At 41.3% G+C, this 70,702-nt stretch overlaps 4 protein-coding genes across 11 annotated transcripts in view; 2 read left to right on the top strand and 2 right to left on the bottom strand.

Moving 5' to 3' along the window:
* Positions 1–3,686: 3,686 nt before the first annotated feature.
* On the top strand, positions 3,687–21,077 carry PGRMC2 (progesterone receptor membrane component 2). The gene is made up of 3 exons (XM_083861210.1): positions 3,687–4,024; positions 13,627–13,782; positions 14,794–21,077. The coding sequence occupies exons 1-3, from the start codon at positions 3,697–3,699 to the stop codon at positions 14,889–14,891; spliced, it is 582 nt and encodes a 193-aa protein (XP_083717336.1). The 5' UTR covers positions 3,687–3,696; the 3' UTR covers positions 14,892–21,077.
* Positions 19,865–47,099, bottom strand: LARP1B (La ribonucleoprotein 1B). Of its 4 annotated transcripts, none has more exons than XM_083861183.1 (19): positions 46,549–47,099; positions 39,266–39,327; positions 38,471–38,530; positions 36,486–36,654; positions 34,996–35,136; positions 32,341–32,484; positions 32,047–32,215; positions 28,114–28,258; positions 27,758–27,932; positions 26,794–26,966; positions 26,254–26,625; positions 25,274–25,394; positions 24,564–24,766; positions 24,070–24,176; positions 23,443–23,600; positions 22,979–23,123; positions 22,377–22,486; positions 22,042–22,169; positions 19,865–21,860 (listed from the first exon to the last, which is right to left on the bottom strand). In XM_083861183.1, the coding sequence occupies exons 1-19, from the start codon at positions 46,772–46,774 to the stop codon at positions 21,654–21,656; spliced, it is 3,015 nt and encodes a 1,004-aa protein (XP_083717309.1). In that variant the 5' UTR covers positions 46,775–47,099; the 3' UTR covers positions 19,865–21,653. The 4 variants fall into 4 exon arrangements, with proteins under 4 accessions (XP_083717309.1, XP_083717310.1, XP_083717311.1 ...); XM_083861184.1 differs by having other exon boundaries at positions 23,443–23,597; positions 24,564–24,769; XM_083861185.1 differs by having other exon boundaries at positions 24,564–24,769.
* A 3,097-nt stretch (positions 47,100–50,196) lies between these two features.
* ABHD18 (abhydrolase domain containing 18) lies at positions 50,197–69,957 on the bottom strand. Of its 5 annotated transcripts, none has more exons than XM_083861208.1 (15): positions 69,853–69,940; positions 69,292–69,395; positions 67,684–67,910; positions 66,800–66,908; positions 64,140–64,224; positions 63,531–63,631; positions 61,678–61,756; positions 61,503–61,589; positions 60,962–60,987; positions 58,983–59,121; positions 57,138–57,227; positions 56,747–56,848; positions 55,466–55,844; positions 53,311–53,473; positions 50,197–52,646 (listed from the first exon to the last, which is right to left on the bottom strand). In XM_083861208.1, the coding sequence occupies exons 4-15, from the start codon at positions 66,889–66,891 to the stop codon at positions 52,595–52,597; spliced, it is 1,395 nt and encodes a 464-aa protein (XP_083717334.1). In that variant the 5' UTR covers positions 66,892–66,908; positions 67,684–67,910; positions 69,292–69,395; positions 69,853–69,940; the 3' UTR covers positions 50,197–52,594. The 5 variants fall into 5 exon arrangements, with proteins under 5 accessions (XP_083717334.1, XP_083717332.1, XP_083717333.1 ...); XM_083861206.1 differs by having other exon boundaries at positions 69,292–69,411; XM_083861207.1 differs by having other exon boundaries at positions 69,292–69,414.
* A 239-nt stretch (positions 69,958–70,196) lies between these two features.
* The window catches only part of MFSD8 (major facilitator superfamily domain containing 8), a 9,984-nt gene continuing 9,478 nt past the window's right edge, over positions 70,197–70,702 (top strand). The window contains exon 1 of the mRNA XM_083861377.1: positions 70,197–70,304. Coding sequence (XP_083717503.1) covers positions 70,210–70,304 — 95 coding nt within the window. The 5' untranslated portion in view covers positions 70,197–70,209. The remainder of the gene's footprint in view (positions 70,305–70,702) is intronic.

Below are 70,702 nucleotides of genomic sequence, written 5' to 3' on the forward strand. Positions count from 1 at the left end.
AGTATGCACATGTAAACACCACGGCATTTTACAAGGATAATTCCAAGAGAGAGTTAAAATGAAAAATAGTTTATAAAGACCAAGAAATAACAGTTGATTTTTTTACCAATGAAAAACTGAGCCCCACACCAATAAGTCTGAAGAATATTAACTCTCTCCTAGCCCAAACCAGCACACTAAGCTAATACAAATTTTATTAAGTGATTGTTCATACTGCATTTTCAGATTTTTAAATGAAATTCCTGAATAATTCAGCAGTCCTTCATTATAAGACATATTAAACATTTTTTCATAGGTTTACATGTAGAACTTAAAATAAATGTGAAATGAACATGTGCAAAGGAATTCAGGCAGGTACTATTTTGAAATAAGACATCCAGCATTGCACTGACTTCATCAGTGTTTCCAAGCTGTATCAGCTTAAAACAAAATTGTCAGTGCATCCCATACACTGAGCTGGATTTAAAAATATCCCAGATCAACGGAGCTGATTGATTGTTCTGTGACTCCAAATTTACCCAGAGATCCCTACATTCCTCCACACACAGTCCACCTGCTAATCCATCCTCAACATAGCCTGTCCTTGCACAGTAAGAGATGTCTCTCCAGCTTTGAAATCAATGGAAAATAGGCCTCAGCCATGAGTGGTTGGTGTCAGAGTTCAATGTCTGTTGGTAAAGCTGTGCTTTCTTTGTGCTTTTCCCTGAGTTGTGTTTTTTCCAGAGGCTGTAAGAAGCAGTGTTTGAAAAGAAGTGACCAGCATCACTCTGAGTCGAGGCATTCCTTGACTCCTAGCAGGTAAGTTATCCAGATGAGGAAGCAGAACAAGGTAAGAGTGCCTGTGAATACAGTGATGAGTTATTCATTTTCTAGGTGTTCTCTGAATTTTTCTCAGGGGAAAACAAACCCTACAAAATTAAATAATTACTCAAGAACAACCGAAGCTGTAACATCTGTAATTAGAAATTTCTTTCACACATTTTTTTTTTCTGGGCTTACCAAGCACTTTATCAGAAACTGACATAAGTAAATGTTATCACTATTTTGTTTGCTCTTCAGATCAAACCCATGTGAATGAACGAGCTGTGCATGGATGTCAGAATTTGAAACATTCTGAGGGTTTTTTTCCCCCACAGTGCCCAACTTTCCTTTCACTCCTCTAATCACATTGCTCCAAATACTCCCCTGACACTGCAATTATATACATCAGCTATACCTGGACTTCCCAAGCACGGGTCAGGATCTGGGACAGCTGGCTGTCACCTAGATCAAAGTAAGATTTGTTCACACCTAAATAATCACTGAGAAGCACAGGTAAAGAACAGCAGAAGCAGCACAGTAATGCTGAGAGACTTTTGGAGACCATTTATCAGTTGTGTAATTCCTACACTGTACAGGGACAGACTTTTTGTCTCGGCAAACCAGTCAGGCAAGGAAGAAAGGCTGGAAAAAGCCACAGTGGAGAAACTGTGTTTTCTGGTATTTCTTTGGCAGGTCAAGCTATCAGCACTGTAACTAAACTTGACAGGTTTGGAAGCAGTCTAATCCAGATTTATTATTTGTCTCTTTTCTAGTGTTTAAATTCTTTCAAGTCCAACCCTTCTAAATGTGGTCTTTTAAATGATTTCATGTCCTTAGGGCAGGTTCCTGAAACTCATCTTGGTTTCCAGCTCTTATCTGGGGATCAAAAAGAGCCACCATGGCTCACACAACTAAGCCAAGGTGTCCCAACCAAGCCCAGGCAGCAATATAATCTCTTAAGAAGATATCCAGAAGATGAAAAGGAAAGGTTGGAGTTGCTACACCGATTTCTTAAAGTATTCCTGCCAGGATTTACCACTCCACCACATTCAAGCAGTGGGAAACCACAGGTTTTCAAAGAAACACGCAGAGTGATTTAGCCACTCTGGATGGATTTAGAGGCAAGATCTTTCCAGATGGGTAAAAGTACCTCACACATCTCTTTCCACTTGTCTTTCTTTTCTGAATGCAAATACAAAAGAAGTTAAGGAAACCCTTAAGGATGATGTGGAAAAATCTGTATTAAACTTAAGAGGGAAGGAAATCCAGAGATAAGACTGAGACTGTCATTTTCTGATCTGCACCATAGCTGTGCCCAGACAATTTAAGCACAATATAATTCTGTAATAAAAACTGTTGTTAACCACAATCAAGCTGTGACTTGTCCAGATAAAAGCACTTTCTTAATAGTGTTTACTTACACATATATTAAATAGAGCCTGCTGGGTTAAGGAGAATAGTGATAAGTATTCTAATTGCAGGTCTTTAACTAGCAAGAACTTTATCCTGTTTCCTCACAGAGGTAGTCATTACTGAACCGGCTCACAGGGCAGAAGATTAAACACCTAATCATTACATAGGTTCTTGAAAACTCGGGGCTTCATGAAAATGCCAAGTATCCCGAATGTTATTTCCCACTGGGCTTAGTCCCTCGCGCTGTCTTCCCATCAGAGTTTTCCAAGCGAGTTAAGCGATTGTGATTTACTCCTAAAGCCGGTATTAAACAAGGATGCTTCGGCACCACGGAGTTACGTGGAGTAACAGCGTTTCTCAAGTCCCCAGTACTCCCTGTACCACATTCCAGCCGCAGGGAGAGTTGCTGAGCCAGGCTGGCATTCCCTGAGCCCTGTTACACATCCATGGAGTGGCTCTTTTCTCTATTACCCGAGGAGATAGATGGTCAGCGCTGCTTGGGAACACGTTCTCCAAGCTTAATTCTGCTCCCAGGTCTTTGCCTTCTCTGCCGATGTCCTCCTGCTGAGATGGTCTACACGCACCATCTCTCCCCTTAGAAATAATAAACCCTTTAAGAAGTTTTTCTCCTCACGAAAGTGAGCAAACTCACTCCCGAGGGGCACGGGTAGTACGTAACGAGGTATCCGAGAGCCATCTGCGTGCTGTGATAAATTTCAGTGACACGTTTCAGAGCACCGGAGGTGACCCTAGCGCATCAGCCCTCTGTTAGCGAGCACCCCGTTTTCTGACAGACCAAGATAGAAGAGCACGTTCACGCTAAGCAGCGAAGTGCACCGAGCAGCCCCGGAGCCGCCCCCGCCCCGCCGGCCGGCGCTGTGTGACCCTGAGCGGGCAGCGCCGCCGCCCCAGCGCCCTGCGCGGGCAGACGTGTCGCTCCCCCAGCAGCTGCCGGGCGGGCGCTGCGCGACGTGGCCGCACCGCGGTGGCCGAACACCGGTGGCCGGCCTTCGACCCCCCTCGGCGGTGGCGGGGACAGGCGCCTCCTGCAATCGCTCAACCCCGATCTCTGGCCCCGCGGGTCCAACGCGCCGCCCTCAGATCCCCCCGGCCCTTCCCTTCCCTTCCCGCCCTCGGCCGTGAGGCGGGGGCGCGCGCGACCCCCGCGTGCCGGCCCCGCCAACGCCACCTGGGCGCGCGGGCGGGGATGGGAGGGGGGAGCCGCCGCCGGGGGGGGCGGGAGGGAGGGCGGTGCGCGCGCACGCGCGCTGAGGGCCGCGGCGCCTCTCGCGCGAGCGGCGCGCGCGCGCCGTTGGGCCGGGCGCGGGGCGTGCCCGCGTCCCGATTCGCCGGCTGGGCGCGAGCCGGGCGGGGGCGGGGCCGGGCTCGGGCCGGCGGCCAATGGGAAGCGGGAGGGGCGGCGGGCGGGGGCGTGGCCGCGGCCGGGCGTGTCCCGGGCGGGCGCGCGCTGTCCGGGCAGCGATGGCGGACGATGGGCAGGGGCGGCTCAGGACTGAGGGCGGCCGGGCGGGCGGCGCGGCCCTGGCGAGCGGCGAGATGCTGCTGGGCGTGGGGCTGCTGGCCCTGGCGTTGCTGGCGGCCTACCGCCTCTACCTGCGCTGGGGAACGCGGAACGGGCCGGGGGGCGCGGCCCGGCAGGGCGAGGCCGCCGCGCTGCCGCGCATGAAGCGCCGGGATTTCTCGCTGGAGCAGCTGCGCGAGTTCGACGGTGCTCGCAACCCTCGCATCCTCCTGGCTGTCAACGGCAAAGTCTTCGACGTGACCAAAGGCAGCAAGTTCTACGGGCCCGGTGAGCCGACGGGGCGATGGGGGCGGTCCCGGCGGCGGTGTTGCCCTGGATGTTACACTGGGTGTTACACCGGTGATGCTCAGCGCCTCGGGGCGCTCCTCAGGCGGCCGTCCTCTTCCCACATGCCTTAATTTGGATCTGCCGTGGTTAATTCTCTTTTTATTTTTTTCCCCCCTTTCTGTCTCTTCTAGTAGGTTTCCCAAGTGCAGCCGAGCAGTGCTGTCTTCGTTGTAGCGCTTACGGCTCAGGAGAGGAAACCATCCAGCTGGTTGTTTGTTTATTTAGGTGTGAATGCCGTATTGAGTGTGGCTTTTAGTCAGGATAGACATAGGCAAGGAGAGCTCAGGGACTAGTGTGTTGCTGCTGTTGGGAAGGGTGCAGAAATCAAGCCAGTCTCGTAAACAGACAGACAGACAGCACTCCTCTTCGGAGAGGAAATGTGTATTTCAGAGGTGCAGGAAATCGAGCTTCAAAGAAACTGGTTCTGGTTTTGTATTCACCTCGTACAATGTGAGACCGCAGCCCTATTTTCTCATGATAAACAACATTTGTAGTAACGAGGTGGGTAAACTTACTGGTGAGCACCGTGTCCACGAGTGATGCCAAAGGAAATGAGCTTTATGACTGCTGATAATTTTCTTCTTTAAACAATGGTGGTTTGGAAAACTTGCTCTAATCAAACTGTGCAGGAGTTTTCATAGTAGGCATGGCAGTCTTCCTTGTGAGAGGGGTGGAGGGGAGAGAGGATACTTCCCACTCCCCCAGGAGATAGTTCAAGTTAAGTAATCATTTATTATTATCTAATAATTGAGGTTACACAAAGGAAAACACAAAGCTGGCATGTAACAAGCCTTTGGCTCTTGGCGGGGAAGGGACAAGCAGTTCTTTGGTTGAACTGGGCTAGAATATTGTAACTACTTTATTCTCAAAGTTTATGATACCAGTTGCAGAAAGTGGAACTGCTGTAATTGAACCGAAATGCGTTTTTGGCTGGGTACTGTAAAAGTTCCCTGTGGAATCCGAAGTACCTTGCTTTATGTTGTTTATTAACCAGTAAAGCTGAGAAAACACAGCCTGGTGAGCTGCAGCTTTCATGACACTCAATCAGGCCAGTTCTTTTGTCTCTCTTGTTTAGGGTTTTTTTAAACTGAGACCTGTGTGCTGGCATGAAATGCAGGTAACAAGCATGCTGCATGAAACTTAAAACACCAGCAAGCTGACAGAGTGCTCTGTGAAATGATGTTGGACCATGATGTAAACACTGACTTTCTCCCTTTTGTGTATCAAACTTGAGTGAAATGTCAGGTTCTGCTCTCCAGATACCATCAGTGGTTCACACTGTCAACCTTTGGAGGCCTCTTATTGTGAGGAAGCTAAAACTTAATGTTCTAGGACATCAATCTGCTTTTTGATAACTGGTAGCAGCTGCTTTCCTTAAAAGCAGTGCTTCTGGCATTTCATGGAGAGGGACAAAGGCTTTTTTATTTTTTTTTTTTTTTTTGTCCATGTAGTGAAAGATTGGGTTTTTCTAACAGAAGTGCCATCGTTTTCGTCTATCAGATCTGTAACTTGGGATGTTGCATGTAAAGCTCAAGCAGTGCATCATCAGTTCTGTGTTCTCTGCCAAAGATGATGATTTTTGTGTCCTGCTGACGTGGTTTCCCTTTTTGGATACATATCAGGGAGTTTTTCCTTGCAACTTCTTTGTGGCTGAAAAGAAGAATACTAATAAGTAATTTGCAGGCCTTAAAAATCTGAGAAGAGTTCAGGTGGAAAAGTCTCCTACAGCTGGTTGAGATCTCTTCAGGAAGGCTTCAGCCAGATGTCCCCAGCAGTTCTCATGGAAATTTTATGTCTCATAGCTGGAGTGTGGCAAGGGAAGTGCAAAGCATACCAACAAAGCGTGGCCAAATCTTAACAGAGCTGAGGACATTGGCTTTGCTGATATTTCAGGCTCTGACTATGAGCCTTTAGTAGCTTGTTGAGGTACTGATGTGAAGGCAGTGGAAAGCAGTGGCTGAGGGCTCACTGTCAGTGCTCAGCAGGACTGGGTTAATGCTGAATAACGTGGCTGCCTCAGGTGCCTTCTCACATCTTCATAGTGAGGTCTGGTTTTTCTCCTTCAGTGGAGTTTGGATGCCAAGCCGTTCCTTTTTTTTTTTTTTTTCTACTTACAGCAGAAAGTTTAAAATGCACAAAATCGTCATCTAGTCCAGATGTTTGTCCAACAGTTGAGGTTACATTAAAGTTTTCACCAAACTTCTCATTTTATTCAAAGTTCTCCTGGTTTTAAGTTTCCATCCAGCAACTCCTGTTACACAGTGGTCCATTTCATTGAGGAGCCCTTTACATACATACAGTTAAAGTATTTTTAAATAATGCTGGAGTGTTGAAGCCATCCTTTCAAACTGCCATTTTCTCAAACATTTAATCTGAATGTTTCCCAATTTTTTTTCTTTGTTTTTCTCATGTTGTCTTTTTTAAGCCTTCCACAGTTTATCTCACTGGTATACTGTTAGTCATTGGTGTCTCTTAATGTATTTTAGCTAAAAGTAGAAGGCTAAACTGCACATATAACAGTCTGTGCCCCCCAAAACCACTTTGCTTTCATTGAACTCTTAATTTAAAACTTTACTTGACAAATTCTTTCCCAAAATGCTGCTCTGTCCCGCAAATACGCCACTTGTTCAAGACTTCACTTGGGTGTATTAAATTCCACTTTTGCTCGTGCCCCGCTGAGTCAGTGACCTAGAATGCTTTGACTGATTATTAAATCTAATTAATTGCCTTTCCCTTTATCATCCACAAACTCCAAAAGAAATAAACAGTTAGGGGTTGACTATTGAAAATACCACATAACCAGACTGTCAGAGAACCTCTACTGGGACAATTTCCCATCTGTAATCACATCTCATGGCTTAGGGTCTAGTCATTGATACCTTCTGTGTGTGCTGTGTTGGTTTTATATCTTAGAATGAGAGACAGTTTTTTACTTTTCATTGATTGTAACATTTAACTTTGTGTGTTTGTTTGCATCAAGATTTCTGGTTGTATATTTGTCAGTAGAAGAGCCTTGTAAGAGTTAGTATACCTTTATGTCAGCAAATCTTAATATTTAGCAGTTGAATTTGCATGCCAGAGTAATGCTGTAAACAGGTTTTGATTAATGGAGTAAATACTTTGTGCATTTATGAAAAGTACCCATCTTTGAGCATGACAAAGCAACCCTGAGTGTACAACTGTTCACGTCACTTCTTGGTTCTTAATGTTTCATGATCTTAAAAAAATCAATTTCCTGACTTTCCCTTCACTGCAGCATGTTGTCACTGTCAACTCATTTCTCATTCCACTTGTCTTTCACGATGTCATGAAGATCTCTGGTTTTCCAAGTTTGCAAAGAAGAATAGATTAGATAGTAGTAGTTCCTTCCACAAAGAGTATTCCATCATAGTTTATTTTCCATGAAGGGAAAACTGACTTAATTTCATTTGAATAAACAGCCGTCATTTTTTGCCATAATTTGTGTAAAAATAATCTGATGCTGGTAGACTTTCTTTGAAGTTGAGTGCCATAAATTTCACTGTTGACCACATGGCAGTGGTGCTTTTCCATCCATCCTTTCTAAGGGTATGGTTCGAGTGAAGTGTTGCAGGAGGGACTCTACATGTGTTGTGTTTGGAGAATACTGTTAAGGGTGGCCTTATCTGAAGAACACAACAGGCTGAGGGGTTGCAGATAAGTACAGAGGATAAGACTGGGGGAAAGAAATGTTTTCTGTAGAGTGTGGAAAGGTCTTCTCAGTTGTTCTGGTGTTGGTCAGCTCTTTGGTTGTCTGTATAGTGGAAGTGTATCTCGCCCTGGCATTCAGCTTTTCAGACAAATAGCATTTCTGGATAAAGAAGTGAGGTCCAGCCAGAAGCAGTAAAACTAAAAGTGTATACATGCATATTGGTGAGAGATTGTTTCCATACTTCTGGTTAAAGGGAGTAATAGTGCCTTTGCTGCCAGGGTAGAGGTTGTTCTGAGCCTCTAGGCCATGCTCATGGAGAGCAGTCAAGTGCTTTTGTGCAGGAAGATCAGCACTCTGTCTCCTCCTCTGCTTGCCCTCTGTGTGCCTGTTAGCTCTCTTTCTTGTTCTTTAGATTTCTTTTTCCCTGTTTCACAACCTCAGTATATTCCTTAAAACTTGAACAACTGTGTGTTTCATAAGAGGTCTGTGTAAATTCCTAGTTCCTCTTTAAACCAATCATGTTCCAGTCAGAAAATTGATTAGGCTGGAAAAAACCTCAGATCATTGAGTCACCTGACATTTGAAGGGCCTGATCAAGCAGGTGTGCTCAAAGCAAGAGAAAGGAAATGTGATAGTGACATCATTGTTAGTGACATGTAGGTGTTAAGTCCAATACACAGCAGCATTGCTCTCATTGAACTAAAAAGCCTGGCCAGCATTGCTTGTCTGTTTAGGAAATAAACTGGTGGTCAGAGCATTTCTCACTAAGCCAAGATGTGGACTCTGGGTCCTTCTCTAGAATGCAGCTGTCTTCCAGAAAGCTCCTTACTGCTGGCCTGCAGGCTCTCTTACCAGTGCTGGTTGTCTGCCCCTTTAGTTGAAATTGGGTCATTGATTCCTGCACTTATTTTTATTCTTAACCTCAGAGTTAAGGAGCAAGTAAGCAAAAGAGAGAGTGAGACTCTCTGGCTTTGTCTGAGGAATCAGGTTTAGACCTCTGTTTCTGGGCAGTTCCCATCTTAGCATGTAGGCTTCACATCTGTAGAGTCCCCATTTAGCTGGTGGATTGGTCTCCTAAGAACACATACTTCCTATGCAAGCTGTAACTTAAAATTGACCCACATCTTCCCTTTCATGTGAATCTGGAACAGTAACGTTAAAATTATGTCACCTCGAATTCCTGGTGATAAATGTTATTAGAAACCTTCTGCTTTCAAGCTACGTCTCCAAATGGCTTAGTGTAACTTTCAGCTTTTTCATTCTCTCATGAAAGATTCAACACTGAACAAACGTGTCAGGATTCAGATAGAAAATTTGAAACAGCTAGTGAAGGTCTCACTTCAATTTGAAGTGCAAAAAGTAGGCAAAGTGGTAGAATAATGCAGTAGTTCATAATTTTGGAGCCTGTCCCCCTTTTGCCATAACTCACATGAAGGAGGAGATTAGTTCTTATTCTTGTCTGCAGATTAACAAGTTGTCCATGAGTATCTAAACTTCAGACAAAACTGGGGTTTATTTCCAGTAGCTTATGGAGCCCAGAGATGCATATTTGGGGATTCCTTTGAAGTGATTTTTGAGTATTTGAAGAAACCAAAGCTGCTGGTTTAAAACTGAACCTTGTTGTTAACCTGTGTGGTTTCTTTAGAGGAATCACATGGGCCTTGTGATAACAAATACAATTCTCAGCTCACCTATCACTTCATTAGCTATAAAGTCCACAAGTGGCTGTCTGTGGTGTATTCCCCGTGCTGCCCTGTTGGAGCCATCCAAAGTTCAGTGTACAACATTCACCTTTGTTACTGGTGTTGGAGTAATAGTCTGGGATGTTCCACAAAGCTGCCACCAGACTGAAATGGTCAGGGAGCCTCTTTGGCAATCAGGAATGTACTCTGAAGTTGGATGCCAGCACAGGTTTTGCTGGGGGAACTGTTGGCCAAACTGGCCGAAAATTGGAACATCTGCTGTTCCAAGATCCAGTTTACCTTGTTTTGGAGGAAGTGACTAGAAGCACTGCTTCCAAATAAAAACTTCATTTGGAATTTTTAATATGTTGCTTTAGGTTTAATAGATTTTTTTTCCTTGTCTGCAAAGAGAAATTAAATCTTCATTAGAGAACCAAAACAGTGCTAGGAGATGTTAGAAATCTTGAATGCATTTTTATGGTCTGAAGAGACTTTGACTTTATCGATTCTCAAGGTACCCAGTTTATTGTGAATAAAGACAAATGTCAGGCTGAACAGGATGTCAAATTCATCAAGGCTGCTAAATTCTTAACTGGCTTCTGAGGGCAGGTGAAGCTCTGCAGGTGGTGGGTAGCAACGTTTTGCATGTGTTGTAGCTTAGAGAAGGGTGTACTTTATACAAAGTGAGTTGTGAGGTAGATGAGGACTTTACACAGGGGAAATGCAGTGTATGAACGTGGAGGTATACATGTGGAGATAAGGAGGCAAATATGTGGGCTTGATAACTGGTCTCAGGGCTAAAATAAACAAAGGCTCTGAAACAGAGTTCTTTAAATGTGAAAGCCATGATGGGAAGAAAAGCATTCTTCAAGGAACATTGTTTCCTTTATGGAAGACTCGTACCTCCATATAACCAAGTAACGTGTAGCAGACATGTTTTAATTGATTTTGACGCTTCCCTGACTCTTGTTGTTGTTATACTATGCCAAATAGGAGTGGGAGGAGAAATTTTTAAAGACGTATTTGACTGTGAAATGGCTAATTTGGGGATACAGAAAAAAAAAAAAAAAAAAAACCCACTGAAATGTTGTGATCTAGTCTCAGAAACTTGCTTTGGTTTACATACCTGTGCTGCAAGCTGCTCTTCTTGCCCTCTCCTCAGCGTGTCTGACATGTCATGCTGCAATCAATTATTTACAGCAGGAGCCAGGTTAAATAGGTGGGCAGACAAAAGGAAAGGCAAGAAGGACTGTGGGTAGGGTTTGCAGAGTAAATTGCATCAGGCCATGAAAGAACTCCGTGGGAGTGTGTCTAGGATTGCACTGATGTCTCTGCCTCAATCAGGTTCCTGAAAGATATTTTCTGCCCGGGATTTTGTGTGCTGGCACCTTCCTGGACACTTCTCCAAGTGCAGTGAAATCTGATATGCAAAATAGCTTTTTCAGACTGTTGCACTAGTTTTTTATATATAAGTGAGTTATAGACTAGGGCTTAGAGCAGAAACCCAAACCTGTATGTTTGGTATTAATGTAAAACACTGTAGTTAAACTCTGTAGAAGCACCTGAATGGAAGCTTTACATCTTGAAGTAGATTGCTCATACTGAGATCTCTGAACTTCTGCTGTAGGAACCAAGGTGAAGCCAAGCTTGCACCATTTACTAATAATCACAATTCAATATTTACCTTTTCGCATAGGATTAAAGAGCAGAACACATTTCTGAGTTACTTTTGCAGAGCTGGAATTCAAAATGTTGTCTACTGAGTCCAAAGGTTGGTTTTTACAAGTTAGCATTCCACTGAGTGCTTGGACCTGGCTTGATGATTCCTCTGTGGCTTCTGAATACTTATGTAATAAACATTCTGGAATGTTAGTTCAAATTCAGTCTTAGGAAAGAAAAAATATACTGGTGTAACAGTGTCTGAGATTATTACAAGGTTCTTGCAGAAATTTTGCATCCATTAATCTTAATGCAAACTGATGTATTGTAAGTGTTCATGGTTTCAGTTAAGTGTTATTGAGACTTAAGAATGTTCAGTGCTTGATACAGATAAATATAATATTCTCTTTTTAACATAAGAAATTGGAATCAAGCTGGTGGGCCAAGAGGTGGCATCTCAACAGGTGCTGTGAAACTTCACAAACCACAAAGTGCAGGGTAGAAGGGAAGGGGAGCAGGGGGCTACTCTCTGCTTAGCCAGAGTTTGGAAAACACCTTGTGCAAATAGTAGGATTTATAGACACATTTGCTTGAAACACTTCAGAGAAAGGAAAAACTTGGGATAGAATACTGTTGGTGAGGTCACTAAGTAACAATTTCTAGTTGCTTTTAAGGAATTACTAATTGTGGTGTTTGTAAGAGCTGTTTATAGCTCCCATGTTCTTCATTCAGAACATCAAAATGACATCACTTGAATGATGGCTGTTTTGGTTGAAGCAGGACTTTCTGTTTGAAGAAACCGTTGTGTTGCTGCTGGTGGTCATTGCTGCCTCTTAGCCTGTCCTGTGGAAGTGACTGAGCATGCAGAGTGCATTGGTACAGGATTGATTTCAGTGTCTAAATCCTGCTTTTCAAATGAATACATAATTCAGGATGCAGATAGGAAAGGCAGCCCTCCTGAAGTACTGTACCTGTAGCCCCTGATCCCTGAGGTAGTTCCCATGAATGCTGTTCTTGGAGTAAATACCTGAAAGGATGAGCACAGAGATGCTGTTCGTCATTATGGTCGGACTGGTACAGTGCAAACTTCCAGCTGATAGTTCATTCTCTAATATCCGCTCCTTGTGAAATGGTGTTTTGGGATCAGTTGGTTTGTTTCCAGAGGGATGAGGGAATTGCCTTTGGCACACGGGACAACCTTCTGTTCTCAGGTGTGACTGTGAGCAGCTCACAGTGCCAAGCGCTCTGGGGTGGAGAGACAACACCAGTTGTGGTGAGGACACAGTTTCTTCTAGTCCACATGGTGCTCGGGTTCCCCACTTGAGGAATTGTGCACCCAGCCCATGTGTCAGCCCGGAGTCAGCCCGGGCAGGAGCAGATAGGGGTGGTGGTGGCCGGAGCCAGCGCCAGGAGGAGCCAGCCTTTCGGAGTCATTCCCCACGGCTTGTCCTGCTGCAGAAAAGGTCTGAGCTGCTCCAGCAGGCAGTAGAGGGGCTCAAGGACAGTGTGTTGCCACTTGCTTGTGTTCATTCTTGCCCTTGGGTGCTGCCTTTTCTTCAGGCTGACAGCCACTGTAGAGAGGTAAGCCAGAGGAGAGTTCTGGCCTCTTCACCACCAAGTAGCAAGTCTTGGGTCTCTCCATGGTGCTAGGCTGCTGCAGGAAATTTTAAAATGCAGGGGTTTTTTATTGGTTTAGGTTTTTTAATTGATCTGAATTTAAGGTATTTGGCTATAGGTCAAGAAAATCTAAGAAATTATATGCTTAAAGTTCTTTCGGTTAATTAAAATTTGGGAAACCCAATTACCCTGCAAATTGTTGGTTTACAAATTGTCCATTTCTCTTGGTAATAATATTTATTTCACAGTCATTGCTCAAAATTTTATTCAGGTATTTCGGCTGCTTTGCATTGGTCAGAAAGCACAGAGGAAGCAGTTGCTTTATATTCCTAATGTGACAATTTGTGCTGTTTTCAAGAGCATTACAGGCTAAGGGTAGAGGGGATCTGCTGCCCAGAATAAGTGAGATGATTTCCTTAGAAGTATGAAATGTCACAAAAGATGTAGAAAGTTCTTGTGATTCTGTAAGTGAAGTGAAATCATTAATTAGCCCTCTTGAATTCTATTTATTTATAATAATGGATTTCTAATTAAGATGTCTGTGCAGTTTACAGTTTTGCTTCTGTTCATACTCGACTTGTAAATATTCAATATGTTGCTTAATAGAAGTGTATTTCTTTTGAATTCCAGCCTCTGGTCCCTTTGGAATTTGCATCAACTGACAGGGATTTTTCTAGATATCCCTTCAAAGCTGTTTTCCTGGTTCTGCTTCTCTCAGCAGACTTTATCTCCTAGTGATATTAAAGATTGAATTGCAGTGCTGTTGAATGTCAAACAGCCATGGCATTGAAACTGCTGCTGTTCCCATCACTGCAGAAATTTAATGCATGGCTTTGGCAGACTATGTAAAGAACTGAGGTTTGGTCACCATAAACAAAGACGTGAAGGTATCAATTTTGTCTTTTTGTTTTCAGAGGGGCCATATGGAATATTTGCTGGCAGAGATGCCTCCAGGGGACTAGCAACTTTCTGTCTAGATAAAGATGCACTCAGAGATGAATATGATGACCTATCGGACTTAAATGCTGTACAGATGGAAAGCGTAAGAGAGTGGGAAATGCAATTTAAAGGTAAATTCTCCAATTATCAGCTTAAGCAAATGCTTTTAATAAAAATGACTGATTTGGGCTTGGGGAACCTTTTAAAGAGGTGTTGACAGTAATGTTATCACAGAATATGCTGAGTTGGAAGGGACCCTGAAGGATTATCGATTTCAACTCCTAGCCCTGCACAGGATCGTCCCCAGAAATCCCACCCTGTGCCTGAGAGCATTGTCCAAATGCTACTTGAACCTCTCTCAGGCTGGTGCTGTACCCTGGGGAGCCTGTGCCAGTGCCCAAACCACCCTCTGGGTGAAGAAGCTTTCTCTTAACACCCAACCCTCCCCTGACACAGCCCTTGAAGTGTCTGCCCCTCATAAGGGGGAGGTGTAGACTGCAGCAAGGTCCCCCCTAATGTGTGTGCAATGTAACTTTGTTAAGATCAGACCAAGGATTTTGTGCCTTTCTACCACAGAGGCTTTCACTATATGTCACTATAGCTTTTTTAACCTTTTAATTTTTCTACAAGAAAACTGTTCTCTTAGCTCTTTGGCACAGAATTTCACTCCCAAATCTCATCAGTTGAGCTGGTAGAACTCCCACTCGAGGTTGGTGGCTTTGGATGCCATGAAATTATCATTAGGACTAAGAGTTGCTTTAACATAAAGGGTTTGAATGAGTTTGTCTTAAAATAATTTCTGAAAAATGTGGAAGTATGCCTCTGGAGGGAGGGGGAATAATTTTTCATGCTAATTGAGATCAAAACAGGCTGAAGGATTGAAGAGCAGTGGTTTTTAGCCCTTGGGTGATAAATCTTGCCTGATTAGCTGGAGGAGAATGGAAACAAAGTACTCACAGTTAGAGAAAGTAATGGTAGAAAGATTGCTTTAGGAGGCTGAGCTTGCTGCTAAATTACTGTCAATTTCAGTGATTGAGATTTAGAAATGTAGTGTGTAGGAGAAAAAGTGAATTTGCAGTAGTATGGGCTAGCAAGCAAATACAGCTGTATTTAATTGTAATGGAATCATAAATCTCTTTCAGAAAAGTATGACTACGTAGGTAGACTCCTAAAACCAGGGGAAGAACCATCAGAATACACAGATGAGGAAGATACCAAGGATCACACTAAACAGGAATGAACTTTGTAAACAACCAAAGTCAGGGGCCTTCGGAACTGCAACCTCTTATTCCCCATCACAGAATGTCCTGCATCTTTGGGTACAGTTCATCTGCTGCGAAAAAACATTCAACAGGTTTTGTACGAGGAAAATAATATACTCACAAATGAAGATTTGAATACTAGACATTCTTTGTGCTGCCAAATTTTTTGTTGCAGTTTATTTGTAATGTCTGGTTAGGCTTCGTTAGTGAAGAGGGGCCAGGGATTTAAAGGCAAAAATGCTATTCCTTTTTATCAGTAAGCTGAAGCCTTCAACTAGTGTACCTTACAAGCTCTCTAAAAGACGTGAGTCTTCAAGCTCAGAGGAAGGTTTGAATCTTGTTCTGTGTGTGTCTTCTCCTTCAGCATTAAAAGAAAGATGTACTCATCCACATCAGCATCAGTAGGTTAGACTACTGAAGCCGGTGTTAAAAATGTGAATTTCCAATTTTGTTTTCTATGTGGGCGTTAGTAGCCCGGCAGAATATTTCAGTTCTCTAAGAGAAGTCCATGTAGATTAGGATGGGGATAAAAGTCATCCTTTTCTCAAAAGGATTGGGTAAAAAAAGTTTCTTCTACAACAACTGTTATCTGAAGCCTGCCTCTCCCCCTTTTTCCCATCCTCTAAATCAAATCAAATATTAATTGTGCCTTATTTCGCTTACATAGACTTGAATTGTTTTAAGGGACAGCCCCCAAATTGAGGTTTCATAGTCACTACAAGCAGCAGTGAGACTGAATTGGAATGTTCTGTCGACTGGAAAACCTTGATGTCATTCTGTGTATAGAATGTAAAAGAGGAGTACTCAGTGTTACTGCCATATGTTAATACTACATATACTTAAATTAGCATTGTGATGGCCAAATGCATACTCCCATGCTTCTTTTTAATGAATTACAAACACACAAAAGAAGTCTCCCTTCCTCCTCTTCCAGAAGCTGCCTAACTTTTGGGAGCAGAGCCTTCACCCCCCCGTAGAGTGAAGGGGCGTCGCGCGCGTGTGTCTGTGTGTGTGTCTGTCTGAATGCAAGACTTGGGAGGGATTGTTTCTGCAGATATTGTAAATATGAGTACCATTTTAATAAAGCATGTACAATACCACACCTGCTGTCAGACTTTGTCTAGAAGCCGGTGAGCAGAGCTGGAATGTGATGCAATAAAAAGGGGTATAAGTCTCGGATAGATGGAGCAGCCACTGCTGTTAATGCTGCTCTTTGTCCTGGTGGAGTTGTTTTCCCTATCAAGTCCCTGCTGTTGAGGAATCTTGAAGACTTACTCAGGTAAGAGTATTTAAGACACTAAACCTGTGCCAGTGAATTTATGGTGGGAGAGAAAAAGTGATATAAATTAAGCATTTTAGTAACTGAGTGCTACATAGAGCATAAGGAATACGTCACCTGGCATTAACAGGACAAGAACAGCAGCCTCCTGGCTTGTGTTTGTACCTCTGGTTGCAGATTTCACCTGTGTTAAGTCTACAGTAACAATTTATATATATACATTCTGTTGAACTGTAAACTCTGAAATTCCAGGGATGACTACTTTTTTTATTCCTATTTGACTGAAAGAGATTCATATTGATGTAAATGAAACAAATAAACAAAAACTCCTCTGTGAAGTCGTGTGTAACTCACCTGTCCTAGAAGGCAAGATGAATTCTCTTTCTTTCATCTCCAGTCTTGAAATAGAATTGTTTTGGCATGGAAGAAGTAACAGAAATGGAGCTGTTTCTCCACAGAAGTTGCGTTTGCAGGCTGGACACTCCTGGGAGGTGTGAATTCAGTAAGCACTGGCTTCTGCTTGAGTCACGTCCTTATAAGCTGAGCAACAGTGCCGTGTCCAGGCTTGGATTGAGTGTCTGCTAATCATCTAACTCTGCTGAAATGCTGGGCATGCTGCTGTAACTAACCACAGAAATATGTGGTGCAGATGGAGCAGTGGGAACCAACAGGATAAATAAAAGCTTCCTTGCATAGGACGGGGCCTGGGAGTAACTAAACACCAGTTCTGTAGCTGGATGCTTCACCAGGGATTTTTTTTCTTTTAGGTAAGTGTCACTGTAAAGGGTTTTACACTACATTTACAGTATGCCTTTCACTTTCAGCTATTGCACAGCTGTTGCACCTCATCATGGCACCCAGCTTGCGTAGTTGTGGAACAGAAAAAGGCAGCTTGCCCAACTATCCCTTAGGACAATCGGATAAGTTTTTTATCCCCAGGCTTCCATATGAAAATAAATGTGTGTGTTAAAGCTTCTGCTATCCAGAGTGTTAAAGCTTCTGCTATCCAGAGTCATAGCTGGAAGTTCTTGACACTTGCTGAGTTTCTCTGCTCTTCACTCAGTGCAGCTGTTGGTATTGCTAAGTCTGGCACAGCTGTTCCTCATGCTTTTATCTGCTTGATGGACTAACTTCCTACAGGTGAAAGAAAGATAACTTCTGAAGGAAGAGTAGCTTTGCATCTGCTGTGACTTACTAGCCCAAGTGCAGTCTTTTCCTTCCCCTTGCTATCAGGAAGGCAGTGAAGCTTAATCACATGGAAGTTGGGTGTAGTTCTGTTGCTGGGGTTTTAAAATTGCTTCAGAAGGACAATGCTTAAATTTTAACTTTCAGGATTAGCCGAACAACAAGAGGGGTAAAGGGTGAGTTTTGCCTTGAAGCACCTTAATGGTAACTATGAAGAATACAAAACTTGTCCCATGGCAGCAGAACATTGCACAGACTTAATCTCTATGTCTAGTGGATTTAAATTAATCTCATCCATCCTACATACAAAGTCACTAGTGATCTAAAGCTCATAACCTAAAAAAAGTGCTTTAAAGCACACTGTAGCTTTCATGTTTATAAAAAGTTGACACACAGCATAATTTAGCATAACAGATCCATTCAAGCTTCAGTGCAATTAGAAAAATTTGATGGAGGTGTTCAGCCGTGGAACATTTGTGTCAATCACTTGGTCAAAATTCAGTGTTAGGTAAAATGACAGGCACGTTGAACTGTGGTAAATTTTGTTTAAGCAACATGAGGGTCTTGATGGAAGTGTCTCATCTTCAGAAACAAAATACATTTCCAGTTTAATATATAATTTGTTTTCCTAGGCTAGACTTGGTGTTAAATTAGTTTTAGTCATCATTGTTTTGACATTTCTGTCTCAATTTGCACACCACTTCCCAAAAATGCTTCATTTTGGCAGGAGATGTTTTTTCAAACCTCCTTGGTTAAAAAAAAAAAAAAAGTACCATGTTGTTACTTGCTCTAAACATTCTGAATTTCCAGTAAGGACTACAGAATTATCTCACATGCTTGTACTTGTTTGTATCTTTTTATTGAGCTAGATCTACTTTTCCTTGACTAAGACTTAAATTTTCTATCATTCAGAGTTGGACACAGCATATAAAATCAGTTTGGCACTCTGCTATGGATGTTGCTTCAGTATCTCAGTTCTGAGCTTTTGTCTACCTCAAAATCAGTTTGATTTTACTGTCTTTGCTGTAAAGGGCAGGGAGGAGTTAAACCTTTCATAGGCTTTGTTTGAGTCTCTTTGCCAATATTCTGTTTGACAATACAGTAAGAGTTTGTGGGGTTTTGTGTCCTCTAGGAAGAGTTCTATTCCTCTGTATGGAACAGTACAAAAGATTTGGTTATTCCTTTTCTCCTTAACATGTGTAATAATGTAACTCTGGCCTTGCACACTTGCTTACAGATGGAAAGCAAATCCTTCTCCTGGCTTGTAATTTATGGTTAAAGGTGAATGTTTCTTAACAGGTGCTCACAGATTGGGTTTAAGCTTGCTGTGACAGAACCTGTGTGCCAGGGTTGGCTGAAATGCAGGTGAAGGGTTGTTTACCTGAAATCCCAAAAGCACAGAGGCTGAAGACAGCAGAGAAGAAAGCTCTTGAGGTGACAGATGGAGCCTGATGAAGCTGTGGGATTTGTCAGGAAGAGATCCTCAGCCACTCTTAAGTGTCCTCTCAGCCTGGAGCCAAGGGAGTGTCATTTGTCACCTCAGCAGTGCCCGAAGCAAAGGCTGCAGCATGGAGGCTGCTATGAATACAAACCATCCATTTCTAATGCTTTATCTCCCACAGAAATCCAGATCCCTGTTAAAACACAGACAGGCTACTGCTGCTCAGTGTAGGAAAACATTATCTGGTCTCCAACAGGAACAAGAGCCAGCTTGAAATCTTCCATTTTAAAAAGCTGTTAGAATCCACTATTTTAAGCATGACAAAAATCTGTTTTCAGGCAGGGTAATGTTTTAAAGTGTTTGTATGGTTATTTGTCAACAGAAGAAATAAAGACAAACCTGGAAATTCTTCAGCAAGCACAGGGGAGAATTTTTAGACAAGGTCTAAGATTTGCAAAGTGGTCAGTCATAGACCACTGTTAAAACACAACCAGTCTTAAGACATAGTTAAGGTTGGAATAAATGGACCTAAAAGGCTTGGGAAAGGATGTTGGATACACAACTCTGCACCAAGGTCCATCAGTTACTGAGAGGTGATGAACCACTTGAAGCCAGACAGGGAAACCATCAGCAATGCAAGGATTGTTTTTTCCACCATCTGCAGAGGGAGAGAGGGAAGACTCAAGCCCTTGGGAAGTGAAAGGGGCATTCCTGAGAGGCAGCCAGAGCTGTGGATGGACTTGGGTGGTGGTTTTGTCCAGCTCACTAAAGGAACACTGAGCAGCTCTAGAGTTCAGTAGGTGAAGTATTCAGTCCCCCTGCCTTGCCCCATGTTTATCATTCACCTGTCATGTTTTTGACAAACACCTAATCACATGAGAAGAAAGCTGGCTTGCATTCCAAGAAGCACTTTCACCTTTACCAGGCTGGATTTTCCCCACACCTCAGTGCAGCAGAAATTCCCATGCAAATCTACAGCCTTACGTTCTTTCAAGTTGTTTTTCTTCACACTTTTGGGGGGGAAAAAAACTTGATATACAACACTATTAGGGTTTTTTGTTGTTTTTATAAAATTTTTTAAGATATCACAAAATTACACACACTAAAAGCTTAATCTGCACATTTTCCAATGAAAAATTGAAATATCCTAAATTTATTACTTTTATATACAATTTCAATCCAAATTTACATTCGCATCATTTTCATGGGTAGCAAAAGGCATGGATCAAACACAGGATTGAGATGTGTCACTTCAGCATATTTATAGGATATTTACTTCAAATCTTGGTATATGCATTTAATTTAAATTCACTTAGAACAGGCCACTGACAAAAGGCTGCATTTTTTGCTGAAATGGTATAAACTGTGGGGAAAGTCACTGCTACCATCCACTCCTTTCAATGCAAACATCCATCATTTGTCCCAGTGAGATTCACCGGACAATGACTGAAAAATTAACATTCATTATAACCTCTTGACAGCTAGCTGGTAGTTTAAAGCTCCATCCATCACTGTGCAGTCAGTTTAAGGCATCTGTGCTAGACATCACTTTATAACTTTAAAAGTTAACTGAAGTAGTTCTACAGTTAACTGACAACAAGATGGAATTCATCTCACCTACCCCTGGAAAGAGTAGTTATTCACTTGGTTCTTCTTGAGTCTTTAAAAACAAGGTAATGAAGTTAGTAAGACATGACAGGTTATAAACATCCCCCTCTTTCAGCTACAAAAATGGATTTGTATTTAAATAACTTAGATTCAGTGAAATTGTCTTGAGACCTGTTTGAAATCATTTAGGCTTAGCGAGCACAATTTAAGCAGAACTTCATTCAGATATTGCAAAACAAAGCAAATAAAAATTAAATTTTACAAGGAATACTTTGTTTCCCTCCAAACTAATTATTACTTGAAATCCAGAGAAAAAAAAATCAAAATTATGCCTCTCCTGCTAGACTTCATAATCATAAGAGAATTCAAATGAAGACACCTCTCAAGCCCAGATTATTAATAGTTGGCTATTTTAACAATCTGCACAAACTGTAGATACTGAATGTTAATTTAAGACACTATGAAACCAAAAGCTCAGTTTTCCCCTGTAGTTTTCTGTTGCTTGAGTTATTAAAGAATCAGCACTGAAGGAAATACCTGCAACACTATCCCAGTTATGTCCACTCAAACTCCATACTTAATAAAATACTAACTATGGAGACCCTGAAAAAAAAAAAAAAAGAAACTATATCTTTAAATAGAATCCAGAAATGCAGTTTCATATACAGCTGCATGTTCTCCAATGTACTTTTGCAGAAAAACATACTTTTTTGATAGTTAGCCTTGAAAGCAAACCAGTCACATAAATCCTTCCTTTCCATTTAATATTCTACATACAATGTAATTTTTTTTTTTGCTTTGGTAAAGTACAAGTGACAGGGAAATATGGGTGAGGACAGCACAGTAAATATGGGTATATATCATACCTTTTTTTAAGAAATCCGAGCTGAAATGTAAGGCATCCCTCAAAGTTTGGTTTTTTGTTTGTTTTTTTTTTTTTTTTTTTTTGCATATGCAAGGAATGCAGTTCTTTGTAAACAAAAAGCTTGAGGAAAGCAATACTGAAGCCAAAGAATCTTCCCTAGGATCCTTCCAGTGATCCCATAACCAAGAGCAACTCTCCTAGGGCAAGTGTTTTGGAACTATATCCCGTGAAAAACAGAATCCCATCCTTTGTTTTTCCATACATTTTTCATCGCGTGGTAGAGATTGCCTCGCCTTGAAGATCTCCAGATCAGGGGAGCGATGCCAAAGATGATTCTCGAGGGCACAAGGTCATCCAAAGTCTTATTTTTCTGGGACATCACTTTCTATAGATTTTGTGGCTGCATTGCTATGGCCCATGGAGGAATTGCCACAGGAAACACTTCCCAGCACCCGGGACTGACAGGCAGCAGCAGCTTTGGAAAGGCTTTTGGAAGAGTTGGACTGATGTCTGCGATGACCTGACTCCTCACCTGCTCTCCTCCTGCCACATTCTTCACCAAGAGGGGGCTGAAAATAAATGTGGGCAACCTATTAGGTGTTTAGTTTCTCCACACATTTGTAGGACTGAAAGGATTTAGGCCCTTAGAATTCATCAGGCTGCTTTCTCATGAAATCAATGCTCTCAGATTACCTTGCAGTGAAAATATCAGTACACCAAATATTATTTAAAATAGGCATTGAAACTTACATCCACCCTGAAGTCCTCCAGTCTCTTAAATTGACTCAGGTATTCTTGCAGTTTGGGGTCAACAGCTGGAGTCTTGTGCTGAGAGTATTTTAGGTAAGCCCAAAATTTTTCCAGTCCATACAGCTGACCTAGTTACAGAAAAAGATAATTTTACCGCTTTACAAAGGTCACATTTGATTATAAACTTAATTATTCACTGGTAACTATATTTTTAAGAGAACTGAAGATAATAAGAATATAAATAAAAGCTGTTCTTGGTTAGTTAACAAGTTATTGGGATAATCTTCAACTAATGTTACCACAGTGTGAGCAGTGACAGGCCTTGTGATAATTACCAGCTTCATAGTCTCTCTTTGTTTCTTGCTGGAAATCCTCGAATATTTCTTTCCTGAATTTCTTTTCCAGGCCGTAGCTGTAAAATCTGAACAAGCATTCCAAGCCATACCTGGAACAGAACAGAGAGGTACAAAAATCCATCTCATCTCTTTGGCTTAGAGAAATAGATGTGGGGGAGCTGGGTGGAAGGAAGGGAATTCTATCCAGGAACTCAAGGGCAATGACAATTTCCTTTGTGGTAATTTTTCTGGTATTTTTGTAAGGCAAGAACCAGTTTGAACAAGTAAAATGAGCCTAAGAATGTCTTCACCTACAGAAGGAAGAATCTGAGGAGTGTTAGCACAGAATTGACTCATCATGGTCAACAAGTTACAGGATTTTGTAGAATTCAGAACTGATTACAAGTCGGGAAATGCTGCACAGTCAGCTATTCATCTGCAAAGCACAATTATACATTAATTTTTGCTATTTAACTGAGACACATTGCTATTTTAAATATTTACAAAAAGTCAAAGGCAATACTGAAAATGTACTGTTCACTGCAGATGTATGTAAACTTCAGAGTCATTAAAAGGAAGGGTAAGGCCTCAGGAAAAAATACCTGTAGTGTTCTTTTGCATCCTCTAAAGCAAGCTGTTTGAATTCTTCATACATTTTCCTGTTGAAGTGATCTCTCAGAAAAAAGGACCAGAAACGAAAAAGTGTGTTCATTTCTTGGGACTGGCCAATTCCCAACCGTTTCCTCTCTGGAAGGAAAAAAAAAAAAAGAAAAGAAAGAACAAAACCACTATTTTAATTTTTCACCAGAATATTTTAAAGTGCCTTGCCTTTTAGTAAAAAACCACACCAGTTCTTCTGGTAACTTCAGTTCAGATTTGAAGGTGATTTTTTTGTCGGAGAATGTAAAGTTAAATGGAAAGCAGGGTTCCTAAAACAGAGGCACCAAAGAAATTTTGCTTGCCTTTCCCAAGAAAAATTAGGGATGAGGAACAATGAGAAGACAACTGGTATCAGACAACACCTGGAAGCTTCTAAAAAGTTTAGGAAGTGCATGGAGCAGCTTACCTGTTAAACACCTCCGCCGGTATTTGTGGTACACCTGCTGAGTAAAGCCATTTTCCTTTAACAGTTCGTGAGATGGGTGCTGGAATTTGGGAAGAGAATTTGGAGTACAGCCATAACCTGCCACTGGAGCTCCTTCTGAAGGTGAGGCATTGGAACTGCTGGAGGAAAAAAACCCAACATGTTTCTGCCCTGTAAACAGAGCTTTTCTGCAGAATCAGTTTTCACCCACCCTGACCTATGCAGGAGCTGACATATGGTCACCTGGGTTTGGGTGGACCTCAAGAAAATCAGATTTTGTGCTAAAATGTCAAAAATAAAACAGTTTTGCACAATGATAGTGAAACATTACTGTCCTGCTTAATTTTAAATGAACGCTGAAGTGAACATCAGTGCCTCAACTAAGATTACTGCTGCTGTATCATGGAGCAAACAACACTGTGAACACCAATCTGCCTAGCTTGTTTCCAAAGAAGCTGGAATTCTAATCTGTATTCCAGATTTTGTCTTTCTTAATCATTCTTTTCTTTCTTCCATTGTATTTATAAATTGCCTTTTATAGACTGCTTCTCCATTGGTAGTGAGAACTACCCCTGCAAATAAATTTTGAATGACAGCAGCAACATTTACCTCAGAGAGGAAGTTCTTGGCCTGTGGTCTCTGGAATCCATCACCCAACCAACGTGGCATTCTAAGGGAGGATTTGTACTGTGGCGCGTTTTTCTTTTTCTCGGAGTCTAAGAAAGAAAATAAAGGATTTGTTTCCTTAATTTGACTTCACTCACTCACTTCCTTTTTAAAACAGACATCTAGAAGTTTTCTATTCTGTTCTCTAACAAGTTACAAAGTCACAAGACTAGAGTTTCATAACCTGAAGATTAGTCTTATGTAACTAATCAAAAATCTTAAGCACTGCACTTCTTTTAGTACAGACTTTCAGGGAAGAAAACTCAGAAAACATTTGATTAAAAAAAAAAGTGAATATGGTAAATATTTTGGAGTTAAGCAATAGGAGTACAAGCATTTTGCCTTTTAATTCTTGTTAAACTGTATGCACAAACATGAGTTTTATGAGGCCTCTACTGTTTTTGTGGGGTTTTATTTTAATATGTTTTTCCATTTACCTTTACATCAAAGGATCGTGCTTCCTTAACAACAGGGTAGAACCTGGGTGTTTTGTTGGGATCCTGGAGCCTTGGGGTGCGAGGTGTTCGTGGGATGAAGCCGGGGTGGAAACGGGGGGAATCCGGGACTGCTGTTGGCAGCGATCGAGCCATCCCTGCTGTTGCAGGTACTTCAGTACTCAGGAAATTACAGGCCAGCTCTTCTGCTAAATAAAGGCAGAAAAGGAGAAAGGGAGGTGGTTTTACTGAGCTGCTTTAGAGATGCTATTAGCATGTAGCCCAGTAAATGTTAATGGTACCACAGGAGATAAGATTTGGACGCTGTGACTGCTCAGTAATGGTATGATACAAGTAGTAAATGCTTCTAATCTCATTTCCTTCCATCTCTGTAGCCCATAAAAAATGCTGGTTTCTATAAAATGTTTCACAGCTACAGTTTAACTTTACACACTGTAAATTCCAAGTGACACAAAGAGCACCTGGTGCTGGTGGAGAGTGACAACAAAGCAGAACAAGTGCCAGCTTGTCATTCAACTGAAACCAGGCTACCCAGGAACAGTTGACAGTCTGAAAAAATTAGCAAAGAAAAACCCCTTCAGACTGCTGACTGAACCAAAATTAAAATACTGCACAGGCAGAAAGAGTGAAAACACCTACAGATTTGTTCTTAATTACAGAGATTTTTAAAAAACAAATACTTTCATACTTACCTTTCTGTAACCCTGGAGGTCTTGGAGGAACTTCTTGGGTTGGATCAGCAGTTTCTGGTGCAAGACTAACACATTCGTCCTTATTAATGAGGTTTAGCTTCTTAAAGTTCTCAATCTCTTGCTGAATTAAGAGAAAGCAAATTGTAAATGCAAAGCAGGGTAATAGATACCATCCTGAGAAACAGATGCATTTCATGAAGAGAAAATAAGCCAGAACTGACACTCAAGTACCCCCACACACCTGTATCAGGTGGGACTTGTGCATGCTGTGCGTGAAAAATCTCATCAAATCATTGTCAAGTCCATAACAACAACAAAAAAGGAAATATTCTCTCTTGCAGTTTGCTATTTCTCACTGCCCTCTTCACATTTGCTGGTTTTCTTGGTCCATTCTAATCTATATTCTAAATTCTACCCTTTATTTCTTGCTCTTATTCTCAACAATCGTTTCTACCTTTGCCATCTTGCTTCTGTACAAACTTGCTCCATTTGTCCATGAAGCTCCTTCCCCCTCTTTGGGCACAGATGATACCTCTTTCCCTCAACACTCAGTATATTTAGGTAACTTCATTCTAACTATTGTTCTAACAATCTAAAAGGCAAACAGAACTTTAATATAAAACTACTTTTAAATGACTGTACTGCTTCCCTCTCATCATCTCATTTCTGACATATACCCCCTTTCCCCTCTGGGTGGGGGTTTGCAGTTTTTATGAAACAAACTACTCATAGAACAAAAAAACATTGGAAAACTTGAGCCATCTTCAAAATGTTACCCAAAAAAATTCGCTCAGTGTTGTTGGTCAAGTCTGTGGCATAAAAAATTTGTATCTGCTTTCAACTGTAAAGACAACTCAGCAGATCTGCAAATTACTGTCACTCTCCTGTAGCATTTTACAACTACATAGCAGAAGGCTGAAATTGATTTGGAAACTGTTTGGACAGGCATGGTTTTCAAGTCAAAAATTAAAGAGAATTACCTTCATCATGGCATAATTTTCACTCTGATCCATCCACAAATCCTGCTCGTAGTAGTATAAGCCATCATTGATGACTTTAGCAAGTTCTGATGTAATTTTTGCACGGCACACACGGTTGCCAGCACGATCTCCACAGGGATGTTTTTTCACACATGGTGGTGTCTGTGTTACAATTAAAATCTTGTTTACATCCTGATCATCAATTTCATAGTCAGAATCGTTGTCTGACCAATCAGTAAACTTATTCTTCTGACACTGATTTTGTTCCATCTCCTCGTCAAACAAAAATTCAAGTTCTTCCTGTTCTTGTTCCTCTGGAGGTGGGGGTGGCTGGTGTTGATCTGGTGTTTGATCAGGTACGGGAACAGTTTCCTAAGTTGGAGAAGATTTTATATTTGAATTGGATAATGATTTTCCAAACTTTATTGCACTCTCAAGCATCACATACGTTAAGATGTTTAAATCTTAGTTTACAGTGTAACTTCAAAGTTGGTTTTGCATTTTTTTAAAAAAACATAACATAAAGGTTTTTGATTTTACCTTTAACTTGACAGTAGATGCACGATGCCTCTTCTTCACTTCTATCCAAGGTTCAGAGTCCAAATCAGGCAAACTTGTAGACAGTCCTTTAGACATTGTCTGAAAATTATTTGATTCAGCATTTTCCTTTGGACTCAGCGGGCTTCCCACTCTTGGAGAGCTTGGTGCAGACTCTAGCAGTAGAAAACAGCAGTTCAGTTCCTGTTGTGGATTGCTTTGGTTCTATTTTGCTTGTTTTTCAATTTTTCACTGGTCTTTCTTTTAACCACATCTACCATTTTTCTACCTCTCTGGATAAACATAACGCTGCTCTAAGAATTTTTCATTTTTAAGAGACAGCTTTTCACAGTTCACTCAATATTTCAGAATAAAATAAATTCTAAGAATTTATTTCCATGGAAAATTTCTTCACAGCCTGTGAGACATTACGTGTTGTTGAGAAGAAAAAGAGCAGCATCATTAAGATTGTTTTCTCCATGTCATTCTCTAACTCTGTGGATGGGTGCCTAACTCCATCTTCATTCCTCCCATTTAATTTCAGCCAACATTTTAGGAAAAGATTCCCTTGCCAAGGGTTGTCAGCGAACAAATACATCTCCCTATTAAAAATGTGAATGGGTTTCCCATCCAAAACAAGGATGCCCCAAATAAAGAGTGAACTTTCAGCTGCCACAAAAATGAAGCAGGTTTTAGGACTAGTTTAAGATTACCATTACTAATTCCACAGGACTGTAGTCCACCATTCTATATTCTGGAAAATGGTCACAGCCATAACACACAAGAGACATTTTCATCTACTTCACATCAGCCATGTGACTTGGCAAATGTAAGCCTGGCAGGCAGAGCAGCTGAATAAACCATTACCAAAAGGACAGCTTCTATTATGAAATCAGTATCAGGAGGCAAATTTCCTAAGCTAGACAGACAGCCCTAAACTTATGTTTCTGTAAAATAAATCCTTTACCAGTATGTGAGCCAAAAGTTTGGCCTGGTATGAATTCTGGACAATTGATGAGCTGAGAGAAGTCAGTTGGAGGCAGGTTGCATGGAGGAGGACCTGGAATTGGCCACTTTTCTGGATCAACCCTTTTTCTTAGTTTCTGATCCACAGTTTCAACTTCTGTACTGTCCTTTAGGGCCTGTGTGACAAGCATATGATAAACATTAAATACTATTTAAAAAAAGGGAAAAAACCCCAGACAACTTGGCTCTTTATTGTCATTAAAAACAGAAATTTTTCTTAACTTCATAGCTCTGAAGCTATGGTAGCACAGAATTGACCAAGCAACGTTTCAAGTGCATCCTTCTGACTGGTTTTACCTCCAAAATGAGCGCGGCATTGGTGGTGAGAGCTTGCATCCGACGGAAACTGGCGATCAGTGACACGGGCAAAAAACCCTGTTTGTCCATCTTCCTCCTCAGAAAGAAGTCTCTCTCCAGGTTTTCTGTGCTGAAATAATACTCACTGCAGAATGAAACACACAAACCTGAGCTTATTCTATGTATGGTTAAAGAAAATCCTAAAGCAGCACCTTGTTAAAGTCTTCCATTAAAAGAACAGAGTATTTTGACATCAACAAAACCATTTTTCAGCAGCAGACCCAGGGAGCAGCAAGCATGCTCGACAGGCTGAGACAGACTTATGACTCAGTACAGCACAGAGGGGTAAAAATCAAAGCCTTGTTACATTTGCACAGCCAAAAACTACGCTCCAGTTTTCCTTCACCCACCCCCTCCCTCATTACTTACATGGACAGAAGGGAACAATATTGTCTTGGCCTCCATAGAGATGAAGGACAAGCACTGCTTACAGTCAGAGCATAAGTTTATGTCCCACACAGCAGTACCAGCTCATCCTGAACTGCATCTTTTATTGTCCCAGTTTCCAGTGCATTGGAAGTATCCTATCTGAGTGCTGAGGCACACATATATACCCTGAATCATCAAGCATGCTTGTGGGAAAATGAGAGAATAAAACCAGTAATGTTGCATTTGGCATGAAACTGGACCAAAAAGGCACAACAGTTCATGGAGGAAAAAAGTCTGAAAGAATAGATGATGTTGAAGGACAAGGACATTTCAGGAATCTGATAACACCACAGAGATGAGGGACAAACAGCAGGAAGACAAATTTTCAACAATGAAGCTGCTCTAGGAAATAATCCAGGTGTCAAGAGGTTTTTTTATTTAGTGAAGACAAAAAGTAAGGAATTCAAATCATGAGCTGTCACACAGAGCAATGGAATGAGAAAATGTCCTGTGAAAAAGAATGGAAAACCTCCTCAATTTACATGAAATCTAGGCCTTTCTTAGAGCTTACACATCATACCATGATTTTGCACAGCACATCCAAGGAATACTAACTCCTCATCACATTCAGAAAAACGCAGGTAGAGAAAGACTTAATGGAAAGCAGTTAGAATTCTATGACAAAAATAGTAGTGTAAAAACAAAATGAGAGGGTATTAAAATGCTGAGGAAAAAAGCTGCACATGCAAATGTAAATAAAGATCATTCTACTTTCAACAAAGAATAAAACAACAAGTTTCTCCACTGAAGCTGGGATCAAGGCCAAAGTCTCCAAGAGCAGGGCACTTTGATGCCATCACTGACCCAAGCAGCACCTTGATACCATTTCTTTCTCTAATTTTTTGTAGCTGAAGAAATTTGAAGCAAAAGCTGGCTCTATGAAACACATGGAATCACACACAGAACATTCTGAGCTGGAAGGATCCACAAGGATGCTGGAGTCCAACTCCCAAGTGAATGGCTCATGCAGGGATCAACCCTGAGACCTTGGCAGTATCAGCACCGTGTTCTGACCAACACTCAGCTCCAAGACAGAATGAATTTAAAGTCTCAATGCTGGACAAGACAGGACAAATGGAAACACTGCTATTAAATCAAAGCAAACAGAGAAGAGAACAAGGCTTTTGGAGAATTAAGCTCTCACTCAGAGCCAAGTATGATCAGTGAAGCAACTGGGCACAAAGAGACAGATTCTTTCAAGTATATCCTGTCTACTGTTCTGAGCTGCTGGGTTCCTTTTCCCCTCCCAGTCTAGAAGATAAGCAAGCACAAATGCCATAATCCAACATTTTACTAGTGTTACCTTTACAATCATACAGTAAAGGTAAAATCCTGTAACGATTCACCTAGTTAAAAATTCCACAAGCAGAAATGGACAATGACTGAACTTGACTCAAACTGCCTCACTTGATGTCCATCACTCTAGAAAAAGGAATGTGAAAGACCATTAATGATAAATGAAGACAATGCACAAGTTTGCTCCAAGTAGAGGGACAAACCTAAACACACACATCCCCTCCAGCTTTTCCCTTCTTCCTCAGAGTCCCTGTCCTTATTCTTGTATTGATATTCCAACTTTTATTTATTTTCTAAAGCAAGAGGACTTCTTAAATAGAGTTCTGCCACATGTTGGAGAATGAGGAGCTGCTAAGCACCGAAACTTTTCAGGCTGAAAACTTCAGCCTGTGGTTAAAAACATGGTAGGTATTTTTGTATGCAATACAAATATTGCTCTCTTGTACATCGAGCTGGTTCTTGAGACAAGCATAAATTGCCTGACAGCAGTGTGTTTCTTCCTGTAATTACACATCAACTCAGTTGAACAGTGTCTAAGGTTTTTCTCTATTAAGCAGGTAAACTTTTAAAATTTATTCATCCACTAGGATTCAGTCTCACTTCTTTAATATATCTGGATTTACCTTGGACTCCAATAGGAATGCTGAGATCTAATAATTTTGTGTACCTTTATTCCACATATACTTACTTCCCTCTTTGGCAGAGTCACTGTAATATTTTATAGCTAAATTATGAAAGGCAGACAAAGCCACCCCAATTTAGAGGCTAATAATAGGTAACTGATGAATGAAGTCTGTTTCCCATCATTATTAATGTGGTAAAAGAAGGGAATAAATAAAAACCACTTTTTTTCTTGGTCGAGGGTGAATAAAACCAGTGAAGCTCTGTTCTAAATCTGCTCAGGAATCTCCCTCTCATGGAAAGCAAACTCCACAACCAAATGCCTTAGGAGTTCATACCAGGCAAGCAACCAGTGGCTGTGGTTATCCAGCCATGCCAAGTCTTCTACCAACACCTGCCGAGCTCTCGGTGCCAAAGGGGAATAAAAATACACCCAGAAGTCAGATGTGACCAGTGCTGTAACTGACATTTTTCTCAGCAGAGGGGGACATTGTCATGTCCTACCTTAGGAGGTCTGGATTCTACACTGCATGCCCAGAAATCTGGCCAACAGTGGAGTGGCTGTGCTCCTCCCCTACTTGTCTGAGGACAGTGAAGGCCGATTGTCCTGACATGGGGGTACATGTCCACTGTCAGGTCTCATAGGGGCCTGGCAGCAAGAGCAAAAAAAGACTGCAATAGAAGTTTTGAAGTTGATAGCCACATGTCAGATACTTTCTGCCCTTTAAAGAGGCTTTTCTCTTCCTTTTTGCGTCAACTGTAACAAAAGAAGCGAGAATAAAATAAGCAAGTTGCCGTACGGAACACGAGGGCAATCAAAAAAACCACCACGGAGGCATCACAGAGAAATGCAAGTACAGAGGGTGAAATATCTGCCAGTGGTGGAAACTGTCTCTTTAAAATGAACTAGTGCTTTCCAGGCCCTTTTTGACTTGTCTCCTGGTGATAATCAGTCTTCCAGATGGTTTCTCATTGCCTGATGGTATACACGAGAAAGTAAACATTTCAGATTATTGTAAAATCAAGTATCATTGCAAAACTACTCTTTCTCTCTCTCTCATTTACATGTTTCAGGCGAAACACACTGAAAACATCAAACTAACAAGACTTCTCAAGGTGAAATTGAGAGCAAATAGGGGAAACATCACCCAAGAAGAGCTTTACAGGCAAACAGACCAACAGTACTCAAAAGCACAAGCTCAGAGACATCCATATCTCAATTACATGACAACATAAAGAGGGCTGTGTACCATAAATAAAGCAGTTCTACGAGTTAGAGCCAGACTACAGCACAAGATGCAGAAACAGCTTCCTCAAAACTCCTCCCCATTGCTCAAGTTTTTCCACCCCACCAGTGAATAAATTCCAGCTGACACTAGTAATGGTCAAAGTTAACCCAAAAAGTTAAGCTGAAACGCCTCAATCTCCAACCTGACATGGATAATAAGGATTCAACACTGCTTGAAATGAGTTGTTTAATCTTAACTAGATCTCTGAAATTATTTATACATTAAGCAATCTACTTACATTTGGTGTTTTATATACTCCTTGAGAAGCGCTTCATCCACAGAATACATCTGCACTCCTGTTCCATCACCATAGTAATAAATCACACCAGGGTTAAGCTCAGGCTGAAACACTTGGTCAATTCCTTCACCATACAGCTCTTGACAACCAACTGAATAGTCAAAGTTCACTTCAGCATGAAAGAGAACATAAAAACAACAACATTAGAAAACAAAAACAACAATCACCACCATAGTTATGAAATAACTATGTTTTTGAATTTTTTTTTTTGCAAGCATCCATTTCTTTGCATACTGCTGGGGTTTCCTCTGCCTCGTCCTCTTCCTCTGCTCCTCCCCCTTCCTCTGCCTCTGGAGAAGGCTCGGACGCTGCCGCCCTCGCTCCTCACGCTGCACACCTCATCGTGGTCATCTCTCTTCTCTCTCTCACGGCGCCAGCCTTGAAGAGAAAAGAGAACCACAAAATGCCTGCAATCACAGTGAAACATCCTGCTGCCTGCAAGTCCCGTAAGCCACCAGAGTTCTCAGCCTGAGCCCAGGCAATCCACAGCCTGGCCGTGGTCAGAGCTGAAGCTGCAGGAGAAGAACAGGAGAGGTCTGACAGCCCTGAGTCAGGCAGGAAGGGTCGGCAGCAAGGAGATGCAGTCAATCCCAAATGCTTCTGGAGCAACTGGATACCCTGGTGCCAGCTCAGAGGTCACAGTACCTGTGATCAACTCAGGGCAGGAAGGAATGACAATGGCAGTTCAGTCTCCTGCTGTGGACAATTCCCACCACTACTGGAGTGAGATGGGAATCACAGAATTACAGAATGGCTTGGCTTGGAAGGACTCTTAAAGACCATCCAGTTCAAACCCCACCTGTCATGGGTGGGGACACCTTCTACTAGACCAGGTTGCTCAGAGCTTCATTCAACCTGCCCTCAAACACTCCCAGGAATGAGGTATCTACAGCTTTTCTGGGCAACCTGTACCAGGGCCTCACCACCCTGACAGTATTTTTTTCCTAATCTCTAATCTAAACCTACTTGCTTTCATTTAAAAACTATTCCCCCTCATCCTGTCATTCCATGCCCTTTTAAATAGTCTCTGTCCACCTTGCAGGCTCCCTTCAGGTACTGAAGGCCACAGTTAAGTCACCCCATAGCCTTTGCTTCTTCAGTCTGAACAAACCCAGTTCTCCCAGCCGTTCCTCACAGGAGAGGTGCTCCATCCTTCTGATCATCTTGCTGGACTCCTCTGGACTCATTCTAGCAGCTCCATGTCCCTCCTTGTGCTGGGACCCCAGAGCTGAAGCAGCCCTGCAGGTGGAGTCTCAGCAGGGCAGAGGGGCAGAATCCCCTCCCTCCCCTGCTGCCCACGGGGCTCTGGATGAGCCCAGGACACATTTGGCTCTCTAGGCTGTGAGTGCCATGGCTAGGACATGTCCAGCCTCTGCTCTACCAGCATCCCCAAGTCCTTCTGGGCAGGGCTGCTCTCCATCTGCTCATCCCCAGCCTGGACTGACACCAGGGATTGTCCTCATCCAGGCGCAGGACCAGCACGTGATCTTGTTAAACCTCATGAGGTTCCCAAGGATGAGTTCCCAAGCTTGCCCAGGTCCCTCAGGGTGGCATCCTGCTTTCAGGCATGTCAGCTGCACCACCCAGCTTGGGGTCACCTGCAAATGTGCTGAGGGTGCACTGGATCCCTTTGCCCAACCCTTGATGACAGGATCCCACAGCAGTGGCTCTCTGGAGTCTCCCTTCTGCCCCTGGCAGCAGCTGCCAAACATTCCCCTGACTGCCCATTGAACAGCAACTGTCCAAACCAGTCTCCAGGGACCTTGGCTTCATCCAGCCCAAAACTTAGGGACAGGTGTAATTCCTACTTCACTCGTGAGAGGAATTTTGTGAGAGAGGGTTTCATTTTCTTTCTCTTCTCCCAGTGCTTGCAGAGACTTCCATGTTCAGTCAGTCACCTTTGCTGAAAGTTTCCCTAAGTTGTAATTGGATAGTCCTTCAGATGCCAGGGGGACCACTTTGCCACAGGAATGCCTGGGGATACAGCCCCCACTAGATCAAATTGAGAGATGCTAAATTTTACAAAGGACTGACTAAAGACGTGTAGTAAAAATTGTATTAAAAATCTTGGTTTGGCAACGATTTTTAGTGAACCCTACAACCACACGTGCATGCTCATACACTCAAGTCTTGTCAAATAAGACTCTGAATTGACAGAGAATATAATCTGTATGTGTGTGGTTTTCAGTCATTTGACCATCCTAAGGAAAAACTGCTGAAGGAAGTGATAACTGGTAAGAATCCTACGACCACCTCTATCCATTCATCAGTCATCCAGATCAAACTCTCATCCATGTTCCTAAAATTCCTAAAATTACTCCATAAATTCCATATCAATAGCAACCAGTACTTACTATAATGAGCAAACATTCAAACTCTAAATGTATATTTCAATTTTAAAACTTAAACCAACCAACTTTGTCTCAGCCCAGGATTTCTGCCACCTAACCAGCTGTGTTCACAACACCTGAGAACCAAAAGAGCAGCACCAGTTGTGGTGTTAGTGCAGTTTTTTGCAGAGCTGTTCTGAGAAATAGGTCAGGGAGCTGGGGGAATCAGTCCAGCTCGAAGGAAAAAACAACATCAGTAGAACTGCCAAAGCAGAGTTCAAAGTGTAGCTCCACAAGCAACTCCTCTGGTAGCAACAAGCTGTGGGAATAGCAGCAGAGCAGAAACCTTCTGAGGCTTTTTCCAAACTTTCTGCAGTGTAAAACTGTGGGACAAGGTTGTGTAGGGCACCACGAAGAGGAATATATATAATAAACTGCTGGTCACTGGCAAATATAAACACCAGGTTTCACCTACATTTCAACATAAACTGCCAGCTCATGTGATATTACACTTTATTTGCCACCAACAGTAAGTACCCAGAGACTGAGAACTACTTACTTCTTGCCTCATTCCTTCTGTTGTTATGAGGTATTAACTTGTTTGTTTCCAGCACAAATCTGGAGCTTCGAGAGCCTGCTCGGTCTTGACTGTCTGACCTCACGTCATCCAAGTGAAGTGGCACCCATTTCTGCTTGTTACCTTGAAAAGTTAATGTGTTACTCTTAATTATACTAACACTTCAGCTCCTGAAAAGACTCTACAGAATTTTCCTTGTAAAACTAGCAGCAGTTAATTTCAAATTTTAACAAGCAGGAGAAGCTTAACATTGAAATTTTAAGATATTACAAATGATTAAATAATAAATGCAGTAAGCAAGAAATCCTGAAACTGAAATGTAACCTCACCTAAGCTTCAAATATAAGAAATAAAGGCAAACATTTTATTAAATTGCTTTTTAGAAGCTCCATGATCAAGAATTTACAGCTATGTCAGTGTTAAATACAGACAGTAAATTCCTTGCCATATAATTTCACAACTTGTATATGGAACTTTGAGGTAAAAAATAACATATAAAATTAACTGCCACAATAAAGATTTCAATCACAAATCACACAAATTTTCCTGAGAATTTAGCTGTAGTACTGCAGATATTCAAAGTTCATTCAGATGCATCAAAAATTACTAGCAAAGCTTTATTTTGTTTTATTTGCAGGCTGGCCTAAAGTAACCACTAACAATTTCTTCAACTAGAATGTTGATTAGTATTGTGGACTTCATTCTTTTGTGGCTAAGAAATATAAGCAAGTATATAAAATGTCTTCTCTGCACTGTTGGGGGGAAAGAAAAGCACATTTTCTCTGTGGAATGCTTTGCTTTAGATTTCCACTTAGACAGAAAAAAATAAAAGTGATATAAGTTTTTTTTTAAATATATATATATGTATATAGGAAGATTAATAAATCTGAACAGCAAAGGTCTTTAGGATCTGGAAAAACACCAGCAGGGAAGCAAGACAAAAACCCAGCTGATCTTCAAATAAACTTTTTCTGCTGTTTCTCCAGCCTGTTTCAAGCTCCTGACCAAATGAGATATAGGTTTGCTTCCCATTTTTAGTGTAACAAATTGGCTCAAAAGGAAGCAAACAACCCGGTTTAGTTTTCAAATGATCACTGCAATGTGCAAGCCAATAGCAGAGCATGAAAATGGAAGTGCTGGTGTATATGCAGTAACACACACACATCTATGTATTAAATTAAATTAACACAGTGCTACCTATTGAGGGAAAAAAGATATAAGAGACAATCTTCCAGAAATCATCAGAGCTCCAAGGACCATCAACAGGGCACAAGCTGCTTTTCCCCCAGAATTCCTACCTGACTGAACAGAATGCTCCAAACCCTGAGGGAGGCAGCCTGGCTGAGGCTAGAATATATTCTATATTCACCCAGCAAGTGCAAAAAAGAGAAGTTTTATCCAGTCAATCAACTGGAATCGATGCAGCTGTATCAACAGTGCATTACTGCATTACACACAGTGCCTAAACTCACCTTTTTTCCTTTGGTTATTAGTTTGAGCTTCATCTTCACTAGTGTTATCTGCTGGACCATCTGGCTTTGCCTCTGGGTTGTCCTTGATTCCATTATTGCTTTTTTGATCAGATTTCTCCTCCTTTTCTCTTCTATTTGTTGGCTTCTTGCTATGACTTACAGTCTTACACTGTAAGAGACACAGGTAATTATTTCTGGCAGTACAGCTGCTGATAGCAGGAGGTGCCCATTTCCTTTAGCTATTAAAGTTCCTTTTTTTATTACCTGTTCTCAGCCTCTTTAACAGGGTGAACTGTAAGAATTGTCTTGTTTTGAAAAGTCTCTTTTTAAATAGTTTTATTTTCTGCTAACATGACTAGAGCATAAAATGAACTTGTAGATTAAGAGGTTTTGGGTTTTAACAGACATAAAATGGCATTGTGGACAACAATCATGACTGCAGACATGAAAATTTATTGTATAGGAAAGAAAGGAATGTTCTCTAGTATTTACTGTTCAAACTTAAAATCTTTAAAAAGCTGGGCTCACAGAATACAGGGAGGGAGAGAGGGAGGGAGGGGATTCTGTCCCTGTGCCCCACTCTGGTGAGAGCCCACCTGCAGTGCTGCCTGCAGCTCTGGGATCCTCAACATGGAAATATGGACCTGCTGGAGAGAGCCCAGGGGAGGCCAAGGATGATGAGGGAGCTGAAGCACCTCTCCAGTGAAGACAAGCTGAGAGCTGGGGTTGTTCAGCCTGGAGAAAAGAAGGCTTCAGGGAGACCTTACCATGGCCTTTCAATGCTTAAAGGAGCATTAAAAAAGGAGGACAGACTTTTTAGCAGGGCCTATAGCATTAGGACAAGGGGGAATGGTTTTAAAACAAAAGAGTTTCAGACAAGGTAGAGGAATAAATTTGTCACGATGAGAGTGGTGAAACAGTGGCACAGTTGCCCAGAGAGGTGGTTGGATGTCCCTGGGACATGCTGGGAAACATTCAAGGCCGTGCTGGATGAAGCTCACTTGGTCAAGTGGAAGATGTTCCTTCCACTTGGGCTGGCAGGGGCTGGACTAGAAGACCTTTAAAGGTCCCTTCCAACCCAAATCATTCTATGATCAGATAGAATTTCTACCTGCAAAATGGGAAGCTTTATAAACATTCCTGCTAAAGAGAAAGAATTTTCCTGTGTTCTGGAGACAGCTTTGAACCTGCTGGAATACATACAGCAGATACTACAGTACTGTGCTATAATTAATTTGAACACAAAACCTTCCCCTGGATAAATAAACTAAGTTTAACAAACCAAATGTTAATTTGCTTTACACGCACTGCATGAATTTGGACAATTTCCGTTGTAAAATGCATGTTATTGGACCCAAATATTGTGGTTTCCCTGACCAAGAATACAGTAAAAGCACCACAGGGATGCAGCTGCAGAGCTACAGCAGTGAAATGGCACCTCACCATTAGCAATAATCTGTGCTTTCTTCTTGTTTTAAATAGCATCAGAGAGGTCTAAAACACATTATGCACTTGAGATAAAGAGAATGAAAGATAATTTGACAGAATAGATGTTAACTTAAAACCCAGAAGGGGAAAAATATGCCAGAGGAATAAGATAACTAAGAATAACTAAATTGTGTTCAGACAACGGGTACAAAGCGCTCTGAGTCACAAGAGAGGGCAGCACGTTCACAACTCCAAAGGCCTTCTCATGTGTGCACAAACAGTTGAAAAAAGCAGAAAAGGAAATTGAAACTTCTTAAACAGTGGAGTTAAAAAATAAGGCACTATTTAATGTACAAGTCCGTGGCTCATCACACCACTAACAAGTTCCGGTAGCAGTGCAGACAGTTAAGCGCACACCAGCATCTTGAATTACTGACAAAACTTCTACTGAAACCCTACAACATCCAAAGCACATTCTGAGGGGAACAGTATTAAACAGATAAGCCAACATGGTTTTAAAAGAAAAATAAATCCTGAGGATTACAAAGGACACTTACTTCGTTGTTTGCTATTTCGCTCGGGGTCGGCCAGCTCGCAATATCACCCAAATCATCAGCCTGCAAAGGTGACAAACAGTTAATAGTCCTTCCTTGATTGAGCCCTTTTTAACACAGGAAAGATGTCAATCATAGCTCAGAGAGCCAGACTACTCCCTGGAGCAGAGTTGTTAAAAGTAGCAATTTTTAAAAAAACCAAGAGATGCAACGGAAAACAAACACACAACTTGCAAAAGAGTTTTGAGCTCACATCAAGCAATTGTCAGATTAAATGTTGTCTTACACATATGAGATTTAAAGGCATCTACTGCTTAAGGTTTTAGTTTTTGGAAAACCTTAACAGCTATTAACTAACCTAAAAAGGGGGTGGCTGTACAAAATTTTAGGAACTTAATGTTTCAAAAAGGACTTGGTGTCTCCTGTTGTTGTAATGGTGATTTTATGCACATAAAGGACAGTGATCATATAAGATGCAAAGAGGATTTTCAAAACCAATCTAGCATCACTTGTGCTCAAGTGATGCTGTTTCTTTGCAGCCCCTTCACAGTTTTATGCAATTCCACTGATTTTTTACACAAAAATGCCTTTGTTTATCTCTCACACCTACACCAATTTAGCAACTCTCCTAATTTTAATTTCCTTTTTTTTTTTTTAATTTGTCTCTGTGTTCAAAATTGTCTATTACCAAGGCATAACATAACATTTCTGGTTGGAATTCCGAAATACCTTCTATCTTTTTCTAAGAGCAATATCAGCTATTTATCATACTGAATATTTACAGGCAAAAATACAAACCTTGCTGCTTTTTCTTGTCCTGGGTTTTCCTGCTTTTATCACTTTAGTGGAATTTTGTAGTTCTGAAAAGGAAGAAAAACATTTTCAGGTGAAGAAATAGGCTGCACTTTAAACAAATAAGGCAGGTGTGTGTTAACAACTCTGCCAGGCTCTATCATACTCCACCAAAGTGTTTCTGAGGGCTTGATATCAAAATCAATGAACTTTTTTTTTAGTGATTAAAGTCACTAAAGTACATGACTCTGAAAACTCACACTCATAGTAAGTGCAAACCAGGTGTACAAGATGCTGCCTTACTCTGTATTTAAACATTTTCTTCAACTAAGAAGGTCAAGGCTATGTCAAAATGCTGGTATTTTAACCTAACAAGTGGCAAAGGAAACCCTGATATACATTTAATAAGTTCTTCTATTGAAAAGCTATACTTAGAAGGTAGAATTTATGAAACCTATAATTAAGCAAGAAAAAAAGTAGAAACAATTATATATTCCCAAATTCCTAGTAATTCTCTTTTATAAGTAATTACTCTGATACCAAATAGAGTTTAGCCATGTAGCTCAAAATCAAGCCAAAACAAAACAAAGCAAAAAAAAAAAAAACCACAACAACAACAACAACAACAACAACAACAACAACAACAAAAAAAAAAAAAAAAAAAAAAAAAAAAAAAGGAAAATATGAAAAGAGAAAAATACTACTTAGTTAAAGGCTAAAGATTATAATAATGATCCTATCTGATCTCCTGAGCAAAAAGAAACCATCTCTTAATTTTTTTGTGTTAAGCTCAGTGCACATCTCCCCATACAGATGGGAGTCACAACCATTCCTTGAAACTTCTTATTCAGTGTTTTATTGCAAGACAAGCTTGAAACACTGAACGTGTCTGAAATCACAAGTGGATTATTTTATAAGGGGATAACATCACCTCCTCAGCCCTTATCTCTTTCACATCCAGTGACTAATCTCCCTTATCAGGGCTCCACACTGGGAACCCCACCCTTGTGCCCTAGTGACTCTGGAAAAGCTCTGTCTGCTTCCTGGAATACACAGCAAACGTTAGAAGCACAAACTAATGCTTACTCCACATTCCAGGCTAGATTTTAATAGCATTTATGGCCATATAAATTATGAAATTCGTGTGTATGCTTTATACAGCTTGGACATCTCACCGGACACGAATCCAGTGAAGATCCTGACCACCATTTGCCGGCAGGCTTTTGCCTCCCCTACAGATCTGCTTTTTAAAACAAAGACAAAACACAAAACACACATCTCAACTAACTTCAGACTGAGAGCTTTAAGAAGCACACGGTGACCGTGTAACCCTAATTTTCACTTGCCACTAGGCAGTAAACTAATTGCCCTTTTACAAAACAAGACAAACGACTGCAGGGGTGGAGCAGCAAACAAATTTGTAATTCTCTCCGAGAGAACTGCCAATTACCCGTGCAGGTAAACTGAGTGGCTGTAAACACAAGGTCCCTGTCCAATTACCTGACTGAAGCCCTTTTTCCATCTCACAGCACTTTTACTTAAATTGCTGCTGAAGGACTGTTCTGCCAGAACTTCAGCTCTGTGTGTCAGCAGGGCGTAGCGAGGCACTCAGAAGTGCAAGCCCCATTGTTGCTGCACTGTCTTAGTCATGGGATATAATTTATTCCAGGCGGCAGGAGAGGCTGTCTGAACGGAGCAGAATGAGACCCAACTCGTTTTAAGGCATCTCTCTTATCTGAACGGAGTAATCCAAGACTTGGAAGATGCATTTGGAAGCTAAACACAAAGAAAATATTAGGCAATGCAGCGCCTGGTGGATGATGCTCTTTTGGAACTCAAAGGGCTCGAGATCTCATCTCAAATCACCCTGCACTTCCCTACCTGGCAACACCTCCACAAAGTTCCTTGTCCTCCCAAAAGAGCCACGCTCTAAACCAAATTGAACAGGTCCTTCCTGGTCGGCTTTCTGGGGCTTATCACCTGGGAGCTGGGCTTCAGTGTGAAGCATGAAAGGGAAGATAAAGGGGAAGGGAAAACAAGGAGGAGGGCGGGAGGGTAAAAGAACATAACAAGAGATCACTGAAAGGTTCTACCCGGGTCACACCTGTTCTGCTGTCAGGAACAGGCCTAGAGCCACCATTCAGGCATTCAGATAAAAACCCTCTGCTTAACATCACTCTGGGGTTTGGTTTTAACGTCCCATAACAGTGTTGGGTACGCCAAAATGGCATCTTTAGTTTCAGCAGAACTCAACAAGGCCTTCCAAACAAACTATTTCACTTGTTAATTCCAATACAGCTGCATTAAAATGGTTTATCCCGTGGTAGGCTACAAGGAACCTGCTCATTAGTGGCATGCTGTGTTGATGAAAGAATTCACTGATCTTCAACGGTTTTATTCGCTGGGCTTCAGAGTTTGGAGGGTTTGGGAGAAATGAATAAAGTATGAATTTAAATTGCCTCAAGGATGAGGCAGTTTAATTACCAGTGATCATCTTTCAACCACTGAACTCCATGCAGTTGAGATGGCATTCACATGAAAACAGAAATCAGCCTCCAAAGCCATTTTTATTATGGTTCTTCTAAGTTTCCTAATAGACCACATCCTAACAGGAGGTACAGAAAGACAAGGCTGTACAAACATGCCATGGGCAGCACGTCAAGATAAATGGAGCAACAGGTCTGAAAAATGAAAGATGAATTTTAGAACCACCAAAACTGCAGCAATCCTCTGTGACAATGGCAACAGAGATGGAAAAACAGACTGGATGGCTGAGGAGCAGAGTTTGTATGTAAGATCTCTCACCAAAATACTCCTGATCACAACCACAATAGGATCACAAGTAATAGGACTTCAGAAAGAATGGTTTGAAGCTCTGCAAATAAATAGTCAGCAAGTAATTTTTTCTGATGGAAAGGGAGGGATGATATTGCCAATTTCTTCTGAAAGCAAAGTCTATTAATATAGGCAGAATGCATCCTAATTTTTGATACAAACACTGTTTATGCTGTGAGGCTTTCTAGAAAATATTCAGGTTTTATTTTTACTTGGACAGCTCGTGTGTTCCCTTTTGTCAAGGAACAGCATCACATAAATAACAGAAGTGCTTCAGGGAGCAGATAAAATCATCCAGCTCTTCACAACTTAATTGGAGCTTGTGTGTTGAACTTGTACCATATTTTCCTCTCAATGCTCAGTTTGAAACTTGACAGTATATTCCATTTTGAGACAAGGTAAGCTACACTTAAATCTGTTGTTTTAACAGATTTAAGTATTCCAAATGTAACAAAAAATATTCCTTGGAGAATACCATTATTTTAAACCCAGAGCATGGACTTAGAGCAGAGATTCTGCAAAACAATCAAAAATAATCCTAATTACTATCCTAACACTCTGCTCTACAAGACTTCTAGCATTTTATTGCCGAAACTACATTATTAGATTGTCAATCTCCACACTATTTGAGCAATTAACCGAGGCAGTGATGTATGACACCTGCACCCTTCCACCTATTTATGTTCAAAGCCCATCAATTTTTCAATACAACAAGCAATGGAGAGGGGGGAGAATCCACAATACATGATTGATTCACCATACTAGAATTTATTTTCCTTATATTTAATCTCTCGGTTGTTTCCTTAGCTTCCTTCATAGAAAACTGCAACCTATGACTCAATTTCTACCAAAGTTTTCACGGTTAAATGAAGCACATGCCATAGCACAGAGAGGTGTTTCAGTTTCACAACAGGTCTCCAGTTTAGAAACAAAAACTCCAGACAAAAAACAACCACGCTGTTATGAACAGTATAAAAACCAACACGTGCTGTTTTGCACAACTAAGATATAGGCAGCAGCTTTGTAAGGATAATGTTTTTAATCCCTCTAGGGTTGGGGAAAATGTCAATGCTGAAACTTCTGATAATGCTTTGAATAATTTTCAGAATGCGCTATTGAAACACTCCATGAATTCATAAGAACTAACGAGAACACTTGCCTTAAGTATACCCAAAAAATCCGATAATCAGATAATTTATGAATTTACTCATCTAAGGTTTGCTATTCCTAGCAACACACAGTGTATCTTCACTAAAATGTACTTTTACACCCTGTTTTGCTCTCAGACTAAAGCAAATTGATTTATACAACAGCACTACAGTGAAATGGTTCTGCTACCAAAATACCAAACAGATAAAATGCATTCTTTGATGCTCAGAAATAAACACAATATGCACAGAATAAAAGAATGAAGTGTACACTTATTTTAATTAGCTACATCATTTAAGCACATGCTAGTAGGCAAATCCACTTCAACCACTTCAGCAGCCAAGTATTTTGCTTCACTGACTATTTCCATGAATTTCATGAACAATTTTTGAATAATCATCTAATAAATAATTAGAGAGCCACATCAGCTACACAAATCACAGGAAGACTCGAGAACTTGTCATTCAGATTCCCTTTGTGCAACCTCACAAAAAGAGCAGTGCCAAAGGTTTCATCAAACCAAGAGGTGGGAGAACTTTTGAAATCAAATTATATCAACCACTCAATTCTTGGCAAATCATTTATGTGGAGGATGGGAAACTCACAGTTTCAACCTAAAGAAGTGAGGATTTAGTGCCACACATTGGCTTGGCACTACAAGGGGAGGGAGGCACATCACAGAAGCCCCTTCCATCACTTGGCAGCCTCTGCTAAAGCTCACTCCCTCTGACCACGATCACCAGGATCAGAATTGTGGAATCACTAAGGTTGGAAAAGACCTCCAAAATCATCGAGTCCAACCTCTGACCAAACACCACCTTGTCAACTAAACCTGAGTGATTTCTTGAAGCCCTCCAGGGACTGACACTCCACACCTCCCTGGGCAGTGTGTTCCAAAGCTTAACCACTCTCTCAGGGAAACAATTCTTCCTGAACTAGAGAGAAGCCTGTCAATTTCACCAGCAATTTTATACCTGATATGAGCCTTTCCCCACAAGTTAAAAGCAGATGAGGATGTAAAAATAATTCTGAAGTAATTCTGATTAAAAGAGAAGTTTAACAAAATGCTTAGTCAGAAACACTGAACTGTGGTAACAAACACACCATGAAAAGTTCAGGTATGTTTGCACTGGGTGTTTGGTTTACTGTAATGACTAAAACCTGCTAAGGTATCAGAGACAAAAATATAATCACTTGTACTAACAACACTTGGACCAAATTCCTCTGCCAAAATTTTGCATTTTCCCAGTAGTATCAGGTGACATTAACAATTTGTTTCAGTACCAAGAGCCAGGTTTGCCTCTATCACAAACCAATCCCAGGATAAATTGAAAGTCCAAAGATGACAGGCTGGAGCCAATTTTCTCAAGTCTGTAACTATCACTGAACACACCGTAGGTGCATGTCTCAGGAAACTTTTAACAAATTATGCCAGGATCAACAAGTCTAACAGGATCCAGCCACTGCTTTGATGTGAGATGCTTTTACATTTTATTATCCTCTTTACAGATAGTTCTGCATTCCATCCAGGTAGCATTTCTGCTCATCCACTCATTATTTCACATGACTAATTTCCATACTACAACATTCATAAGGGCCTTAGTGTGACAGATTTTTGCTTGGCCAACGTGCAATTAGTTCCTTCCAAACACATCCCTTGTTGCGGGTGGAGGCACCTGGCAATTTCTCCCTTCAAACAGGCAGGAAGGATCAGCTGCTTTGCCTTTTACAAGGGTAACAACGGTGGCTTCTTCACGGTGCTTCTGGTGGTGGCCAAACCAAAACACACACACCCTGGTGTGTGTTCTCTCCACCAGTGCCAGCAATGCTGACTCCCTTATTTGCTCAGTTATACGCCTGGCCACTGAAAATTATGTTCTAGTACAACTCCTCAGCTTAATTATTAATTCCATGAATGGTCAGCACAACTTCTTGCAGGAGGAAAAAAAAAAAATAAGGTTCTCCAAAAGCATGAAATGAAGGAGACAGTGCCCACAGTGCATGAATGCACTGCTTCCTGCCTCCTCCTTCCTTCAACAACTATTTGTGTGCTTTATCTTTGCCGGAAAAGCAAACTTCACAGAGGTGAAGCACACAAGGTGCTAACAAAAGCAGCTTTCCCGGTGCTTCTGATGCAGCACTGTTGTTATTCCTGCCACAGCGAGGCCAAAAGGAGTGACAGGTCCCCTTTCATGTATGAAGCAGACCACAAGCTACTGCCCAGCCAGGCGGATTTTTGGAAGCTCGGCACAAACAGGTACTTAGCAGCACGTCAGTACACATCAACAAAACAGGCCAGATAATAATAAAGATGGGCAGAGATGCTGCCCAAAGTTCTGCTCTTCAGCCAAGTAGAGATTTTGTGGTCTGGAATGTGGCCTCCGTTTGTATGACCTGTATACTTGGAACTGTAAATTATATATTTCTCTTTGTCAAGGAAGAACACGTTTAATTCAAGGATAAAAGTGACCATGAGATCACAAAAAAAGGTTTGTCAGGTGCCCTCGGGAGCAAGTGCTGAGATTGAAATTCTCGGGAAGCGCTGGTTGGAGTACTTATTTTGAGGTCAGCAGTTTACTTGCAGCCAAGAACAATACTCCAAGAAGCTACAAACTTCTAGGAACTCCTTGCTAGCCTAAGCATAAAGCCTGGCAATTTCAAGTTAGGTCCTTAACGACCAGCTCTGTAAAGGCATATGCCCATTCAGTCAGTGTGCTGACTTTATCTTACATGTAGTGATTTAAGGCCAGGAAATTATCCCGTGGCTACTCTCCCTCCCATCTCTTCCTATGTAAACACACCAAATCCCAACAGCCAGCGAACTGCCTGCTTTTATCAGCCCTTAGAGCCTCCGCAAGCCCATTCTGGAAATCAAACCCAAGTAACGGATCGTTCCGAGGGCCTCGCTACATAATTAACCAAAAAAGAGCTGCGGCAAAGCGGCACTTGGTAAAGGAGGCGAAAGGAGACGAGTAGCTCTCTCTCTCTCTGCCAGCGCCAGGGGCCGGCCGGAGGTCACCGCCGGCCCAGAGTGGCCACTGGCAAGCCCCGGGAGCTGCGGCCGGCCCGGCGCTGCTGTCCCCGGCCGTGTCCCCCGCCCCGAGCGCTCCCTCCCGTGCCCATGTATGTCAAACCCAGCGCCCGGCCCGGCTCTGCGCTGCGCACGGGCCCGGCTCCGCGGCCGCCGGCAAACACGCGCTTTTCCTTCCTAAAGAAAAAAAAAACAAAAATCCAAACCAAAAAAAAAAGCCCCAAAACCACTCGGATGGCATCGAGGCGCCGCGCACACGCTCCCGGCCCCGCACCTGGTTCCTGCGGTCCGAGGCGCCCGTCCGGCCCCGCGGGCGGGGAAAGGCTGTCCCGCCGGGCTCTGCGCCGCGTCCACGCGTTCTCCTTGGGCGCCGGGGCTTCCCTGCTCCGGCCGCCCTCCTCCTCCGCCGCCTCCTCCCCGCGGGGCGAGCCGGGCTCGGGCTGCCGGGGCTCCTGGGCCGGCCCCCAGCCCCGCCGCTCCGACACCTGCGCCGCGGACATGCCCGGCCGTGCGCCCGCCGGAGGGGCCGCAGCCGGGGCGGCCGAGGCGAGGAGCCCGCGGCGGGGGAAGGGGAGCCCGCCTCCTCCTCCTCTCCTCGCCGCCCCGCCCCGCGGCCGCTGCCGGCGCCCCCCGGCTCCCCGCTGCCCCGCGGCCGCTCGCTGCCAAGCCAGGGACAGCGACAGCCACCGCCACCCGCCGGGGCCGCCACCACCGCCTGCGGAGGGACGGGCGGCGCTCCGGGCGCGCTGCCTCGGCCGCCCCGGCCCCGCCCGCGCGGGGGAGGGACCCGGGGCTCTCCCGTGCGCCGTGACCTCACGCGGCCGGGAGCTTTTCCAGGCCCTTTCGGACATTTCGGCTCCGCAGGCCTCGCCCGCACCTGCGCGGCGGAGCGGAGGTGGGGAGCGGGAGGGTGAGCGCGTCTCGGGGGTGCCGAGGGGATCCCGCGGGGCCCCCAGCCTCGAGAACGTGCTCGAGGTCCCAGCAGCGAGGGAGTCCCGTATCGTTTAACCTTTCCGACAGGCAGGTACCTCTGCCATCACACCATCTCTCCTCTGCCAAAAATCCCCCAGAAAATTCGGCTCGCAGCAGTAGGTGCGCCCCTTCCGCGCTCACAGGTTATACCCACACTCCTGCCTCTTGCATTATCCCACAAGCACTACGGTCACAGGATGAGGAAAGCCACCACAGCACGACATTAATCGCTCCTTTCCCTCTTTGCCAGCTCCTAGTGCTCCCATAATTCTCCTTGATTACACCTTAAGGCACCTGCTCCTTTCCCATTCCTTTCATTCATCTCTCAGCCGTGTTTTACTCCCTTTCCTACAAAAGGTCTTCCAAAAAATAATGTCACTCCCTCTAATGAACTAAGCAAATTCCCAAACAGGCTTCTATAAAACTAGTCAAATATTTTTGAAGCAGTGCCACAAATAAACAAATTTCATGGATTTTGCAGCAGTAAAACATGTTCTGTTCAGGGTAATGTTGTTCTCTGCTCTAATAAGATCGTGTGGAGTTTTACCCCTTCATAAGAAAAAAAAAAAAAATCCACTGCAAATCGACCAAAACCTCAACAAATTCCCACCCCAGCTGACACTTCAGGCACTGAAACATTTTTAGGATTATTCTGGAACTATGTATCCAGTAGTAGCAGATCAGACCACCTGGTGGAATTCCAGGCCTACCCCAAAGCAAACCCCAGGTGCCTGCTGCTTTGTTTCAAGGTTTTTGGAAATCAATGACCTTTGTAGTACAGCCTTGAAATTAAAACATCTGTTACAATTGTTATGTGACAAGGAGCAAAGCACATATACGTGTTAATGCACATTCCTGTAATTGCAGATTTCAGCTCGAAACATTAGAGGAATTTTCATGAATAGAGGAAAACATCACTCCTGCCTCTAAGGAGAATGATTAAAATTGCAGCAAATCTTCAAACCCTTAGAGGCATTTAAATCTGATTTTATTTTTTATTTTTTTATTAATTTTATATTTTATTTTTATACCAAGAAATCCAATTTTTTTCAGATGCCGTACATTTACTAATCAAGGATGTGCATTCTTGAAAAAAGGAGAATCAGTCACACCACAACAATTTCCATTTCTTTTTTTTGGTCTCCCAAACTCAGAAGTCAAGCAGAGGTTGGAGTGATATGAGAGTAAAGAGGCCCTACCTATGTCACAGGTAAGAAGGGGAGTAACCTCTTTTTTCCTCTTTTTCCCATAGAAATGTTAGAAGATAAGGAAGCAGAGGAGTAGGCCACCTGGGACTTCAGGAATACTACAGTGTAGGAAACTAAACAGAGCAGGAAAAAAACAGGAAACTAATTAAGGGCTAATTACATGGGGGGGGGGGGGGGAAGCACTAAAGTTGATCAGTTACGTGGCACTTGAGAAGTTTTTGTCCATACTTGCTTTGCTAACTCTATAGGATGGGGGTTCCTGCAGACTTTGAGGGATAGAGTGGGGTTGAAGAGGATATAAAAAGCTTTTACAGTTGCTAGGACTCATCCTTCACATTTTGTCCACTTGTATCATCCTCCTTGTTACTTTCTAGCAGTGTGAGTCAGACCTCTTTGGCCAAACTCTCCTTTGGGAACACGGCACTTAAAATGCTCGTGTTTGGAAACGGGGCTGATTTACACCAAATGGAACCAAAATAATAACAATTCTTATTTATGCTTTAGTGCTCTTGTTTTATCTTGTGTGGAAGCATCCAAGCCTATATAGCATGGAACACTGTAAATTCCAGGATTGCATGGAATAGCAGCATTTTACTCATATAGGGTAAAAATTCAGGAGGAATTATATGGTAACAGACCACCCCAAAACTCCTTTCTGTACCCTGTAACTTATCATTACTGCCAAGCTGGCAGAGAACCTGACAGCCTGAGATAAAGAAACTTCCCTGCCCAACCAACAGCAATTCAGATCAACATTTAAAGAAAAAAAACCAACCCAATTAAGAGAAATTAAAAAAAAATACCTGCCTCAAAATGTTAGCAGTTATCAAGCAAAAATAGTATTCCTAGGATCCAAGGATTTTCACTTTTGTACTGTTACAGTCTCTCCATTACAGGCATTTGACATTCCAGTAAGAAGTAGGAAAAAGCAGCAAGATTCCATTCTTTCATGTGGTGTTTCCTTTCTGCAGACCTTTCTGGAGTAATAAAACACAAGTGATCTATCCTTGCTAAAAAAAAAAAAAAAAAAAAAAAAAAAAAAAAAAAAAAAAAAAAAAAAAAAAAATTCTGAGTGGTTCCTTTTGGTTTAGGGTTTTTTTTGGCCTTGGGAAAAAAATTAGAAAATGCTCCACCTGACAAATATTAGATGTGTTCTGCACTGGCAAGTGTAAAAGTGGAATCACAATGGTATCTTAATTAGCTGATACAAGCTTGTTTTCTTTACTAGGTTTCTAGGCATGTAGAAAAACATCAAAGCAGCACCAGTGTTTGTTGTGTAAAGCTTTTATCGTGTCCTGTAGATTACCTGCTCTCCTCTTGCTACAGCTCTGGCAGGAACAGAAGTGATTACAGGATGACAGTGGGATGCATTTTGAACATCTGTTAATGAGAGAAAAATAACCCCCCTCACACACAAATGTTTTTAGAACTTTTATTGAAAAAATTCAAACCCAAAAAAATTACCAAGGCCGGTTTTACAATAAATTTAAGACATACAGAATGGTTTACCTGCTACACGGAAGAAACCTTATTACAATATTTCTCTCATGCAACTCCTGGATTAAAACCACATTCTCATTTAACATCAAAATGGATTATTTATACTTCCTTAGGATTTAACTTTAAAACATGATTCAAAAAGTCAGTTTTCAAAGGGTTAAAAACACGTACAGAGCAAGATTCCCCCTTCACAGACCAGCTCCCTATGTCTGATAACTGGCAGAAATAGACCACTGAGCTCATTTTTCCTTTTTTTTTTTTTTTTTTTTTTTTTTTTGTTATTCTAACCTGAGAAATTCCTTAAATAATGCTTACTGGGCTTTCACATTTGGCAACAGGACTTCAGTTACAGAGCAAAGTGTGACTCCTTATTCTTGTCAGAAACCAGTCTTTCACTGCTTGTCCCACAAGACTCCCTCAGAACCAGGAGTAGAATTTGCCCCAAAAGACACACTCACAGCAGGAGTGGTGTTAGGCTAAACCTCCTTCTGTGCCCTTTTGGTAAGTTAAACCTTGTTAGTAATACCACGGGGACACTAACCTCAGGATGCAGAGTTCCCATCAGTTGTGTAATTCCTAGTATTGTGCGCTTTGAAAATATTGACTTTGGCATGTTATACTTTGTAGCATAGTTGATTTTTTTTGTGCTTACTCCTGGCCTTTACAAAATCTGCCTTTTCTCTCTTGAATTTATTCAAGCCCTTTCCCTTGCCACCAGTTATCTTCCCTTTCTCATAGCTGCAACAGAAGCAGGACACAAAGCACACAATTACATTTAAAATGTGAGAGCTACAAAAGCTGCTGAACAGCAGACAGTGCTCTGGTAAAACACTCTTAGTTGATGAATATGCTTGTAAACCCTGTTAATCTTTTAGTACACCAGTCAAGATTTCAGTTTTAAATATGTCAACTTACTAATATTTAATTTCAAACCCTCCAAATACTAGGTGTTTAAGTGTGCTAGTCACTTCACACTTGCTCCCCATATATAAAACCAACACTGTCCAAAGAAATTATGAAAAAATATTTGAAAGAAGCAATTTAACTCCCAACAGATTAGAACTTCTTCTGCATGTTCAGTAATTTTGTATGTTACATCATTTGGGTTATTCAAAATTGTTGCTCTTCATTCTTATGTGAACACACCTGATTTTCAAATGAATCATGATTTTCACAGTTACTAATCCTGTCTACTGACTAAAATTCAATAGAATATATAAACTGAGCTTTGTGTGCTCCATACTCTGCCTACTAAAAACCTTTACAGAAACCACAGAGATCAAAAGTGCTTGACTGGGAAGGTGCAGAAGTCACACATCCTGAGAAATGGACTTTTCTGTTTCAAAGTAATCCTGGTCACGACTGTATTAAATACTGAAGTGTTTCAGTTTTCAACTTCTCTGCAAGTTGGTTTTAAAAGAATGTTATAGGAGATTACAAAAAAAAAAAAAAAAAAAAAAGTGGAGAGATACCCACACAGCTGGTACTTGACAACCTTTTAGTCTACTGTAATTTGTTGGCATTTTTGATCCCAAAAGAGGAAACAACAGACTTTGGATTTTCTTAAGTGTGTTCAAAATCCAAGTTTCTTTATTTTCCATCCAATTAAAAAAGACAAGTGTTGAAAAATAAGGAGCAAACCTAACTGTTTCAATAACCTTTAGTCTCACATATCTTTTAAATTATACAGTGCAAGTGTATTTTGCATATCAGTGCTGAGTGCACTTTAGAAAGGACATCTGTTGAAGTATTTCCAACAGGTCTTTATAGCACCATATAATCTGCTGTCAGTTCAACTGCTTAGAATCAGACAGTGCTTAGAAAGTAAAATGATGATATTTCATCTATCATTCAAAAAAAAAAAAAGAAAAGAAATCTGAAAGCTTATGTTATCCAACTGAATGAATGTAAACAAGTAATTACCAGACACTTGATTTTCACTTATTCCAGTTTTGTGAACCTGGCTGATGAATTGCTACATGATCCTTCTGTAATGGCACAGTTTAATTCAGTGGCAGGAAAACTTCACCAACGTACTGAAGGAAAACGTCTCTCTCTCACTTTTCCTTGAATTGTCAAAGTCTCTCTTCACAAGATGTGGTGCTGAGCCTTCTGCTGAGGCTCATTTTCAATTCATAACTGAAGAGAAAAGCAGTGACAAACACAAGAGGCTGAGTGCTGGCAAAGACACAGTACAACACAATAGGAACAGCAAGGCCATGAGGAAGAGGTAACGGAGGTATCTGGAACAAACCAAAACCACACCAAACACAAGAGAGCAGCTTAGCCCCACAGCATGTTTTACATTCTTCCAATGCTTGATTTGTCTGTTTTCTACTGACACACGATTCAGAGTTTATTCAGAACTGAAGGAACACACAATCTGATTAGGCATGAAGTACATGAACCATTCATGCACTGACAGATGCTGCTGTTGTTTTTTCACAGGTAACGCTGAAGCAGCTGTGTCAGAATGGCACTGGTTGAAATGAAAGCAATGCTGGTACTTTACCACTTCTGGTAATTGTTACCTACAACAGTCAGTGACCATCTGCTCAACACTACAAGAGGCTTGTTTTCCAAACATGAGTTCCAGTAAGCTGAATTACAAATGAGATCAGTCTGAATGCATTAGGAAGATCACATGGTGTATTTCTGGAGGAAGCGGTCAAACGCATCGTAAATCGCTTGTCTGAAACAAGAAAAATACAAGAGGATTTGTATAATTTGGGAAAGAGCAGATATAAGTGGCACCTTTCCATATATTTACAAATATATCTACAAAGCTATCATCACAATTTCAAAACAGTGTTCAATAAAAATGTGGTATCAGGTGGTATTTTCCCCTTCCTTTATTTCTGGGATCTCTCACTTCAATCTAGTAATATATTTATGTTTCAGGAATGAGTGGGGCTATTTTCCAACCTTAATGCAAGTGGAAATGTAAATGGATTAGGAGTTTTCTACTCAAGAAACATACAGAGCTTGAAACTTTTGAGCAACTATCATAAAAGTAAGGCTGAAGTTATAATAAACTACTGGTCAGAAGTTATAATAAACTACTGGTCAGCATACATTGACCTGATATAGTGCCGTTCTTTTTGTTGTTTCTTAGACTTCCTAAATGGTGTGTGTAGTCTTCTTAATTCCCTGTATTTTAAAATTAAGAGCACAAGTATTTAACTTTTTGGAAACTCCAGAACTGCATCCATAAAACTGATTTACATAACTGTCTTTAGAAAATCAACACCTAATATTACTATGGCACGAATTCATGCAAGTACTACTTATTTACAGTCAAGCTTTCATTTTGATTCAATCTAAGATTTAATTTTAAACTTTTCTGTTCAGTTTACCTGAAGAGTCCTTGTTTGAAGAGGTAGGCACTGACATGACCTCCATCCAGATACCTGATTTCACAGCCTGGCCAGATCTCCTGGAGGCTGCGCACGCCAGTGCGGGGAATGTACGCGTCCTCCTTGGCTTGTACCACTATGATTAAACTGGGGTCAACTGGAACTGCAGGAAAACAAAGCAAAAACTGAATTCATCTGTGGTGAGAAAAATAGAAACACAACAGCTGAGATTTCTGTTGCCAAAATGCTATTTTCACATAAAAAAATAAATGATTCAAAGCTTTATTATTAAAGTCTCCAGCAGAATTAATCTGGTTTTTGATGTTACAGTAGTGAGGCCATCAGTGGAAAAACAAACTAACCCTTACCCTTCCCACCCCTAGAGCAGAAATTCCTCAAAGACTTATGAAGTTGACAGGAGAATTCTTTCCTCTTACCAACAAAACTCTATAGCATTCATGTCAGTTCTTTGAGAGTCCTTTTTATTGGCAAAAAAGAACTATGAAATCCAACAGAGTGGAAATTTCATATATTTTTTTCCCCTCAGGGAGGAAGAAAGACAACTTTTCTTACAAGAGGTCAGAAAGTACAGCCTATGTTCACTTTTTTCCCTGTTTCCTACATAGTTTACTTGCAACATAAAAATCCCAACATACTGTTATACATATTTATTACTCATAACCAGAACTGCACCAATTAGATTACTAGCAGGATTAACACCAATACGATGTTGAGAAAAATAGCACCAAAATCATGTTGAACACAGAACATTTCTCCCTTCAAAAAGAAAATATGTGATATGTTAAAGAGTGACCAGCCAAGGTGTCTGGCAGTGGGGTGTCACAAGTAATTTAAACCCTTCCTTCTTTCATACTAAATCATATCTAGAGAATATGCAATGCTAAAATAAATTCAAGTCTTCCATTGAATTTTCCATGAAATCTGAGCATTAGGCAGATTTTCTGAAGCTCCTCTCTGGCCTCAGTCCAAGGATACCCTGGCAGGGGATGCAAAGTCTCCCAGAGAATGATGAGACATGGGAGACTATTGACACAATGGACTCCATCACTTTGACAAGTGCATCAGGATCACAGATCCTTTTAAGTTCCAAGAGAGGTCAGTGCTCAGCTAAATGATATATGGATAAGTCTAGACAAACAAGAAAGTCTGTGCATAGAATAAAACTAACAGGGCTTTTTCCTGTCTACTGAAATAACTTTAAAAGCTTTAAGGAAAGCACTTCACTGGTACTCATCACAAAACATTTCTGGCTGGCAATGAAAGAATCTACACCAGTGTAGATTCCTCTTATTGCGTGTTTCCTTTTATTTTTAACATTTATTTAAACTTAAACACTTGTACCAATGGAATACTGAATGCCAGAATTAAGAAATGAGGTGGGGGGGGCTCAGTATTAGGAAAGCTTTGACACTAAAAGAGACCTCTGTCTGAAGTCAGTCGTAGGATGTGCCTTCAGCAGGTTCATGCACAGCCAAGCCATGCCATGCCACAAAAGGAATTACGAGCCCCCACTCCAGGGGAACCTTTTAAGGCGGCTCCAGGGAGCAATCACTTGTTTGAGTTGCTGGAAAGGGTTTGTCCTGAACGCCAAGGAATGCTGGATTACAGCTCCCCCTATATGCTATGCCTGTTCTGGGAAACAGAATCCACCAGCCTGCACCGGCGCACAAGGACCCCCAAAATGTTTTTACCAGCAACACCATTCAAGCTTTGTGCTCAGCTATGCAGGTGAGCTTCTATCTGAAGTCAGTATGAGATTTCTGCTTGAAAAACTTTATTAGCAGATTAATTAAGATTAAATCGACCAAGGTATTACTCACATCACACAGGTGTTTTCTTCCTTTAGATAATTCTAATTTGCACTAATTTGTATCTGAAAAAAGCCACAGCAAGGCAGAGGAGAAAAATGCGCAAAGATACTGAGAGGCAAACTTTTAATTAACTTTGTCATTAGTTGGCCTTCAAGAAGGAACAAAAAAACCATTAGGAAATGGAGTAGTAAACAGAATAATGCTCACAATATTTCCATGTTTCAGCAAACAGGTTTAGACTTGGAGAATGAAGAAAATACCTTTCCCTCCACTATAGTTTATTCAGCTTTGCAAAGTGCACATTGAAACAAAGAAATACATACCTGGGAAGTTAGCTACGTGGGTACATTCATCCATTACTCCCTTCATGAACATTAAGGATTCTCTCTGTAAAGTGTCACTCCTTCTCCTGGTATTTATCCTGTGTCCTTGTGGGCTGGTTAAGTTTTTATTGCTGCTGCTACTGGTGGAAAAGGTTTGATTTATGCACTGCATTTTAGGAGCATCCTGCATTAAGAGTCTTTCTGACGAGGCACTTAGAGCACTTCTATTTGTGGCAAAGCTGTGAACAGATTCCTTAGATACAGTGTCATTCAAGGACTCAAAGCTGAATATTCTGGAAGTCACATCCATGTCCCCCAGACTGTCCATGCTGTCAGGGAAGTTCTTCACAAACTCTTGTCCCATCTTGAAAGAATCCGTCTAAACAAAGACAACAATTAAGGGTTTCTCCCTTAAACCACTTGGTTAATTTTATTTTTAAGATGAACTCATAATAAAAACAATAATAAATTTTAAAAAGACACTACCAGCACTGCTCATTTCTATTTTCAGCTTGCAGGTCATTCAATTAAATCCTGATCATCATAACTTGATAATTTAATTTTACCTTTCTGTCAGTTTAAAAAAATGCAGGAGGTACTTACATATATACAAGCCTGTGATATAAACAATTGGTTTTCTTTCTATATAAACTCTGAATTTGTAATTACAGTAATTTAGAGCTTAAATGGCCTAATAATAATAATAATAATAATAACAGAAAAATGAACATATGCAGCCAGGTCTAATGTTATTTTTAGGACTGAAAAACTGACAGTCTCTAAATACTAGGGAGACACAAGCTGAACTTCTTTAAAAATGTTTCTTCTTTTAATTTTGCCTCTTCATCACTGTTGCTGGAATGTATATGACTTAAAAATGGCAAGTGCCCAAGTAACAACTATCTGCAGCTCAGCTCCTCTTCTGCTGTGAGGCATTAGAGAAAGAATTATCACAAAGGAAAGAATCTTAGGAGAAAAAATAAAAGGTATTTATCAGAATTTTGAGAGAATACATTTTATGTTGTAGATTACACTAAGCATGATCAAAGGAAAACCTTGTTGTAAGGGCTACACTTTAAACTTGTTATACAACCAGAGTATTAATTTTGTTTCTCAGGCTTTTCCTTCAAAGACTAAATTTATCAAAGCATAAAGAAACAACATGCCAGTATGTTCTAGCTAACAATTATCTACTTTTAGGGGAAGTAAAAAGGAGTTGCATTATTTGCTAGATTTGTTAGATTTGCACATTAGCAGATAGGTAAACCAAACCATACTTACACCACAATATTCAAGCATTTGAATGATTTCTTCTTCATACACAGTTTGTGTAAAATACTGTTTCTCCAGCTCTCTCCAGTTCACTGCCTTGCTCAGCACACCCTGAGATGATGAACAAAAGCATTCAGTACACAAGTAAGACCCAGAGGTCATTCTAAAATAATGATACATGTAGGAAATCGACCTGTTCCTCTCCTGATTTTTTTTCAGTGGAATTCTGTTCCCAGACAGCTCTCAGAATTATTGCAATCAAAGCACAAGCACATATTATAACACACAGGACATGGAATCCTACCTGCCTTGTGGCCAGCCCAAATCTTTTAACTTAACATTCCTGATCATAATCTAATATATTAACAAAAAAAAAAGTATTCTGTAATTTGTTCATTACCGTAGTGAAGACTGCAGAGGCTGTTGACCAGGAAAGACAAGGAATCAATGGCAATGGTTTAGGCCAGTTTGTCACTGCCAGTGAAGCCATCTAGAATCAAAGGCACTTATTACACATTTTTATATTGAATTCACCATATGGTAAAAAGAATTCTCTCATATTCAATGTCTTTGCTTACATGGTATTTATGAAACACTTGGTGCCAAAGAGTTAAGGACTGTGACAGCTGGATATACTTTCACCTATTTAGAAGTTACTATCTACTCTCCAGTGATTTTTTAAAAAATAAACATTGCTCTGGAAAAGACCCATCTCAAGGTAGAAGGGGATTTGGTTATAAGAATTCTCAATGGAATATTTACTAAATATTCCATTAATTACAATTCAATAATTTTATTTATAATCCATTAATTATCATTACAATTATAAAAAGTAATACAAGTTATTAGTTGTTTAAAACTATCATTAAAAAAACCCAAAAACAAACAAACAAAAAAAACCACACTTCTATAAAGCTTTCTACCAAGCCCTTGGAAGTTTATTTCAAGGCAAAACAAAGGAAATCTATGAGAAGGACTATTTAGAATTTTATACTTCCAAAATCTGTATACAAGAAACAAAATTTGAAGAAGTAATTCAACATGTTAAACAGACACTTTTCCTGTTTTTTAAGTTTGAATTATTACTTTTGCATCAGTTCTCAGAACAGATTTTTGTGACTGTTCTGTTTAGCCCAGAAAAAGCCAGAGCAAGTAAGTTTGATGTACAGAATTCCATCTATATGTTCTTGACAAGTTTTATTTTATTAATACAAAACACCTCATGTCTGTTCTAGATGTTCTAATAAGTGGATTTTTGCAACTGAACTATAATTCTATTCTAATTATTTTTATTAATAAAAGGTTACAAGAACACCACACATCTATGTTGTGATTCTCTTTAGAAGTCTCTCCCCTTTAGTAGAACTGAATCAATGCTTACAACCATCCATTATAAAACACTCTGTAGAGGATCAACATCAAGCATCACTTATTTCACAGAAGTCTCTGATTCAGCAGGGTGATGTTGACGTAGACCAGAGGTGCTCTGTACATTTGTGACATTTACAGTTATAAAGCTGTGCTTTAGGGGAATATTTTCCTTTTGGGAAACACTACCATTACCAACATTATTTACACAGCTCCTAACAAACAGAGAAGGCATGTTGTTTTAATAAGTTTTGCACCTGTGTCTCACAGAGCTATGATAATCTGCAGGGACACAAGCAGTAACATTTTAACTGTGTATTAGTCTTTCAAGCACCTGAGTGCTTGAAACTGCTGGTTTGGTTTGAGTATGCACAGTGTCACACAGAAAATGTAATTCACCTCACCACAGAAATCTCTGATCAGTACCAATGATCGCTGACACCAAAAGTCACCTCAATTACAACATGCCTACAAAGAGGGGGTATTTCACACAATGCATTAAAACACAAAGGTTTAAGCAAGAAGGAGGAAAAGAGGGAGAATCAGTAATCAATCAGTGCAGACTTTCTTTCAGCAAACATTTCTGCCCCCCACCCTTGTGGAAAAAAAAACACTTATGTGAAAAGTTTATATTCTTATTAAGCCTGATGGAAGATGGCTGACAAAAGGCGCTATGATTTGTCAGTACATATTAAGGATTACACTAATTCAGCACCACAGAACATGAGAATTGCCAACAATTTGTTTCTCATGACTCTAAGTGTTTATTTTAAAGCACGTCTGAGATCAACGCTGTAAAACAAATTATTTCCGTATGCTACACGATCAGATGAGAAGTTAAAACAGAAATTACTGAACAGGAGATATAAAAGCTTACATGTCCTCCCATGGATATTCCAGTCATCCCTAGTGGTCCATAGCCTTCTCTCTCTAGCCAGTGCAAAAGAGCTGCCGATTCTAGAATTAGAGCTCCTCCCATCACAAACAGGTCCGAGACATTTTTTAAACATGACCGTCTTTTCTCCCCAGAAAAGGAAAAGAGAGGGTTTATTTTCTAAGATTAGACTCTGACAGTTCTTATCATTCTGTACATAATTTATAAACAGCTTCATCACAATCCCAGAGACTTTTGGAGCTGAACTCCTGTTGATTCAACAGGAGGAAAAAGCGAGCCCAGATTTTCTGGCACTTGTAATTTTTTATCCAAATGAGGAGTAGAAATAGGCACCTGCCTATGCTTTTAATGTAACATCACTGACAGCTTGGTATTTTGGAAACAATTACCAACATTAGCATCTCATTAGTAGCAATATTCTGTCCTGTGAAGATCTAACAGATATTTTAGAAATAGAATCAAAGTGATACAGTCCTAGGCATACACTAGCTCATATACAGAAACAAGTTTGGTGTTTTGTTTTTTTTTTTTTCTTATTTACCTGTTTTACATCATTGAAAAATTGCACACAACATTTGAAGAGCAATCAGTATGTCAGCTTTGGAAGCACTCATCAGTGTCACTGTAAGACTGAAACTGTAAAGTGGGAAGTTTGTCACGGTATTGAGAAATTCAGGCAGTGTACTGCAAAGCATTAAAACACAGAAGACACACAAAAAAAGTAGAAATCCATTTGGCTGAGCCGTCAGAGGGATTCTAAAACTAATAGACCTCTAACTAGGGGAGGGAGACTGAGTATTTTCAGTACCACAGGCAGGTTACAAAGGGCTCCTGGCCGCTCCTGCCAGCGTGCCACCGTCACATTTGTGACACTCTGAAGCACAAGGACAAAGCTCACTGTGAAGTCACACAGAAATGAACATAGCTCCTGCAGAGCAGCATTTAAGCAATCCTTTCCTACAGCCTCATGAGATTCCTCAACCCTCTGCAGCTGCTGTATTGATGGAATACTGTCACCTGTTTGACTGGTGCTGTGTAACCCTCTATTGGAGAGTGACAGTCACCTGCTGGGGTATCACTGAGCACCCCCCACCTTGAAACAATCCTGACACACTGGACAACTGAGAACAGAGTTTTTAAATTTATTCTTCTGCATCAGATTACCCATAACTGGAAATTAATCTTCCAATGGATGTGTCCCAGCACAGGCTTTCTCCTGTCACTTTCCTACAATCCTACGGAAAACACCTTCTCTATGTCTTCTAGTCATGTTAAATGTCTGAGTTAGGAATAAAAAGGATTAAAACACCAGCTCATATTTGAACTTCCAGAAATATTGGGAGACTACAAGCTTTGCCTCAGACACATATCCTATTGAATTCTGATAATATGTCTATAGTTTGGAAAATGTAAAAAGTAAAAAACCATGACTGCCTAATAAGGCTTCCAAATCCTAATTTAAGAAACTGACTGGAGAAACAAACCCTGTAAAATACTGAATATTGCACAGCATCCTAACAACTAATCAACACTAGATTTATTCATATGCCTGCAAATCCTTAAAAGATCTTGAGAAAGCAAAATCCTAGCAATCATAATGGAGATACACTTTCTGAGCAAAGATTATTCAGAGCTGACTGAAACATAACACTTGTACATGGAGTTGTGAGTCAGGAAAATAAAATGGCCCTGGCTTGTACTCACACAAGATGTTTGCATCCCACTCCACACTGCGAGTTCATCTTGTGCAAACTTCCCTGATCCCTGAGATCTCCTAACACAACACCCAAAGCAGTTTAGCCAAGAGCAGACAATTTCACACTGGCAGGTTACAAGTGGCTTTTGAAATGTTTTTTTCTTACTAAGCTATTAAAGTTTAGACAACTTTTAGCTTGAAAAAGTAAAAAAGAAAAGCTGTATTTTAAAAATACAGAATCTATAAATGTAACATGAATACTTACAATTGATCCTTAGGTTTTCTACAGCCATGTAAAAGATTCCAGTTAAAGAAAGTAAAAAAGGCTTTATCGAAACTGGTTATTTAAAAAAAAGACCAGATAAAATAAATAATATGCATAAATAGCATGAATTGAATTAATTGAAATTTGGCATTTAAACTCCCAGTGTTTAACTCTCACTAAATGAAATGCAATCTATTTCAATGATGCAGTTTGCAACATTTTACTGCTGTCAGATATATGGGTAGGGAAAAAGTGTAACCAGAGATCCTATTCAATGAAACAGAATAATACTATTATACAAGGTGACAGAACAAAACTTACTTTTTTTTTTTTTTTTTTTTTTTTTTTTTTTTTTTTAAACCCACCCAAATCTGAAGTGGTAACAGCAAGTTTCTCAGAAGTTACCTGAGAATTGTGTACCATAGAATTGTGTTTCACATAATGGTCATAATTTCTTTTCTTCCACCCACTGGGTGCCAAAAAGTTGGTATTTTATGAGTGTGGACATTAGGAATAGCTCCTGTGTTTTCCACAAAAGGATATAGTAAGGATTTTCTAGCAGCAGGGAAGCCATACAGGCTTCTTTAATCATTGGCCGTGCCATTAATGTGCGTCTCCTCCAGAAGTGCTAAAGACAAGGTGTACAAACAGTAAAGGTAAGGCAAAATTTGATAGACTTTCTCTATAACAATCAATTTTACATTGTGCACACTCACATGGTCTCCAGTGCCTGCTAAATGAATGCACACAGGTCTGTGCTTGCCATCCCATCTTCTGGGTATGATGAACTGAAACCTGTGAGAAACAAACACCTATTTTAGCAGAGTAGGAATATCGGTTAGCGAATTGCATCAAGAGAAATTAATTTAAAAAAAACCAAAACCAAAACAGCAGAAGTATTTGTAACCCATGCAGGCAAACTGCCAGCAATCCAGCAACATCATTTTTTATGAACACATTCAGCAAACAAAGGAATCTGAAAGTAGGACAGAAGAAAGGCCAAACAAGAAAAGGAGCCAAGATGAAAGATCATGTTCCTAAAAAAGACTACTACCTCATCATCACAATTTAAACTTTGCAGAGTGGAGAAATGCAACTTCAGATAAAGAGCAGCCTAAACAAGCATGTCCAGCTCTCCTAGGCACCATTGCTATTTTTCTCCTGAAGGCACAACAGCTGAAATTGAAGATTAAGATGAGCAATAAATTAAAAAAAAAAAAAAAATCAACCCCCAATATAAAAACCATGAAATTATTCTATACGCCCAACATCAATCAACTAATGTCATCTGCTGCTACTTATTTACAGTCTAAACTACTGGAAAAAAAAAAATCCCTTCTGAGCCACCACTGTTTTCCCCACAAGATGGAGCACTGTTACCTACGAGAGTGTTACACTTCAGGAAATACATTCGTACCACCTTGAGGGAAATTTGTACAGCTTTTTGAAACTGTCACAACACTGGCCAAAGTTACAATTAACATAACTCGGCTACCAAGCACAAGACAACACAGATAAGGAAACAATGAGTATATTGTATTTTCCAGAATGGTACTAGTTTGATAACATTAACAGATAGTTTCTTTCTCTAACCAGCAGAGAGGTGGAACAGAACTGATTTCTTGATTATCAACCTTTTTCTCACAGTCCTCAATGTCACATCCTTATGCACACATGTAAAAACACCAACCTGTATTAGTGACAAAATTTACAACATCAAGATCAACTTGAGCTGATAAACTTTTATGTTTATATGATTAAACAAACCAAGTCTGGGGAAAAAAAATTCATCATGACAGTTCAGCTCAAAACTAAAAGCAAACAGAAATTGTGCTCCCTTTGCTAACCCATTCTTCATCTGCAAAGAAGTGTTAGTGTGAAACCAGCACTGTCAGGGAACCTCCAGCTTTCTGTGAGAATACTTTTTTTGCTTTGTTTTCTTTTGTCTGTGTGTATGTGTGGTTTTGTTTTCCTTTTTTTTTTTTTTTTTTTTTTTTTTTTTCCTGTTGGTTTTTTGCTTTGTGGGTTTGTGTTTGTTTGTTCGTTTGGGTTTGGTTTTTTGTTTTTGTTCTGTTTGCCAAGTAAGAAAAGAACCAGATTCTCTGGCTACAGTAAAAAAAGCTTGCTACTTTATCACACACACACATTTTTTGTATTCAATGGAAATGGAAAGCTGGAATGGCTCCTTCAAATATAACATAATATGCTTTGATATAAACAGCTTCTCCTGCTACATATAAAACAATAACTGCTGTTCTTAATTTCCAGCATCCCCCTCATTTGGGAAAAAAAAACACCCCAGTAATTAAAAAAACCTCATTGTATTCCATAGCTTTTACAATATGATTTCTAAGTTTAAAAAAACACTCCAAAACAACAAAAAAACACCAAACCAAGAAAGTAATACTTTGCTACTGGATATTTTTTTAAATATATAAATTGAACTCTCATATGAATAAGATTTTACAGATTGTTTGCTTTACAACCACTTAGTTGCAAAATAAAAGTACTTACAGACCATTATTTCTCTGCAGCACGAATTTCAGAAATACCTCTTAGTTTCTCTTACCTTGCTACAAGAGACTCAACTGGCAGGATACCCGGGACACAATGAGCCAAGGGGGAAATGAAGTGCCCCTCAAGGATTTTACAGTCTGATTGCCCCTCAACCTGCAGAAAGAATGGGACAATAGCAATAAATATAGTGTTAGTCTTTAACTTGCTCTGAAAGCAAATCTCTCGAAGTAGAATTCATTATAGCATAAAACACTAGCTCAAAAAACCCCAAAGCTGAGTCTTGCTCCTAAAAATAGGGATACATGTTATCAACAGGGTCAAATCACTTTTTTTCAACTTTGTTTTTATTAAATAACCTTTTACAGGATTCAAAGAAAGGTGGAATGCTGTCCCATTTTAAATATATTCAATAACACAGACGAGGTTTTGGACACTTTTTGAGTTTTAACATTTGACATCTCACTGCCCAATTATTGTACTACTGGGGGAAAAAAAGGACAAAACAGTATCTGTACAGGCACTGCTCTAGTCTCTATTTCCTCCCATTCTCTTCTAGCAGCCTATAAAAGTAGCCTGGTGTTAAATACCAAGTTATTTCACCTTTATATACCCTTAGAAAGAAAAATATAGATAAAACAGATCATCTTTTGCTGTCAAGTACCTTGTCAATGAACACTGGGTAATCTTTCGAAACCAGCGTCTGGCATTTCTCCCTGTTTCCAATAATCTTTCTGAACTCAACTATTCTGTTGAAAGGAAACAAGTAGAGAAGATTCAACTTTTAATCTAAAAAAAAAAGAAGAGACACATTTATATAAAATTTCAGGAGCTGAAGTAAGCCACAAACAAAGAGAAGCTACGAAGCCAGCTTTGCATTTACAGATTGAACCAGGCCACCATAGGGTAGGTAGCTATGGTGGTGGGCTGCTTTTAAGTTAAAAAAAAATGTCTCAGGGACCTGCTGGGGAACAGGAAGCTAGGAGGCAAATCTGGTTGCTTTCCTCTGCTACATAAATGGGCTGCAGAGCCACACAGAGGAAATGAAAATAAAAACCAAACCTCTTCTCAGAGGTGCACAAGATTACTGAAGGACATGAACACTGAAGAGGCAATAGTCGTGGGCTGCAGTGTAAGGAATCCCTGCTGGAACAAAGTGAAAGATTGTTTTCACAGTTAAGCACATGAAAAAAATAGCCCAGGAAAACTAAAAATGATATTCATCCTCAAGGGATGAAGTGCCTTTCAAGGGAATGGAGTGCCAAGTGACTTGAAGAAATGAAGTCAGCTTTGTTTTGAACAGGGATTTTGACTTGATGCCCTCGAATTGGCCCTTTCAACCTTAAATACTCCATAACTTGCTCATTCCTATGCTCATAGATACACACTTTACCTGACAAGGTAGAACAGTTTTGAGTGAAAAGTACAGAGGAATGACCTGTTCACCTCCCCAACACCACAGAAAACCCAAAGACTGGAGAGAAAATCCACTTTATCACCACACAAAAAACAGCTCTACTTGAAAGCCTTTGCTTTCCTTATAGAAAACAGCAAGTGCAGTAAGTATTTCTGAGAAAGTAAAGATGTGACGTGTGGAGGGTAAGCTAAGTAAAGAGATGTTTTGTTTGACTATAAATCTTCTAAAAACACTGCATTTATGTATTTTCTTGTAGTTAGGTGGATATCGAAGGCTAAATCTTGCCTCTGCTGAGGAATTTCAACCCTTGCTAATGAGCTGAGGAGAAAGAGTTAGGATATTAACATTCATCACATCAAGAGTCAAGAGTGTGCACACAAAATTTCAGATTAGGCAGAGTAGTCTGTCATTCAATCTCAGACAATGCCTAGAGCATAAAAAAATTAATAATGGAGCTTCATAGGGATGAGTTAACAAACAAAAATAAAAACCCTCCTCTCACAAGCCAGTTTGAGGAGTCAGGAGGAGGTAATATTCTTCCTTCTTCATCCAGGTGAAGTCAGGCTGCTGGGGAACAGCTCACCTTCAGCTCAGTCAGGGGCAACACAGAGAACTAAACTTTCTTCCCCTTTGCAGAGCAGCAAGCTCACCTCCTGCTTCGCCACCCTTTTTGATGTGGTGGGAGAAGGTTTTCCCCTGCATGAAGAAGGAGGAACTGTAGCTGGTACCACTGTTACCAGCAGCAACATTCCTCTGTTGCCTTTGGGGTGGGTGTGATCACCCTGCAGAGCCCAGGCAAGGCTTGCACTGCTGAGCAGCAGCATCAGCCAGAGCTTCTCTGTGTAGAGACACCCCTTGGACTGCAGGGAGATGGAGATGGGACACTGAAACTACACTGTGTCCCACCAAGAACTCAAAGGGCTTTAAAAGAAAGGGTTTTGGTAACATTAAAATATCCCATTTTGGGTACACACATGGAACAGAATACAGAAATGCTGCAATCAGAACAAACCACAGTGGTTTTGGTTATTCCAATCAAAGCAAACATTCTCATTTTGCAGGAAACTCTGCCTCTTAAGAGGAAAAAAATCAACTGAAGACAGACACACAAAGCATCCAAGTGCCATTTCCAAAGCAGATCTTTCACATGGACATAAAAAAACCCCAAGCTCCCAAAAAACTCTACTGCTATCCAGTGAACAAAATTTTATTTCAGTAGTTTCCAAAGTTTTCTTTATTGATTTTCATATACACAAGAGTGAGCTTATTAAATGCAGGTTTATCACTTCCTACTTAAATACTGCACAATGCGGAATATATATATTGTCACTTCATTTTTATACTTAAGAAATACAAATGCTCAACTTCCAGCTGTTAATCTCAATAGTTATTAATAAAAAGAAACAAATGCTTAAAAATTAAGAGGTACTTCTATTTATTTTTTTCAGGACATCTTAAAAGAATGACTTTACTACTTTGGGCTGTGAGAGAAACTGCTGATTAAATCTTACACTTCTAAAGCTAATTAGGAAGTTACAGAAAGATAGCAAGAGCCACTTTAAAGTTAAACAGTAACAAGTCTTCTGCAGAAATTCATCGAGTTTTCTCTTGGAAGAAAATGCTGTTTGAAGTATGTCATCAGATAAACAAGTAAAAATATAGTTGGACACACAGACATTCTCTCAAGAGCCTCTTTAGGCAGAAAAAAAAATTGTAAATCCTTTTAAGATTTCTTTTAAATCCAGTTACTCCCTTGGTAAAGAAACAAATGATCTCTTGAACAGAAACAACTTAAACATTTTTGGTATTTTAAATACACAATAGCAATTACTGTGGCTACTTCAAAGGTTGTAGTTTTTTCTTTTAATGTAACACATCATTTATGCTGTTACTTTTTAACAAGTCACCTTTTCAGATCCTCTGGCTTTCCCCATCCTCTGATGAAAAGTTTGGTGAGGAGAAGCTTTCGGTACAAGACATCTAATTTACTTACACCCATTAGCGGCGCACTGTCATCTGAGGAGAAAAGCAGAGGGGAAAACGAGGCAGTTAAAGTCTACAAGAGGGGCAAATCCACTGGTTGTAACACAAAGGGGTTTCTCATTCTGGTGTCTGCATTAAGGAAAAGCCATCTAATGCATCCCAAGAAAGTTAACCTGGCTAAACTCTTTTCATTCTGAACAAAACATAAAGGCAGCTGATACAACATGCAGGAATTTGAAATGCTAATTAAAACCAGATATTCATTTCACCACTGATGACAAGGCAGGACTACATCAACACTACATCTTCAACCAGTCCTAACTGTACTTGAACTGATTAAACAAAGAGTAGCGCTGATCTCTGTCCTCTCGATGGAGCCACGATGGCAAAGCTCCTCAGTCAGTGTGGGCTGACATAAACACATCTCAGAATGGAGCCTGAAACAATATTTGGGTTTAAACCACCAGAAGACTTCATCTCTTCATCTTCTTAATGGAGAGAAGGAGAGAGAGCAGAGTAGGAGGGAAAGAATGTTGTTCCAGCCACTGCTGCAGAGAAAGCTTATTTTTGTAATCTTGCCTTCATTGGTGTGTTAAACATATATCCCAACCCTCATTTTATCTGTTCCCTTCCAATTCTGCTATTCCTTACAGTTTTCAAAGCAATGCTCCTCCCACTCCTTTCTGGGAAGAAATCACACCCTCAAAACCCTTACCAGGATCATTTCTCTTTGAACAAACACACCAAGTAGAGCTAAATCTAACAATATTTTAGGCAAGCTGAGTATTATTTGCAAAGCAATACTTACTGAAGTGAGCACAGGGAGCCACTGCTGAGCTCTTCCAATGAGGAAGAAAAAAACAAACAAAACAAAACAAAACAAAACAAAACAAAAACAAAAACAAAAACAAACAAACAAAAAAAAAACCAACAAAAAAAACCCCACCCAAATTCTACTAAAAAGGAGAATTTAAATCTGGTTTCTTGGTCAGTGGGATACAGGTTACTCAATTAAAGTCCAGGATCTGTGTACACCTAAGAAAATAACAGATTTATTAATCAAACACTTGGTTAGTAAGTTCACTTCAGACATTTTCTGGTATTTCCAGATCCCTCCATATTAAATGTACTCAAATAATCTCATCACACTCCAAAATAATGTGATTTAATTTGTGGGGGTTTTGAAATTTTATTTTCATCCAAAAGCACTTATTCTGCCACACTATTTTTTAAAATAAACTTGTTTGACTTTAACAAGTCAAAATGGTGGTCAGATTAACAAAAACATTCCTCTGCACTTCTAGAAAGCCAATAGTTAAGAATCAACATACAGAAAAAAAGGAAAATTCTTTAACACCTGGAATAAATTACTATCAAAACAGAAATTATAGGCACTTGAATTTTAGAACAAGCATGCTAGGAAGCCACAATGGCTCGAGGATGGTTCAACCATTACAGGGTAAAAATAAATACATGAAATGAGCAGAAAGGCATACTTTGTTTTAAAAATTGAAGATGTAGATTTTGCTTTGAGTCCAAAGTCTGGCCTGACAAACTCTCTGCTGCACCAAGGGAGTGCCAAAACAACTTTCTAGGCAAGCACATTATACTTAAATGTAATATCGATTGAGGCAAAAGCATTGCCTCATCCTCTCTTCTGCTCCATTGATGGAATGGAGACTCTGAAGTAACTCGGGATATTTCAATTAATCAGCATCGAGAGAAAAGCACTACTGGAAAGAGTACAGGAAACACTAAAACAAATTAAAAAATAAATATTCCTAGTATGTGAAGCATAGAACTTTTCAGAAATATCATTGAGTTAAAAATTTTGGGAGGATGGTTCCTACCACATCTCTGTGCCAATAGGGCAGGACATGCCTCACTCTCTGCCCATCCCTGCCCACACAGCAAGACAATCACAAACACTTCTACTGCCAGGAAAGGCAAATCCACCTGCTGGGAGCCGAAATTGTATAATTTCACATCAACAGAAGTATCTCAGCAGTGAGGATTTGAAATGGGTGAAAGAATCAGGAAAGAGCTGTTTCAGAATGAAACCTGACAGCACACACGGCACATCCCGATCCCACTGCGAGCCAGGTCAGCCGGGAGCAGTGACCTGATAACGACGCTGTTATTCATGTTAAAAATCTCGAATGAATATATTGTTAACACAGAAAAGCTTTACACAGCGTGACCTGTGAATGGAAACCGCAGGAGATACAAAAGCATAGTAAGAAGAAACAGAGACACAAATTAATCCAAAAGCCAACGCATAAAAGGCCAGCTGTTGCTTTTTACCCGTGCAAACAGCCTCAGTTACAAGAAAAACACACGAGGACCTCACTCAAGGCCCACAGTGCAGTTTCTATTCTATACATGGATGTGAGGAAGCTTCCCCCCAGCAGCCAACCTGAAAAAACCACCGAGGCTCTGCTTGAGAAGGCGGAGTTGTCAGCTTCCCGACACTCCCTCTCTGTTAAAAAGCCTCTCTTACAATTAACGCCACGTCCTCTTCTGATAGAAGAGATTACTGCTTAAAAATCAAAGAAACCGCAAAGAAGTCCGGGCAGGGCAGATACAAGCCCCGCAATAACTGCACAGAACGGGATGGACACAGGAGCCGGAGGATAAACAACGGGGCCCAAAGCAGGGCTGTGAGCAGCTCCCTGCAAGCCCGACCCGAGCACTCGAATGGGGCAGGTGGGACCCCCGATCCCAAATCCGCGCCATCCTCCCCTGCGAGCCCTCCCGGGCGGGACCCGCCGCTGCCCCGGCGCCCGCGGGCGGGAGGCAGGACACGGACACGGCCACCGCGATCCCTCCGCCCCCTCAGCCTCCCCCCGGGGCGGGCAACGCCGTGCGTGAGGGAGAGCCGCTCCGGCAGCTGCTGCCCTCAGTTCTGGCACCGCCGCCGCCGCTCCCCCGGCCCGGCCCGGCCCGGCCCGGCCCGCGAAGGTCACCCGCTGCTCACCCGAAGCGCTGCCGGTGCCGAGGCACCACATGGGAGGGCGGGAGCGGGAAGCGGAGGAAGGAGAGGAGGAGGAGGAGGAGGAGGGGAGGGCGAAGGGCGGGACGGGACGGGAACGGGACAGGAGGGGACGGGACGCGCCACACGCGCGCGGGCCTGGCGAGCGCGCGTGCGCGCGCGGGGCACTCGGGCGCGGGGGGCGCGCGCGGGACGCGCTCGGCCCCGCCCCGCTCGCCGCGCGCCTGCCCCGCCCCGCCGCCTCCCGCGCCTCACTCGGGCCCGGCCGGCAGCGCCCCCCAGCGGCGGACGGGCGGCGGCGCGGCTGAGGCGGGCGCGGGCGGGGCCCGGCGCTGCGGGGCCATGGCGGCCGCGGGCTCCGCTCCGGAGGCGCGTCCCGAAGGGCAGGAACCCCTGCTGGGGTCCGCGGCGGATGAGGACGAGGAGGGGGAGAGCAGGTAGGGGGCTGGTTCCGCTGTAGGGCGGCGCCGGGAGGTGGGGCGGCGCCGCGGCCGCCGCCGCGGGTGGTGAGCCGAGGAGCCGGCGGTGGGTGCCGGGTCCTTCCCCGCCCCTCACGGGCAGCCCGAGCCCGGCGGCACTGCCCCAGCCCCGGTCCGGCCCCGGCCGCCGCCCCCAGCGCTCCCGAGCTCGGAGCCCCTGTCTCGGACCGGCCCGGGCCCGGCCGCGGGAAAGGGCCGGGGGCTGCTTCCCTCTCTAGGAAAACACAAACCTCACTGGCTTGGGAAGTTCCTAAAAAACGCCAGACAGGGTTAATGTGGGCAGAAGTGTTCATGTGTGGGCATCTGTTCGTCGTTTGAGGTTTTTTCCCCACTTCTGACAGCAAAACAAGTGTCTT

Source organism: Zosterops lateralis, assembly GCF_965231275.1.
Source record: "Zosterops lateralis genome assembly, chromosome: 5".
Classification (NCBI taxonomy): Eukaryota; Metazoa; Chordata; class Aves; order Passeriformes; family Zosteropidae; genus Zosterops; species Zosterops lateralis.

Coding starts and splice junctions, on each gene's coding strand:
- PGRMC2 (XM_083861210.1), top strand. CDS start 3,697: ATGGCGGACGATGGGCAGGGGCGGCTCAGGACTGAGGGCGGCCGGGCG. Junction 4,025..13,626: donor CAGCAAGTTCTACGGGCCCG/GTGAGCCGACGG, acceptor TTTTGTTTTCAG/AGGGGCCATATGGAATATTT. Junction 13,783..14,793: donor GTGGGAAATGCAATTTAAAG/GTAAATTCTCCA, acceptor AATCTCTTTCAG/AAAAGTATGACTACGTAGGT.
- LARP1B (XM_083861185.1), bottom strand. CDS start 46,774: ATGTCCGCGGCGCAGGTGTCGGAGCGGCGGGGCTGGGGGCCGGCCCAG. Junction 38,531..39,265: donor GGACAAGAAAAAGCAGCAAG/GTTTGTATTTTT, acceptor TCACCTTTGCAG/GCTGATGATTTGGGTGATAT. Junction 23,601..24,069: donor CCAAGAACTTCCTCTCTGAG/GTAAATGTTGCT, acceptor TTTTTCCTCCAG/CAGTTCCAATGCCTCACCTT.
- ABHD18 (XM_083861205.1), bottom strand. CDS start 66,891: ATGGGTGTAAGTAAATTAGATGTCTTGTACCGAAAGCTTCTCCTCACC. Junction 61,757..63,530: donor GTTGAGTCTCTTGTAGCAAG/GTAAGAGAAACT, acceptor TGTTTCTCACAG/GTTTCAGTTCATCATACCCA. Junction 56,849..57,137: donor CCTCTGCAGTCTTCACTACG/GTAATGAACAAA, acceptor TCATCATCTCAG/GGTGTGCTGAGCAAGGCAGT.